This window comes from Taudactylus pleione, unplaced genomic scaffold (assembly GCF_031769625.1).
Source record: "Taudactylus pleione unplaced genomic scaffold, aTauple2 ptg000093l, whole genome shotgun sequence".
NCBI classification, from domain to species: domain Eukaryota; kingdom Metazoa; phylum Chordata; class Amphibia; order Anura; family Myobatrachidae; genus Taudactylus; species Taudactylus pleione.
In genome coordinates, this window is record NW_028284495.1 from 22446976 (window position 1) to 22519064 (window position 72089).

At 45.0% G+C, this 72089-nt stretch overlaps 1 protein-coding gene across 2 annotated transcripts; it reads right to left on the reverse strand.

Annotated features, from left to right (window-relative positions):
- Window positions 1–16268: 16268 nt before the first annotated feature.
- LOC148526876 (histamine H3 receptor-like) lies at window positions 16269–48458 on the reverse strand. 2 transcript variants are annotated; one of them, XM_088469785.1, is made up of 3 exons: window positions 48296–48458; window positions 32471–32544; window positions 16269–17155 (listed from the first exon to the last, which is right to left on the reverse strand). In XM_088469785.1, exons 1-3 carry the CDS (start codon window positions 48438–48440, stop codon window positions 16409–16411), a joined length of 966 nt encoding a protein of 321 aa, XP_088325911.1. In that variant the 5' UTR covers window positions 48441–48458; the 3' UTR covers window positions 16269–16408. The 2 variants fall into 2 exon arrangements, with proteins under 2 accessions (XP_088325911.1, XP_088325910.1); XM_088469784.1 differs by having other exon boundaries at window positions 32378–32544.
- Between the last annotated feature and the right edge of the window lie 23631 nt (window positions 48459–72089).

A 72089-nucleotide genomic window follows, 5' to 3' on the forward strand; every position in this document is an offset into this window, starting at 1 on the left:
GGCTTCCTGGCCTGTGTTCCACTGAAAATTTAAAAGTTTGTAACGCCAAGAACCATCTTGTAATTCTCGCATTACTGTCCTTATTTTCAGACATCCACTTCAGAGGGGCATGGTCAGTGATCAATTTGAACTTTCTTCCGACCAAGTAGTACCTGAGAGCCTCTAAACACCCACTTTATGGCCAACGCCTCCTTCTCCACTGTGGCATAGTTTCTCTCATGTACATTCAACTTTCTGCTAAGATAGAAAATAGGGTGTTCTTCACCCTCCTTGTTCTGGGACAGGACCGCTCCTATACCTACTTCTGATGCATCGGTTTGTACTATGAATTCCCTTTCAAAATTAGGAGTCATCAGGACTGGTTGGGAACACAACGCTACTTTCAACTCCTGAAAAGCTTTCTCTGCCTCAGGACTCCATTCTACCATGACTTTTTGTTTGCCTTTGGTCAGGTAAGTCAGTGGGACTGCCATGGTGGCAAAGTTGGGTATAAACCTCCTGTAGTACCCCGTAATTCCCAAGAAGGCTCTCACCTGCTTCTTATTCAGAGGCCGTGGCCAGTTTTGTATGGCATCAACTTTATTGAGCTGAGGCTTTATCAGGCCTCTGCCAATGGTGTATCCCAGATATTTTACTTCCTCCATGCCTAGACAACACTTTTTTGGGTTGGCTGTCAAACCTGCCTTATAGATGGAGTCCAACACTGCTTGCACCCTGGGTAAGTGAGACTGCCAATCAGGACTATGAACGACCACGTCATCCAGATAAGCAGCCGCATACCATCTATGGGGCCTTAGAACCCTGTCCATCATTCTTTGGAAGGTAGCAGGTGCCCCATGTAGCCCGAAGGGCAACATCTTGTACTGAAACAAGCCCTCTGGCGCTGAAAAAGCTGTCTTTTGTTTGGCGCTCTCGGTTAACGGTACTTGCCAATACCCTTTGGTTAGGTCAAGAGTGGTTAAATACCTGGCCGTCCCTAGTCTCTCAATCAGTTCATCCACTCTTGGCATCGGGTAGGTATCGAATTTTGAAACACTGTTCAACTTTCGGAGGTCATTGCAGAAACGCACACTCCCATCGGGCTTTGGAATCAACACAATGGGACTTGACCATTCACTATGTGATTCTTCAATAACCCCTAACTCTAGCATATTTTTAATTTCTTTCGACACCGATTCTCTTTGTGCTTCTGGTAACCTATAGGGCTTTAGATTAACTTTAACCCCTGGGTCAGTGATGATGTCATGTTTAATGACCGAGGTTTTCCCAGGTACGTCAGAAAACAGCACCCTATTTCTAATCAGAAACTCCTTGACCTCTTGTTGTTGAATTGCCGACAGGGTTTTTGCCACTGTCACTTCGGGAACTAAGGGCCCTGGACTTACTGGAGGGTCTCGGATGGCCGACAGTACCGTTCTATCTTTCCAGGGTTTTAACAGATTTATATGGTATATCTGTTCCGGCTTTCTTTTCCCCGGCTGGTAAACTTTGTAATTGACCTGCCCCACTCTTTCTAAGATTTCAAAGGGCCATTGCCATTTAGCCAAAAGTTTATTTTCCACAGTGGGAACCAATTCTAACACTCTGTCCCCAGGAGCAAAGCTGCGTAACCGAGCATTGCGGTTGTATACCCTCTGCTGTGCCTGTTGAGCCTGTTCCAGGTGCTCTCTCACTATCGGCACTACCGCAGCAATTCTCTCCTGCATTTGAGAAACAAACTCAATCACCGTTTTGTAAGGACTAGACTGCCCCTCCCATGTCTCTTTGGCAATGTCTAGTAACCCCCTTGGGTGTCTCCCATACAAGAAGTCGAAGGGTGAAAACCCGGTGGAGGACTGGGGAACTTCTCTTATGGCCAACAATAAATACGGCAATAAGTAGTCCCAATCCCTACCATCCTTGTCGACCACTTTCCTAAGCATGTGTTTTAACGTCTTGTTAAACCTCTCGACCAGCCCATCGGTTTGGGGGTGATAAACCGAAGTTCTTAACTGTTCGATTTTGAACAGGCGGCATAACTCTTTCATGACTTTGGACATAAACGGTGTACCCTGGTCAGTTAGTATCTCCTTAGGTATACCCAGCCTGCTAAAGACATGAACTAGCTCTCTGGCAATGGTCTTGGTTGACATATTGCGCAACGGGATCGCTTCCGGGTACCTGGTAGCGTAATCCATTATGACCAGAATATACTGGTGTCCCCTGGCAGACTTCATTAAGGGTCCAACCAAATCCATCGCTATTCTTTCAAACGGCACCTCTATGATAGGCAATGGAACTAGTGGACCCTTAAAATGTGGCCTGGGAGCATAATACTGACACTCAGGGCAGGATGCGCAAAAGTCAGATACCTCTTTATGAAGCCCGGGCCAGAAAAACCTCTGCATTATTCGCTCAGTGGTTTTCTCTACCCCTAGATGGCCTGCCATTATATGACCATGGGCCAGATCCAACACTGTTCTTCTGTAGGCTTTGGGAACTATTAGTTGTTCCACAACATCTTCCCCCTTCTTAGTCACCTGATATAACAAATCCTGACACATTGCCATGTGGGGATAGGACAAAGGACTATCAGGGTCTACGGGTTTACCATCAACTACTTTTACATTCTCCCTGGCTTTTACCAAAGTAGGGTCATTCAACTGCTCGACGGCAAAGACCTCTCTTCTGACCTCTAAATCAGGTAGACAATCACCTGGCCAAACAACACTTCCCACCTCAATGGGAGGCACATCAGTTGGCGGGCCACCGTCACGTTCCGCATTCTCTAGTTCGCCAACCATAGTAGAAAAAGGGAATAACTCTGACTCAGAAGAAACTCCCTCCTCCACTACATCGACAACCTTCTCAAATGGATCGGGGTTGTTCACCTCTGGAACAATACGGCTTTCCCACAACTTCCAGAAGTGAGCAAAGTCTCTCCCCAATATTGCATCGTACACCAGACCATGCACCAAACCCACAGAAACTATAGCAGAGCCACATGGTGTCTCGATGTTCACCTCGGCCGTAACATAATATCGAGTATCCCCATGTATGCAGGTCACACCAACAGTTTTCCCTGTATGCCTCAAGGGGTTCACCAGCTCAGCTTTTATAAGTGTCACCAAGCTACCAGAGTCTAACAGTGCCTCTACTCGGTTGCCATCTACAGTGAGTACACACATGTGCTTATCAGTCTCAGCCTGCCGGTCAGCCGTACAGGCTATCTGTGCAAAGAAAGACCCCCTGCGGTAGACATGAGCAGTATCACATTGCATAGGTTCAGTTGTAAGTGCACAATTAGCGGCAATATGGCCGAAGCCACCACATCGGAAACACTGAGTCATATTAATGTCTAGTCATTTACGGGGCAAGAACCTTCCCGGCCTGGCAGGCCTGTCTCCAGGTTCTACACCCTCAGTCTTAGGTACATTCCACCGCCCAGCACCCTTCTCCCCTGGAACAGTCTTACCAGTGTCTCTGGGAGTTCGCCGGTGCACCATCGGGGCTCGGTGGGGCATACTCATCAGCTCCTCAGCCTCCACGTACCTCTCCACCAGCTTGACCAACTGGTCCGAGGACTTAGGGTCTTCATGGCTCACCCACTTGCGCAGAGTCACAGGTAATGATCGCAGGGACCGGTCCATCATGACCCTTTCCATGATCTGTGGTCCCGTCAGCGTCTTGGGCTGTAGCCATTTTGAGGACAGATGGACGAGGTCATGCATCTGTGAACATGGAGGCTTGTCCTTATGGAACTCCCAGCGGTGGACCCGTTGGGCACGAACAAAGGTGGTGACTCCCAAGCGAGTTAGGATCTCCTGTTTTAGTTTTTTATAGTTCTTGGCATCAGCCAGGCATACGTCGAAATATGCTTTTTGTGGCTCCCCAGACAAAAAAGGTGCCACCAGACTTGCCCACTGCTCCTTGGACCTACTCTCCCTTTCGGCCGTTCTTTCAAATGCGGCGAGATAGGCCTCCGCATCATCGCCCGAAGTCATCTTTTGGAGGAAGTGACTGGCTCGTATGGAGTGAGTGGTGGTGGGAGGACCAGTATTAACATCTCTGGGCCGGGCGACCAGGTGCTGTACCACCTCTCTTATGGCCTGGCTGTTTTCCGCTAAGGCCTGGCGGGTTTCCTCAATGGCGACCTGTTGTTGCCTCTGGGCTGTCTCCAAGGCCAACAGTTGCACCCTGGTGGATTCCTGCTGAGCCCTGTTAGATTCCTGCTGAGCTGCTGTAGCTTCCTGCTGCAGTTTGTTTGTCTCCTGCTGAGCTGCTGTAGCTTGGAGCAAGGCTTTAATAATGTCCTCCATTTTATCCCGGGGTGTAGGTTGGAAGCTGAACCTTGCCTCTCTGAGCATTGGCTGACGCCTCCTCTATGGGACTCCAAGGACACAGTGTTATTTCCACACTCACAAATTGGGTGTCTGTCCCTTTAATTTTTAAATGGAAAGTTTTCCTCTTGCTGCAACTTCAGTGTGTGTGGGTGCCCGCATTCTCCACCATATTGTGACACAGTTAGGTTAGGGGGTCCCTCTCCTGGGTAGAGGACTCCTTCCTTACACACACACACAGCAGCAGGGAAGCAGCACACCAGTCTGGATGCAAGTACAAGCTGGTCGGCGCCAGTCTTTATTGTACAATGTCAGAAACATAAAGAAAACATAAATATAAATCCTAGCCCTGTCGGGGCACTAACTTCACAGGTAGTTCCCTCACTACCAGAACCTGGCAGGGCCTAATGCCCTCGCCAGCAACAAAAGCACAGCACAACACTCACGGTTAGGTTTCCAAGTGTCTCTGAGCAAACTCCCTGCCTGCTCTCCCAGGTGAGACAATCAGCCCTAAACACACTAGGCTTATATTGGCCACTCTCAGGTGGAAAACTAACAATCCTGTTACCAGGCTGCGAGAACCAAAACCTGGAGTGGCCGTGGGTGGAGCCCTCCCTTTCCTCTCACCCACAACCCCCAGGTCCCAAACCGGCTTTTCAAAAAGCCGAAACTCAAGCCTGCTACACTGCAGACTTTCTCCTGGGGGTTTAAAACACAAAAGACAGGAATCTGGGACAAATGTACCTGCCACAGACCACTTTACCAGTGATCCTATCACAATATATATATATACAGTCAGGTGCATAAATATTGGGACATTGACAGAGTTTTCATATTTTGGGCTCTCTTCACCACCACAATGGCTTTGAAATGAAACAAACAAGATGTGCTTTAACTGCAGACTTTCAGATTTAATTTGAGGGTAATTACATCCAAATCAGGTGAACGTTGTAGGAATTACAACGGTTTCTATATGTGCCTCCCACTTTTTAAGGGGCCATAAGTAATGGGACTATCCACTCAAAAGCTATTTCATGGACAGGTGTGGGCTATTCCCTCGTTATTTCATTATCAATTAAGCAGGTAAAAGGTCTGGAGTTGATTCTATGTGTGACATTTGCATTTGGAATCAGTTGCTGTCGACTCTCAATATGAGATCCAAAGAGCTGTCTCTATCAGTGAAGCAAGCCATCATTAAGCTGAAAATCAAAACAAACCCATCAGAGAGATAGCAAAAACATTAGGTGTGGCCAAATCAACTGTTTGAAACATTCTTAAAAAGAAAGAATGCACCGGAGAGCTCAGCAACACCAAAAGACCTGGAAGACCACGGAAAAGAACTGTGGTGGATGACAAAATAATTATTTCCCTGGTGAAGAAAAACCCCTTCACAACAGTTGGCCAAATCAAGAACACTCTCCAGGAGGTAGGTGTATATGTGTCACAGTCAACAATCAAGAGAAGACTTCACAAGAGTGAATATAGAGGGATCACCACAAGATGTAAACCATTGGTAAGCCACAGAAGCAGGAAGACCAGATTAGAGTTTGCCAAACAACATCTAAAAAAGCCATTACAGTTCTGGAACAACATCCTATGGACAGATGAGACAAAGATCAACTTGTACCAGAGTGATGGGAAGAGAGGAGTATGGAGAAGGAAAGGAACTGCTCATAATCCAAAACATACCACCTCATCAGTGAAGCATGGTGGTGGTAGTGTCATGGCGTGGGCATGTATGGCTGCCAATGGAACTGGTTCCCTTGTATTTATTGATGATGTGACTGCTGACAAAAGCAGCAGAATGAATTCTGAAGTGTTTCGGGCAATATTATATGCTCATATTCAGTCAAATGCTTCAGAACTCATTGGCGGCCCTTCACAGTGTAGATGAACAACGACCCGAAGCATACTGCAAAAGCAACCAAAGAGTTTTTTAAGGCTACAAAGTGGAATGTTATGCAATGGCCAAGTCAATCCCCTGACCTGAATCCGATTGAGCATGCATTTCACTTGATGAAGACAAAACTGAAGGGAAAATGCCCCAAGAACAAGCAGGACCTGAAGACATTTGCAGTAGAGGCCTGGCAGAGCATCGCCAGGGATGAAACTCAGCGTCTGGTGATGTCTATGTGTTCCAGACTTCAGACTATAATTGCCTGCAAAGGATTTGCAACAAAGTATTAAAAAGTGAAAGTTAGATTTAGGATTGTTTAGTTTGCCCCATTACTTTTGGCCCCTTAAAAAGAGGGAGGCACATATAGAAACCGTTGTAATTCCTACACCGTTCACCCGATTTTGATGTAATTACCCTCAAATTAAATCTGGAACTCTGCCGTTAAAGTACATCTTGTTTGTTTCATTTCAAAGCCATTGTGGTGGTGAATAGAGGCCAAAATATGAAAATTCTGTCAATGTCCCAATATTTATGCACCTGACTGTATATATATATATATATATATATATATACTGTATATATTGTGGCAGTATCACCAAAGATGGCACTGGTGAGCAGGTGATTCTGTGTGGGGCAGGACAGATCCGCCCACATAGAGTATAAAAGCATTGTGGGAAGATGCCTAATTGCTGCCTTGTGGAGAGAGCTCAGGTGTGGGCTGATGAGAAGGCAGAACAGTCAGGCTGCTGCTGGAAACAGTCTACGTGGGACTGTGGCAGCCAGAGAGCCCAGTGAAGCAAAGCGAGCCATTGGGGGCCAGGAGGCCTGTGCCTGGACCTTGCAGGAGGCAAGGGGGGACCATAAACCTCTCAGGCTATGTGACATTGAAGCAGCAGGGCTGCAGTGCTGAGGAAGCCAGGACCTACTGTATACCTGGAGGATACAGGGAAGGCACAGAGACTGTGAGAGACTTTATTGACAGATTAGCTGCACCCTTATTGAGAGGGTTCAAGAATTGAGTTAGATGCCCTAAATAGGGGCTAGGTTGTTTATTATTTTCTGTTTGTTTCCTGACTTTCCATGCTGGAAAGTAAAGCATAATTTATTTACTTAAAAGCTGTGTGTTGACCCTTATTAAGCACCTAAACACTGCACCAATCCACCCTCTGACAAGCTAATTACCCCCAAGATATCACATTATATACATCATATATACGAGGGTTGTCTAAAAAGTAATGCCTAAATGCTCATAACTCTGAAATAACATGCAATATTTATTTGAAACTGTCAGTTTGTAGTTTAATATGTCTGCTAGCTATATATGTACTTTTGTTTAGGTAGTCCAAGAAATACCATGGAATCCAAGATGAAACAAAGAGCCGTCATTGAATTTCTGGAAAAAGAAGGCTGCAGTGCTACAGAAATCCACAGAAGATTGAAAAAAGTGTATGGTGAGCATACAATTGACTAGCAATGTCAGAAGGTGGATGAAGCATTTTCAATCGGAAGAATCGTCCGTGTGCGACAAACCTCGTGGTGGCAGACCATCAACTGCAGTGACAGCAGAGAACCGACACAAAGTTGATGCCATGATTCAGAAAGACCATCGTGTGACCATCAGAGATGTCAGTGATGAACTTGAATGTAGCCATGGCATTGTAAAAACACTAATCAATGATTTGGGATATCGTAAAGTGTGTGCTAAATGGGTTCCAAAGCAATTAAGCAGGGATCATAAGGCCCAGAGGGTGGAAGTGTGCAATGACCTTTTGACCAACTTTGAAGCCAACCCTGAGACTTTTTGGAAAATGTCATTACAAGAGATGAGACCTGGGTATTCCTTTATGACCCAGAAACAAAGGCCCAATCAAACCAATGGAAACACCCAAGTTCACCTAGGTCAAAAAAGTTTAAATCACAGTGATCCGTAAACAAAGTCATGGCCACATTCTTCTGGGATTGCCAAGGTGTTATTCTCATCGATTACTTAGAACCAAACCAATCAATCAACAGTGATCGATACATTATTACACTTAAGAAGCTGAAAGAAGCCATCCGCAAAAAAAGGTCAACAATTCCACTGTCAAATGTCATCTTACACCACGACAATGCCAGACTTCACACTTCAATGGCAACATCTGCGGCCATTGCCAAAATGGGGTGGGCAATAATGCCACATCCACCATACAGTCCTGATTTGGCCCCTTCTGACTTTCATCTGTTTGGCCCTCTCAAATACTGTCTCCGGGGTCAACATTTTGAAGACATAGAGGTTGTTAAAAACGCCATACATTCCTGGGTAAAACACCAACCACTGGAATTTTTCCAAAGTGGATTCACAGCTTGGGTTCAGAGGTGGAGAAAATGTTTTAGGTCAGATGGTGAATTTTTTGAGTAGAGTCATTCTGTTACTAAGACTTCAAAGTATTTTACCGCAAAGTTTGAAATCTGTATCTGTAATAAAATTTGAGTTGTGAGCATTTAGGCATTACTTTTTGAACAACCCTTATACATATATATATATATATATATATATATATATATGTAGAGGGGCACTCTCAGGGCCTGATTCAGACCCGCTCGCAAGCTCTATGCACTCGCAAGCTGGTCGATGGCCGGGCAGTGCACGAGTCCCGGAGCGAGCGAGAAATCACTCACTCTGGTTCTCGCATCCAAAAGGGGTGGCTGTCGATGTTGATTCAGCTCACCCCATTTGGTAGGCGTGTCGGGGGGGTGGCTGGCCAAACGGAGGTGTTCCCGAAGGGAACGCCTGCCGTTTGAGGGTGGCCCCACTGACATCACGAGTGATGTCAGTGGTGAGCTTCCGGCTCTATTAGAGCCGGAAGCTCACTGGGGCTTGCAACAGATGAGACCCTACCACAAGGGTCTCATCGCAAGCCCGATGGTCACGATGGTCGCGACTATCGCGACCCTCATCTAGCTAGGTCACCCACAGCTTAGCGAGCGGACAGGAGGCCGAACAAAAAAAAACATGCGGCTGCCCTGATTCAGAGCAGAGCGCTCGCTTTTTGCAAGTGGCTCTGAATCAGGCCCTCAATTCTATGATCAAATTGCCAGGGTGCCTTCCTTACAATACAATAATCCACTATCCATATGAAACGGAACAGGCGACACTTCCTCGGTCTTCGTAAATAGATAAAAATCCTTTATTGACCAACGTTTCAAGGCCACATAAGCCTTGTCATCACCCTGAGGCTTATGTGGCCTTGAAACATTGGTCAATAAAGGATTTTTATCTATTTATGAAGACCGTGGGAGTGCCGCCTGTTCCGTTTTCATATGGACACTGGATTATTATATATATAGCTCCTGTAACCACCTAGTTTAACACATATATCTATATATCTATCTCTATATATTTCTGTATATCTATTTACATACATATATACAAACAAGACAAAATAAATACAGAGGGGCCAGACATTACACTGACCTGTGGAAAGTTTATCTGGACATGATTGGCTGCCTTCCCTCCTGAACTAGGTAACTGGTGGAGACAGCTTGTTTGGAGTAGAGTAGTACAGGGGGTAGAGCTTCAGTCACATGGAGATGGAGCTTCAGATGACTCAGCATGTCAGAGGTGGACAGGGCTTCGGCCGGGTGGCCGGCCTACTGATTATTCGAGGGGAGGGGGTGAGAATGGGATAAGCTTCAACAGACAGGAGGTGAGTGGGGCTGTTATTGGTGTGGGCCTATTTTCAATGAGAGGCCTGGAGCTGCAGTTCCACCTGCCCCATTGTTAATCCGGTCCTGGCTGCAGTACATGACACTTGTGTTTGCCAGCCTTCTCTGAAGTTAGCATCTTTCCAGAACTGCATGGGTGCTGCCACGTTGGTTACAGTATAATGATTAAGAATTCTCCAACCAGAGGCTGATTTTCCTCTAGCTCACTTGAGCAGCCAATACGGATACTAGGTGCCCTACTTAAACTCCTCTTGTGCAGCAGTACATTGCCAGAACAACTTCACTTGTAACCATACTTTATGACTTTTGTTTTTCCTCCCTGCAAAAAGCCCGAGGAGGAGAAGCAGGGGGGGGACGAGGCCTGGCAGTCCACATCATTTATCCCAACCCTCCTGGTAAATTGCCGTGATTTGTGCAAATTTAAATAGGGGCAGGGCCAAATGATGCTATTCTTGCAGAATCACATCATTAAGCCCCACCCCCTGCACAGGAATCCGCGATTGCCCTGGAATTCTACCCCATTCTGCCTACTTTACTTTGCTAGAAAGTGGGTAGGACTGTGAGAGAAATGCCTACTCTACCAGGGGTGCGGGGGGAGGTTCCCGGAAAATCAGGAGCATCCCGTGACTTCCGGGATAGTAGGCATGTATGCTTGTGACCAGTTACCTGGCACCAGTCTCAACAGCTGCTAAAGCTTCCTTTGCTCCCTGTATGGTTACAGTTCTATTGTGCAGCATTTTACGAGCCTCAGCATTCTACCTGCTGAGCACTCTCTTCAGAGAACACTTGTGCTCCTGTGCAGCAATCAGCAAGCACCAGCAATTCACCTATTGTGTGCCCTCTCCAAGAACACCAGTGCTTCTGTGCAGCATTCAGCAAGTGCCTGCATCTCACTTGCTGTGCGTCCTTTTCAGAGAACACCAGTACTTCTGTGCAGTATTCAGCACGCGCCAGCATCTCACCTGCTGTGCGCTCTCCTGTGAGAAAACCTGTGCGTCTGTGCAGCACTCAACAAGCGCCAGAATCTAACGTATTGTGAGCTCTCTCCAATAAACACCAGTGCTTTCATATAGCATCTAGCAAACACCTGCAATCCACCTGCTGTGTGCGCTTGTCAATGTCACCAACTCTACTGAGTGATTACCAGCTCTCCACCTGCTGTGCACACTCCTCAGCTGCTCCACCAGGCGTTATGCGGAGCAGAGCCATAACTAGACATTTTGGTGCCCTGTTCCAGAAAGAGCACTGGCGCCCCCCCCCCCCAATACTATGACGCTGCCTGTTATTTATGCACGCCTTAAAAACGGTGTTGAAACACCCAGGCACGCCTGTGTTCATGCCTCCACTTACCCGTTATTAGTGCCCTGCCCCTGTTACCACCCACAAATGGCCTCTCCTATCACTCATTTCACTGGGCTGTCTTTGCTGGGTGAGCGAGCGGGTTGCGATTTCACAGAGTAGTTCACGCAGGCGCAGAACGAAGCGTGCGCATTCGCAAACCATCAGGTTGCTTGCGAGCGGCTCTGAATGAGGTTCATAGTGTCAGGACTGCGACTATTTCAGTACATAAAGATAGATTACTTCTTAAAAAGTTCATTTGTGGTCGTTGGAGGAGCTATCCTGCTTGCTGGCGTTCTTCACATACAGGGAATAGAGAGTTAAAGTGATCATCTGTTTCCAAGGTGTTGTCAGGTTGTGGGATTCCTAGATTGCTCATTATTTCAAACTTCATTCCATGTGGGTCATATGTTCTGAACATGTTCTGGATCACAGACCTCTAGTATAAAGCCTGTTACTAACTGTGTCTCAGTGTCTGTGCAACATCAGGTCTTTCTTGGACTCCTGCCAGATTCCTGCAGTGCCTGTGGGTTGCTGTGGACTTTGCTATATCTCCGCTCATGTTCTAGCTTAACTTCTGATGCCAGTTACCAGCTGCACTACAGAGCTCAGCATAGCCATTGCCTAAGTATTGCTTTCTGCTCCACTGCTGTGGTTTCACCTTTTGTTGCACTATTTACTTTGCCTGTTGCCTCTCACTCCTGTGGACATCGAATCCATCTTCATTACAGTTGTCAACTGCACCGTTACAGTTATCATCACCGCATCGTTGGGCTCAACCCCGTTCCAGATTCTGGTCACACCGCAGGGCTCAACCCTGTTCCGGAACTACACCGCTTCACAGGGCTCAACCCTGCTTCAACCTTCATTGCATCACGGGGCTCAACCCTGCTCCGGATTCTAGTTACACTGCAGGGCTCAACCCTTTTCCGGAACCACACTGCTTCACAGGGCTCAACCCTGCTTCAACCTCATCGCACCACAGAACTCAACCCTGCTTCAACCTCACCGCATCACAGGGCTCAACCCTGCTCCGACCTCACTGCTTCACAGGGCTCAACTCTGCTCCAACCTCATCGCATCACAGGGCTCAACCATGCTCCGGCCTCATCACATCACATGGCTCAACCCTGCTCCGACCTCACCACATCACAGGGCTCAACCCTGCTTCAACCTCACAGTATCACAGGGCTCAACCCTGCTTCATCTTTCACCGTATCATAGGGCTCACTCTGCTCCGGATCACCATCACTACAGGGTTCCACCCAGGTGAAGCTCCTCTATACCATCCTGAGGTGTTAGCCTCATACTGGACTCGGGGTTCCCTACAATATTAACTTTTCTGTGTTAAATATATGGGGGGGTTTTCTCCTATACTCATTATTGCTTATGTGAGACATTGCTATTATATTTCTCCTGTGAATAAATTCTATTTACTTTTATTCCGTGCTATCGAGATTTTATGAAAAGTTCATTCCTAAAGCCACCCCAGTTTATTGTGCCTAGTAAGCCTGCCTCCCAGGAGTCTCAAGTGTCGGCAGCTGTGACACATAGTGTATAGAGCAGCCGCCAGGAAAATACAAACTACCAGCGTGCTGACGGCGATGTCCTGCTCTTCCTCCCCCTGCTAGCAGCAGTCCGACGGCTGCAGACAGGACAGAGCACCACCGGGCAAAGAGAAGGTAGCGCTGACGGCACTGTCCTGCTCTCTCCCCCCCACTAGCAGCAGCCCGGCGGCTGCAGACAGGACGGAGATGCCGCCGGGCAAATAGAAGGCAGCACTATTGGCACTGTCCTTCTCTCCCTCCCCCCAATAGCAGCAGCCCGGCTACATATATATATGTATATGTATATATATATATATATATTTATTTGTGTAGGGAATGAAGAGGCACACTGGTCACAGCGTGACACTCAAAAATATACAAATTAAATATAAATAAACTTATGTGACACACCTCAAAAAATCACTGAGTGGCTGCTCCAAAATAGTGATAAGGTATGGCACCCACAATGAATGATATAAAGTGAAAAAAGGAGCATCTACTAGTGTCTCAGGTAATTAAAACTTTTAGTTACCTGCTGTTCATTTCACCTTACCTGAATTCTCTTCTTGGCTCAGGTTGTTCAGAGTCTGCTACAGCTCCATGCTGCTTCATAGACCAATCTGCACCCTTGCAATCCATGCTTCTCCAAAACATCCTTTCAGACAAGTAGTGGATATACCACGGATTATTATTTCACTTTATTTCATTTTTTTGTGTGTTTATTTTATGAAGTAATCTTGACACTAGTAGGCTCTCCTCTTTTTCACTTTACATATATATATATATATATATATATATATATAAATATGTGTATGTGTGTATATATATATATATATATATATATATCTATATCCCAAATCCAGCACTCATGAGATCAGTATAGCAAGAACGCCGGGTGCCATCCACAGTCTGCATACACATACAAACCGACTATACACTCCATCAGGCGGCACTCTATAGTAAAGAAAAATCACATCAACCGTGCTTGTTCAGCAACGTTTCAGTGCTTTATTGCGCTTTTGTCAAGCTTCAGATACATACAAGTGAGACAACACTTACCCCCAAATATATAGCATATGGACACAGAGACTCCATGTGGGACGCCACCAACCTCCTCCCCGACTGTAAGTCACGGGAGCCGGAAGTAACGTCACACCCACCTGACAGTGGTAACCATAGTAACCGCAGTACACAATTGAAAACATACATCAATACAAAACATACAGATTCACATACAAGAATAATATAATACAAAAAACGTCCACACAAATGCTATGTGGTAATCAGCACCTAATTATAAACAGCGTATATCGTGGGCACAAAAATTTGTAAATATACATGTAACACAATATATGTCACAACGTATATACGCATGTCTGGTGAGAGTGAGAGGTTGTCCGGCATTGTCCGGAAGGGGTCCGGCTTGCATTGCAGAGGTTCAGCGATATCCATGGCAGGGTGCAGGGGTCGAGTGGCATCCGTGGCAGGGTGCAACGGGGTTTGGCAGGGGTGTGGGAGGGTCTTTTGGTGTCCGCAAGGGCCCCAACGCTAAGGAAGAGAGGTAGCTGGTGAGAGAATGACTGCAAAGCCACTCCCATGCCGGCAGTCATTGGACAGTGACACAGTGATGTCATGATACCAGGTCACGTCATGATGTCATGGCACATCCAAAATATTCTGGTGGTATTTATTTTTAACATTGATGTTATCGGTCATTTTATTTTTATTATGGCGCTCCCGTACGAGCAAGACTTGATATGGGGCGTCCGCTTAGTGATGGTATACTATACAGCAGGGATGGGTAACCTCAGGCCCAGGAGCCGTATAAGGCCCGCAGAGTCATTTAGTCTGGCCCTCTGAGCTTTTCTCTGCTAGCCTCATCTGACTAGCAGGGTGCCTAGAATGGCACCCTGCAGCCAGAATCTTCTGCAACAGTGCCGCCAGGAGCATCCTTAGGATGCTTCAGACAGTCCACCGCTGCTCTTACAGCTCCCCGGACCATCCTCAGGATGCCTTGGGCATTGCTGTAATCAACGGCGATTGTGGCCCTTCCCTTTGTGACGTCACACAGAGGGGGCGTGGCCTGCACCAAGCCCACGAATAATGTTATATATATCAAAATGGCCCTCTGCAGAATAAAGGTTTCCCACCCCTGCTATACAGTATACTAGGGTTGGCCACCCACCATTTATGGTTTGCAAACCGATGTTAATGAAACATCGGTGGCTGTGGTCTCAAACAATTTATGGTTTCTATTGATGGTTTAACCCATCGACCATCGATGGTACAGCTGTCAATGGCCATCATTACAGTATACCATAAGAATTGTTCTTTTTATGGTATATAATATTTAAAAAAATATTCTTTTTTATAAAATCGTGTTGGATAAGGTTTAAAAAGATGTTCTTGACCTAATTCAGTCATAAAAAAAGTGACAATTTCTGAGCGGTTTTTGGAAAAAAAACAATTGTCAGTTACGTGGTTAAGAGCTTACTGTACAAAAATTCAGTTATAGTTATATATGTTTGTTTCCATATCGGTGACAAGTAAATAATGACGGATCATGCAAATCTCTCTGATTCAGCAAGGATCGCAACTGCGAATGCAATAGCGAATACGAACGCAGTCTCATTGCGATAGTATGCTAATCCACTGCGATGGCTATGCCATCGCAGAACAACATAAGGATGCCCACCTTACCTTACACACATCCGTAATACTTAGCAAGACTGCGAAACCATCAGTAACCATCAAGTACCATCGTAGCCTCATGCACACTTGCACAAGCTCTGACCTTACTCAGGAATTGCTAACCTCATTGCACGTAGTGAGTACACAAGCTGTGTTCAATGGGTTATTAAATTGGTTTCAGAAACATAATTGAAAAATGTTATACTCCAAATGTATTCAATAATTAATGTTTTATGTATTTTTTATTAATTAATAATATTTTATCATTCTTAATTGTGACAGAAATTATTTCTTTATATTTTTACATTTCTTGTTAGGTTATTATAAACATTAGTTGCTGCTTTGACTATTAGTCTTTGCACCAAGTTGTTTTACAAGTACTAGAATTTATATACAACATTTGTAATATTACTATTGTGCATAATTCGTGGACAGTTAGACCATGACTCGTATTTTTTCCTTTGTTATCTGTGAGAGTATTTCCATTTATTTCTGTATATAACATACTTTGTCTCATAATCTTTCTTAATAAAGACATGGCAAAGTGCATTACATGTAGCTAATTATATGATTTTATGCTGATTATTTTTAATTTGTGTGCATGATGCATTACTTTTTTGCTTTTTTTTACTATAGTCAAGGTAAAAAATAAATGTATGCAGTTTGACAAATAAAATAACAGTATGATAAAAATAGAATGAAATAATAATTTTCGGGAATATTTGAATGCAGTTTTATTTCATTAGTTTACATGTGACTTCTTGCTAAATATGCACACTTTGTTTATCATTTTGTGGCAAAGAAGAATATCTAAAGAGGCCAAGTCAATGTGTAAAAATTACAACCAGACCTCGTAGTGTACAAACTTGTCATTTTTTTTGTTAATTGTAAATGAATAACACTGTAAACTCTTACACGTGTAAAATGATTGAGAAAGCTCTTCTAAAACTTCTATGACACAATGGATATAAAACAGGGTTGATAGTTGAATTTAAATATAACAACCAGATTGTAATATCATACCAATAGGAAGGAATACAATAACCCTGGCATGCAGTTCGGATACATATTAGGAAAGTATATGGAGCCCAGCAAATGGCAAAAGTACAAACGAGAATTGCAAGAGATTTAGCTACTTTCTTGTCCCTGGAAAGATTAATGACACTGACACTGTAAGCATTGTGTGTATTGTCCATTTGGGAAGAGAATGCCGCCATTTTACTTGAAAAACATAGTCTGAGACATTTTTTGACTCTTTTTCTTACATGTGCCATATCCTTTATCCCATCCAACTGTTCATAAGACAGAACTTGATTAGTTGCTATAATGAATGGTCTGACATGATTTCCTCCGTACAGGTTAGAGACAGAAGATTGTATTTTCTTTCTGCTACGTTTATTGATATTCAAGCAGATGCTCAGGTTAAAGAATGAAATACTTATCAATGGAATAAAACAATCAAAAAATGAGGTTCCCAAATGAAAATACCAAGAGTCAAAAAAGGCAGGAACACAAACACTCTCTGCCATGTTTTTATTGCCAAAAACACTTTCCCAAAAGAGGATTGCTGGGCTATACAGTAGGAAAGACAGTATCCAGATGGAAGCCATCTTGAGAAATGTCTGTCTGTGGTTTTTTTGTACAGAGCGATAGAGTACCTGCACCAAAAAAAGTAAAAGGCATTACTTTGAAGAAATGAATATATAAATATGTACAGTATATGAATGTATATACAGTATATATGAATGAAAGAGAGAAATATACAGTGTATTTTGTATAATATTTGTTTTTTCTTTTTGTTTAGCTAAATAGCCTTTGCCAGCACAATCACTTGTATAATAAACTTCATGGATATTGTAGCATAAGGTCAGATTTATTTTAATGCAGATCAATCAGAGCTTTGCTCAGAATTGCATGTTTTATGGAGAATCAGCTTGGTTATACCTCTCTCTAGATCAAAACCAGTACTCATGGAAACCTACATCAGCAATCGATTGTGGCAATTCTGCGTTTTGCAGATGATAGTCTAAACAAATCTGCAATTTATGGGGTTCACAGATCACAGATTTCAACTAAAAAGTGATTGGAATTGTTAAATCAGGTTGTCCAACATGTTGGATTTCACAGATGAATTGGGGCTGTAGATTGCTAGTGTATGGTAACAATCAGCCGATTTGCAGACCATTACTAGTAAAATGATGGGCCTTTTAAGATTGGCAGATCTGTATTTGCTGAAATCGATCTGCAAATCACTGAAAAAGATCTGTAATGTATGAGCGCAGATTGCTAGATTGGGAAATCCTAAAATCGAACAACAAATCTTCAAATTATTCAATTGTCGTTTTCTGATTGCTGATGTATGGGGGCCTTAACACAATCCATCTACAGCTGGTACTAATTACTCCGAAAGAAAAACTAACAATACGCAATGTAACCACTATATGTATACACAATGTATACACTAAGCTATATTAATGTGCGATTGCACGATTACGACATCGTAATCATGCAATCGCTCATTAATTGTGCACAAATCATGCACTATAATGTTGGAAATGACCAGCAATGCACACTCCCACTGGCTGTTTCTGACATCAATCATCGCCCGAACATGCCAATGAATCTGCCGATAACGACAGATTGACCATGTTCGGGAATGAGGGAGGGTGAATACACCGAATGATTAATCATTCAGTGTAGGCACTGCAGGGGATGAGTAACGACGGTACGATTACGATGTTGTAATCGTACTGTCTTTCCCTAGTCGCCTAGTGATGTGCGGCTTTAGGGTTCCATGAGGATCGAGTTTAAGAAACACTGCTCTGGATAAGTAATAGCTATTTTGTGTCATAAAATAAACTTTTCACAGACATTTGCAGAGTCATTTTTGTCTGGCTTTGTGTCAGGGTTTGTACAATGTGATGGCATGATGGCAGCACAGTGTGCCTAGCAAATAAGTTTTTTTGTATGTTTTGCTAACTTTACCCGATCAATGACTTTGTCTGAAATATAAAACAACTGTAAAAAAAATTCTTAACAAACAAATTATAAACCATATTTATTTTTGTGAATAAGTAGGAATCAATTTAGAATTGGGTGCACTCAATCCCTCAAACAAGGATAAAATAATCAAATGTTTATTAGGTATGCTTTCAAAGTTTTGGGCCTCATTAAATCACAATATACTGTAAGTGCTATGTATTGCTTTCTTCTAATCAATATTTGTATATCATTGTAATATGCCCTTACATAGGGTCATATAAAGCAAAATATTGACTGAATAGATGTTTATAAAAATATAGAGTGACAAAGAATGAAAAATTGTGAAAGAAAATAAGCTTTTAAAACAACGCCGTGTGTTGTCCTTATTTATAGATGTATATTATATTATTCTAAGTTGTGTGTGTTGTTCATGAGAATAAATAACAACTCTGAGTGGTAATACTGCATCCTCAGTTTTGTTTATTATGAAGATTCTTTGTATGTCTCTGCTACATATTCAGATACATAGTGTCCACTAAACCATCAGCTGTCACATACTGATACAATTGTTTCAAAATCCCACAGATGGAGTAATGATTCATATTTATTCCTCTGATGAATAATCCTACTACATTCCTGTAGTCTATTATATATATAAGATTGCATATGCAGTTAGGTAAATATGTGGACTTCACAGTAAACTTTTATTCAAATATATATTGCAATGTTTAATAGTATAATTGGTATCAATATAAATCCGGGTCTAACATAACCCGTATTAATAGCTGTTGTCCCATCCGTATTGCCAACCTTATGAATCCAGTAATACTATGAATATATAGGACTTTATTTCACATGTAGTGGAGTATAAGTTATTACATCATGATATAGGGTTCCCACATGTGTACATGACATGTTTTTGATATACTAATATGCATGTAACATATGCTGTATGTTGCCGGCACAGTGGCTGGTATTCCCTCTGTGCCACTTGTACTATTCAGCGAGACCAAATGCATCTGTTATAATCTTATTTGATAGTAATCATACAGCGCACTGCTGATGCCGGGACCGGTATTCTTGAAGTGTCGACTGTATCTTCTATCTAAATAACTGTGGTCTCCTTAACTCTGTATATAGTTTTTCCGTGTATAGATCATTTAGTAATAGCGGATGGTATTTCCGCACACCTCCATGACAACAACAAACACATATATTATTTTTTTAGATATATTTCTAAACCACAGACAGCATGCGGCAGACGCCGATGTGCTTTTCACTTGGTCGGCTTTCTCAAGGCTACTAGAGCCGACGCCCCCCAAGTTGGAGATTCAACTAGCACTGTTTAGCCTATCATGTGAGAAGACAGTTCCCTCCAATCAGCAAACGGATTACCTATATTTTTGTACAATGTATGATACCTATAGGTTAATATCATTTCAGGCAGAGGGAGATCAGAATAGCCGATTTCAATGTATAAGTATTAGGTAAATGCTAGTTGCATATGTATAAATATCAAATCATTAGTGGAAAAATCTAAAACAAAATAAATCCCCCTAATTGCTTACAACAGTAATAGATAAATATATAAAATACACATAGACAAAATAAATACTACATAACTATATAGAATTTTCTACACATTCCATTCTCATAAATACATTTATCCATATAAATGAATTCATAAATGACTTATAAAAATCATGATTATGTTATTCCTTAGAGGGAAAATAATAATATTATATTTATATCCATACATCTACATAAAAAACTTTAAAATTCAGACCCTAATTAGTATAAGACCTTCATCTATACTATAATTAACCAGTGTTAAATACCTATATGTAAACATATTAAATACGCATACAAGTATGTTTTAATATTCCAATGTGAAAAATTAACAATGTGTGTTCACAAGTGACAAATAATGTATGAAAATATTTTAAATATATATATATATATATATATATATATATATATATACAGTCAGGTCCATAAATATTGGGACATTGACAGAATTTTCATATTTTGTCCTCTATTCACCACCACAATGGCTTTGAGATGTGATTTAACTGCAGACTTTCACATTTAATTTGAGGGTAATTACATCCAAATCAGGTGAACAGTGTAGGAATTACAACGGTTTCTATATGTGCCTCCCTCTTTTTAAGGGGCCAAAAGTAATGGGACAAACGAAACAATCCTAAATCTAACTTTCACTTTTTAATACTTTGTTGCAAATCCTTTGCAGACAATTAAAGCCTGAAGTCTGGAATGCATAGACATCACTAGACACAGGGTTTCATCCCTGGTGATAATCTGCCAGGCCTTCAGTTCCTGCTTGTTCTTGGGGCATTTTCCCTTCAGTTTTGTCTTCATCAAGTGAAATGCATGCTCAATCGGATTCAGGTCAGGGGATTGACTTGGCCATTGCATAACATTCCACTTTTTAGCCTTACAAAACTCTTTGGTTGCTTATGCAGTATGCTTCGGGTCATTGTCCATCTGCACCGTGAAGCACTGTCCAATGAGTTCTGAAGCATTTGACTGAATATGAGCATATAATATTGCCTGAAACACTTCAGAATTAATTCTGCTGCTTTTGTCAGCAGTCACATCATCAATAAATACAAGGGAACCAGTTCCATTGGCAGCCATACATGCCCACGCCATGACACTACCACCACCATGCTTCACTGATGAGGTGGTATGTTTTGGATCATGAGCAGTTCCTTTCCTTCTCCATACTCTTCTCTTCCCATCACTCTGGTACAAGTTGATCTTTGTCTCATCTGTCAATAGGATGTTGTTCCAGAACTGTAATGGCTTTTTTAGATGTTGTTTGGCAAACTCTAATCTGGTCTTCCTGTTTTTGTGGCTCACCAATGGTTTGCATCTTGTGGTGAACCCTCTATATACACTCTTGTGAAGTCTTCTCTTGATTGTTGACTTTGACACATATAAATCTACCTCCTGGAGAGTGTTCTTGATTTGGCCAACTGTTGTGAAGGGGTTTTTCTTCACCAGGGAAATAATTATTTTGTCATCCACCACAGTTGTTTTCCGTGGTCTTCCGGGTCTTTTGGTGTTGCTGAGCTCTTCGGTGCGTTCTTTCTTTTTAAGAATGTTTGAAACAGTTGATTTGGCCACACCTAATGTTTTTGCTATCTCTCTGATGGGTTTGTTTTGATTTTTCAGCCTAATGATGGCTTGCTTCACTGATAGAGACAGCTCTTTGGATCTCATATTGAGAGTTGACAGCAACTGATTCCAAATGCAAATGTCACACCTAGAATCAACTCCAGACCTTTTACCTGCTTAATTGATAATGAAATAATGAGGGAATAGCCCACACCTGTTTATGAAATAGATTTTGAGTTGATAGTCCCATTACTTTTGGCCCCTTAAAAAGTGGGAGGCACATATTGAAACTGTTGTAATTCCTACACCGTTCACCCGATTTGGATGTAATTACCCTCAAATTAAATCTGAAAGTCTGCAGTTAAAGCACAGCTTGTTTGTTTCATTTCAAAACCATTGTGGTGGTGAATAGAGGCCAAAATCTGAAAAATTCTGTCAATGTCCCAATATTTATGGACCTGACTGTATATATATATATATATATATATATATGTGTGTGTGTGTGTGTGTGTGTGCTCATAAGTGATTATTGATATGGAAACAATACATAAAATAAGTGTGAAGCCTAAAATGATATAATTTAATTAACTTTCCTAATGCATATTTATATAATATTATCAATTATAAGTGACAAAGTGAAGGAATGTTTTTGTATTAATATAGTTGTGTAAAATCAATGTAAAAAAGTGAAATGATGTGATATATAAAAATAATAAATATATCTTATTGTGATAGTGTCAAATCAGCGAATTTGTGCACCCAATATACATGTATATTATGTATATAATTATTAATACAAATATTAACCCTATATCTATATATATGTGTATATAGTTGATCCCAGTGTTATTACTTATAATATTGATGTGCTCACCATGATATAATTATGATGTATTATCCATTAATTATTTCCTATTATTATAAATGATCTATGATTTGATAGTATTAATAATGCAATTCATTTCTAATATTTTCTAAATCCTACCTCCATCCACCTCCATTTAACCATGGTAATTTATATCCTATTTAGAATCTTATGTAATTGGAAATAAATAATTATGATGCTATATACAGTAATCACATCATCTCTGGGAATACAGTACTTCATAATAATTTCTTCATTTAATCTAGAGGATGTTATGTTATCAAAAGGGAAAAGGAGAAATGTGTCTTCATTCTTGTCCAAGACGTTCCTTATGTATATCCCTTCCTCTGACATTGGTATTATTTGTAATATAATTGATTGCTGATATTCACTGTATCCTACCTCCATCTCACCTTAGTAGTTCATATCTTATTTAAGATCTTATATATTTATAATAAGAGAATTATAATAGAAAGAGAGGATTAATAAATAAAGTGGAATTTAAATCCTAGAAGATTCAAACCTGAGAATACAATAAGCTATAGATCATCGGAGATAGACTCTTCAGAAGGAGAAGGACCAAACAACACATCAAAAAATAAATGGCAATGGGCACATTTTTTAGATCGCTGCCCTGGAGATCAAGGCCCTTCAGATCCAAGAAGATCAGATGTGGAGCACAGGAAAACACAAAAGAGACAAAAGGGAATGGGAAAAATATCCACAAAGGATAAGATGACCATACAAGAGGATATAGAAATAAATGATCTACAGATCATAAATTTAACTAAGCATACCCTCCATCCTACACATATTAAAATACTCTCAAAAAGCCTCAGCTATTCACCTAGTAAGAACATGGATAGATTTGAGATACAGAAAGATCCTACTGCCAAGTTTTAGAAACAGTATGAAAATCTTATTAAGGGCACTTATAAAGATGAAATCATAACAAAATTAGATGTGGAATACTTCTGAGTAACAAATCCCAAAATACCAACTTATTATATGCTGCCCAAAATTCATAATAATAAAGAAGATCCACCCAGCAGACTGATAATATCGGGTATTGGTTGTCTTACAGAGAGAGCAAGTATCTTCATTGATCAAAATCTGAGGAAATATGTACTTGAGTCGTACACAAGAGATTCCATGTATATCCTCAAAAAAATATGGAATTGCTCCCCAAAACTTGGCTATGCACATGCAATGTTGAATCACTGTACACAAGCATCAATCATGAAGTAAGAATTAAAGCTATATAATACTTCTTAAAAATGGGCAGACATCAAGCCTTCAATAATTTCATCATACAACTACCTAATTTCGTATTGACAACATTTTTTTTGTCTTTGACGACAAGTACTTCCTACAGATCAAAGGTACAGTGATGGGCAGTATGTGCGCCCCCACATATGCCAACCTGTACCTCGGATGGGGAAAAAGGGAACACATCTTCAGCAATATCAATGAAAACTTCACCAAACATATCATTGGGGTGCATAGATTTATAGATGACATTTTCATCTTGTGGGAAGGAGAATGAGGCAAGCTGGAAGATTTTATCATGATTCCAAATTGAAACAACCTGAATCTAAAACTGACTCATGATATAAGTCAAACTTCCGTAACTTTCCTAGACTTTAAGGTTACCATGAATGAAGATGGCAGATTAATAGTGGATATGTTTCATAAAACTATGGCAACTAATAGTATTCTCCACTATATTATTATTATTACGAGTTATTTATATAACGCAGACATATTCTGCAGTGCTTTACAGAGTTTATTTGGCCATTTACATCAGTCCCTGCCCCAGTGGAGCTTACATTCTATGTTCCCTACTACATGCGCACACACATACACACTAGTGTTAATGTGTGTTGGGAACCAATTAACCTACCAGTATATTTTTGGAGTGTGGGAGGAAACCGGAGTACCTAGAGGAAACCCACGCAAGCACAGGGAGAACATACAAACTCCACACAAGTAGGGCTGTGGTGGGAATCGAACACATGACCTCAGTGCTGTGAGGCAGTAATGCTAACCATTACACAGTCTATGCTGCAATATACAAGCTCTCATGTCCCATCCACCCTCAAGGGGATTCCAAAAGGAGAGTACATTAGAACTAAAAGGAACTGTTTGGAAGGAAGAATATTCAAAAAAAGAGCTGAAGAATTAAGAGGAAGATTATTAAAAATAGGATATAAAAAGAAGACATTAAATCAGGCTTACAATGCAGTGAAGGATATCTCAAGATCCTCTCTTCTGAGTCCTAAAGAACATGTAAAGGACAAACAAGGTAAAGTACGATTTATCAGTACTTTTTGTAATCAATGGAAAAGTATAAATCAAGCTCTACAGAAGCCTCTCCATATACTCACAACAGACAAAGATCTAAAGAAATATTTAAGTGGCAAAATATATATACTTTTGAATACAAAGAAAAGTATTCAAAAGTTTGCTTCAAGTGCAGGAAGTGCAAAGCATGCAGTTTCATACAACCCACCAAAAATTACATGAACAGATATGAAAAGGAAATGGAGATACATGACTTTATCAATTGTTCCACACAGGGAGTAATTTATTGTCTATTCTGCCCTTGCAGACTCAGATACGTTGGAATGACAAATAGATAATTCAAAAAACGTATTTTAGAACACGCTGGAACATTAAAAATGCTGTAAGAGATTCTGCAAATATGAAACAACTGACCAGTGTAGCAAGACCCTTCTTACGAAAACACGATGGAGATCAGAACAAAATGAAGATATATGGCATTGAAAAAGTGGAATTTAGGATTAGAGGAGGGGACATAAACAAAGAACTTCTCAAATGAAAATCAAAATTCATCTTCCTTTTAGATAGTCTAATACCATCTGGTTTAAATGAAGAAATCCATTATTCGGTGTCCCTGTAGATAATGTGATATCTGAATATAATATTATAATTTTCTCTTTCTATTATAATTCTCTTATTGTAAATATATAAGATCTTATAATCCATGAGTCTTGCACTCTCACCATTTTAATATGTCACCGGGGGGGGGACTTGGGGTGCCACTAAGATCTTTCAGATCAAAAACATAAGAATGTTGTCCCGTATCCTCGGACAAGGGCACTCTCCAAAGTCAGATTGAGAAAAAAATATTTTATTAGGGCTTCATGTAGCCACAATCACTTTCTATGCTCAATTCACAATGTGTCATTGATTTGTCAACGTTTCGGTCTTAAAAGGACCTTCCTCGGGACATTAATTAACAGCGGCAAGGTAAAAGTAGACTAGTGATAATACATGACATGATCATGTGATAAATATATAGCAATCCCACTTTACTGTATAATGATATAAGGAATAGATTTGAGCACTATTTCTGTGAATTATAACAAAAAGAAGTGATGTTTTCTCCATCTGTGGGATTTTGAAACAATTGTATCAGTATGTGATAGCTGATGGTTTAGTGGACACTATCAGAGGTATTCAATATGGGAGCGAAAAGTCCGTGCTGGATTTTTTGCTCCACATCGGAGATTTTCCTGGGATAAAGTATCGGGCGCGCGCCCGCTTTATCCCCATATTCAATTTAAAAGCTACGAAAACGGGACCCGGCGAAGTAGGATCGGCGAAGAAAAATTAAATTTACCTGGAATAAATTGTAGGACCCCCCTAAAGCTGTAAAAACATGGGGGATCACTATGGGTACCCCCGTTTTAGCCTGCAAATGAAAGTCAGGGTTTTAAATAGCCGCGGCAGGTGTTTTTTTCCCGACATTGAAGAAGTGTTGCAGAAGAGCACTTAGGTTTTTTATTTTTCATTTTTTAAGTGGTCCCATGAAATTTGGGGTACATGAAAATGGGTACTAGCATATTTTTAAGTCCCTAAAGTCTTTATTTAAAAATTCTGCAAATATGCACCTGCCGCTAATAACCTATTCTAGAAAACACCTGCCACATATTTGCAGAATAGCCCTGAACCTATATCCCTATTTTTAAACATTTTTTTCCCTTTTTTTTTTCACCCCAAATTTTAAATAATTTTTTGGGGGTATACCTATTTTTTTTTTTTACTTTTTGTGACACAGTTTATTTTAAAATGACATTCTCAGGGATGCAGGCTATTTTTTTTAAGCCTGCACCCCTAAACCCCAATTCTGCACTTTTTTTCGCCACCTATTTAGTGGCGAAAAGTTATCCCCGTTTTTTTCAAAGACTTTTCGAACTTGCAAAAAGTCTTTGAAATTGAATACGGTGTAAAAGTCAAACCGGCGAAAATGACGTCATCCGAGCGAAAACCTCGCAGAAATGGCGTTTTCGCTCCATATTGAATACCCCTATATGCAGCAGAGGCATCCAAAGGATCTCCATAATACATAAACTGAGGTATTATCACTCAGAATTGTTATTTATCCTCATGAACAATACACGCAACTTAGAATATAATATACATCTATAAATAAGGACAGCACACGGCGTTGTTTTTAAATCTTATTTTCTGTCACAATTTTTCATTCTTTATCACTCTATATTTTTTGAAACATCTATTCATTCTTTATTTTGCTTTATATGACCCTATGTAAGGGCATATTACCATGATATACAAGTATTGATTAGAAGAAGCAATACATAGCACTTTTAAAGTATACCTAATAAAGATTTGATTATTTTATCCTTGTCTGAGTGCACCCAATTCAAAACTGATTCCTTTTTCTTCACACAAATAAATATGTATCTTTGAATCAAGGGGTGGCACCGGCTTTGCAACTATAAAAATAGAAAATTGTGTTCTATAGGGAAAAGACTTAGAAATATATTCCTCATTTGTATATATAATTTACTATTAATAACTTGGTGCTGGAACTCCATTTTCTATTAAAATTATAAACCATACATTCATTGATTACATAGTTATTTACCACCTTTGTTTTAATGTTTGTTAGAAAGGCAGTCGACGTAGCTGTTAGGATTTCTGCCTCACAGCCCTGAGGTCACGAAGTCAATTTCTTACCAAGATACTATCTGTGTGGAGTTTGTATGTTATCCCTTTGCTTGCATGGTTTTCTTTGAGTGCTCCAGTTTCCTCCCACAATCCAAAAAAATACTGGTAGGTTAATTGACTTCTGTCCATGAGATAGGGAATATTGTAAGCTCCACTGTGGCAGGGACTAAGGACTGAATATTAATTGTAAAAGTGTTGTGTAATATGTATCTAGTGTGCTCTATATAAATAAGTGTTAATAAATAAAATGTTGCTAAATTTATATCTGCAAGTCTATATGGGTAATGGTGCGTACACACTGGGCGATTAAAGTGGACGACTGAACGATAACGATATCGTTATCGTTCAGTCGTCCACTTTATCGTCCATTTTTAACACAAAAAAGATGAACGATGACGACGACGCGCGTTCCCGCGGGTCGTTCGTCATCCTCGTTCATCGGGCTGACATGCAGGCCAACCTGACGACCTCGTCAGGTTGCTGCATGTCAGGGAATGGGTGAGAGAGCCCGGCGCTGAACGATATCGCTAATGATATCGTTCAGCGGCTGTGCTCAATGTCATGAACGACATTGAGCACAGCCTGCCGGGGACACACTAGACGATATCGCTCAGGGAGCATATCGTCTAGTGTGTATGCACCTTAAGTCTCTACCAGCTTTGCTAAGCCAGCATTACAGTTTTTGTTCATTCTTCTTTGCAATATTACTCTGGTTCCATCGGGTTGGATGGTGACCTTTGGTAAACAGCAATTTTAAACATATACCAAAGTTTATTGAATAGATGAATGTTTGGGCTTTGTATGTATCTGCATAAGAAATGCTACGTTACAGTGTCAGTGGATGTTTTCCAGACCACGTTCCATAGTGATGATTTTATAGACTCACGGAACATATAATTTTAATCAGCAAAGTTTGCTTCTGCATCTTATTCACATCACATTTCGAATGAGATGCATTAGCAGCAAAAAAGATGCCTGGCCCTGGCTGAGTTTTGCGTGAGATGGCGGTTTTCATGCGCCCTGTGTAAAACAACTCATAACGCATGGAGAATGAATGAGGAAGGATATATCTGGAAGGACAGGTATGCGGCACAATCCGGGTCATCGTCAGTGGCGGGCTTGGCCGGGGGGCAGGGTGCCATCTGCCCCCCGGGCCGGTATAATTTCAGTGTTATGGGGCCGCCAGTTGCCTTATGTTCCATGCACGTCTGGCACCCAGGAGACATGCAGAGGATGCTCCCCGGCCACTCAGTTTGTGTAACAAGGATAATCAGTGCGCCCGTCCTTGAATCCCTTTTAACAAACTAAGCAGCCTGGGAGCGTCCTCTGCATGTCTCCCGGCCAGGAGCAGATTGCCTGTAGACCTCAGCAGGAGTTTGGGGCCGTTGTTTTATTTTATTCTTCTTAAACGTGCCCTCTCTGCCCTGGCCAGCGCTGATCGGGAGCTGGCCCTCAGTGATGACATCTAGAGGGAGAGAGCTGGATGGAGGCCCCACCTCCAGCCCTCACTCTCCAGTCTCCTCAGCTCTGCCTCTGAAGGTTGGTGGCTAGCTGCACGCCTGGGCTCTGGCTGGGCACAACTGAGCCTCTAGTCCTCTCTTCCAACTAAGCCAGCCTGACACACACCCCCCGCGCCCCCCCACGCCCCACGCCTCCCTGACCCCCCCGCGGACGCGACCCCCCCCTCCCCCGCTCCTACAGAAAAGTGTGGCAGCGCTACCACTTCCAGCAGCCGCAGCAGGGAGATGGAGACTAAGCAGGGGCTGCTCAGGATGCAGCTGTCAGCGTGTGAAGTGTGCAGCGTGTGCAGGACCAGGCATGTCGTCTACAGAAACAGCAGCAATCCCAGGTCAGAGCTCCCATTCCCCCAGCCCAGTGCCCACCCAGTGTCTTCCCCTTGTCCAGCCCAGTGTCCTTTATCATCTATAACTGATCCCCCAAATGCCAGTGTATCCCACCTAACCAGCCCAGTGTCTCCCCCCTTCCCAACAAGTCCACATCTCACCTAGGACCCCCAGCCATAGTGTCCACCTTTCTTCAGCCTTATGTTCCCCCCCATCGCACTGTCCCACACAGGGGCATTTCTAGAGAGGAGGGGGCCCGTGTGCAGTCTCCACAGGCCCTCTCCTCTCTGCCTGGCAGCCGGCAGCGTACTGAGCTGTGCGCGGCCAGCGCCGGAGTTATAGACTCTGGGCACTAGAGTGCACCCAGAGTCTATAGAGTATGCGCAGGTCACCGGGAAAATTACTGTGGCGGCCATTTTCCCTGTACTGCGCATGAGCAAACGATGGAAAAATGGCCGTGATGGCCATTTTCCAGTCGTTTTTACAGCGCCGGACACCCGCACCGACGTGGGACTCCGTAGAGGTAAGTCAAACTATGGGTGCAGGGTGAGCGGTGTGGGGCCCCCCTGGACCCATTATAGATACGCCCCTGGTCCCACATCCAGCCCAGTGTCACCCTCATATCGCTTCATTTCAATCTCCTTTATTGGAAAGTTTCCTCAAGGACTCTAAATAATTAATAAATAAGGGAGATTCAAACTTTGGCATTAAGACGACCTATCGTTTGCTGATATTGCACGATGAGAGTACATCACTGGTTGATTTTTTTTTTTTTTTGGAGAAAGCCGGGGCCACTTGTTTGTGTTGCCCCCCAGGCTGAAAGATGCCAGCCAGCCCCTGGTCATCGTGACCCGGATCGCGCCATTTACACTGCAGGGTTTCACGGGTCATTCCTGTGTTAAACCCTGCAAGTTACCTCAGTTGGATTGCTGGCTCACTCGACCCAGAAATCCAACCTTGTCCCCTTTTACAACCAAGAAGCTACCTGGGTTAACCCTGCAATAACCCGGGTTTTAGCTCTGGTGTAAAAGGGGCTTTACAGAGAATATAAATCGAGCGTTATTATATATGTTGCTCAGTTTAATAAGACCCAGGTCCAACATATCCACAAGTGCACCAAATAAATATTGCCCAAGATTTCATAAGACTATAGTTGATTTAATTCAGTTTAAAGTATGAGTTAAACAATATTTATTTGAGTGTGAGTGTAAGTAAGGTTTGGTGATTAAGGTTTAAAACTTTGTTCGGGGATTAAGAAAAGGGAAGAGTGTATTTGGGCCATTTTGATTGGTTGACATTTTACATGGACGTAATTACTAATGAAGAGGTATTAGGGTGTTGCAATACATTTAGTATTGCAACACCCTAATACCTCTTCATTAGTAATTACGTCCATGTAAAATGTAAAATTTTTATTTTGCGTGCAATACAAACCTCTTGCTATACCCAAATTACAATAAATTACAAGCATACATTTGGATGATTAATTTCTATTTTGTTTATCTGTTTGTTGATTTATTGGGATGGGAGAGGAGGGAATAACATCCACCACACCAAGAAAGGTTCGGACGGAGGCAAGAAAAGACATACCCAGATAAACTAGTAGTTTTAGTATTGTGTGATCGTGTTACCTACTCCCATTACAGGCAGGGTTGCCGACAGCTCTGCCAGGTCCCGGTACTGGGAGGGGGCATGGTCAACTCGGCTAGGCCCCCTTCCTTATGAAAAATACTAAAATATAACATAGGGGGCGCTGGTGTCCAGTGCGACGAGCGCTGTTGTCTGGGGGGGGCGGTCGAATGTGACCGCTCCTCCTAGCAAATCACACAGGGAAAGGACTGACTGACTGCTGCAGCTAGCTACACACTGTCAGATTTTTTTGATCGGGACGAGGAACGGTACGATTTTTCAGAAAATTGAAAGCCCCAATATCTGTGCTACACATTATGCAATTTTTCCATAGAAGCTACTGATTTTTCACCACACTGATTTTGCATATGTCCACCCACACGGATGATGACATAGTGACAGGAGACCATAGGAAACATGGACATATTACTGAGAATGCACACACTGCTCCATATCGGGAATTTCAGGCCGAGATTTTCAGTCTTGACCGACAGATAATTGAAGGAATGCATTTGTGGATGTTTTTTAACAGATTTATCGGTGAAACGGTGAAACGATCATTCATACACACTATACAATAAATCAGGCCAATCACCCGATTATTCGCAAATCGGCCCAATAATTGTATAGTGGATAGGTAGCTTAACTGTCGTTTTATAGACTGTGCTAGATAAATGAGCCATGAAATAACATAAGATGTTACTGCCCATAGCAGCGCTGCCTCCTATTAAGCATACCTAGACGGCCATCTCTAGTTTAATGTCTCTGTGGATCTACAATGTCACAGCCCAGTTCCAAACTCCCAGTTAACCAGCCTCAGAGGGTGTGAGGGCCCTAATTCTCTCACAATTGTTAAAATAAGATGTTGCCAAGGGTGGTGTGCCAGGGGCGAGCTGGGCCAGGGGGAAACATGCCCACCAGGTCGGTCCAGGATTCAGTGGTTTCGGTCGGCAGGTACCCACTGTGGTTACGCTCCAGTCTGACTGGGAATGACACACACACATGGGTGGACTGGCCATTTAGTTTCCCCAGTGGTGTATGCCATGGCTGAGGGAAGACATTGGCTAAGGGGTGCATGCCATGGTTCAAGAAATGTGTTTGATGAGAGATAAGGAATGCATGCCACAGTTCAGGATATATGTGATAGTGTGTGTGTGTGTGTGTGTGTGTGTCTGTGTGTGTGTGTGTGTGTGTGTGTGTGTTATAAATGCAGATTACTGATCACTATAGCTGAAGATGTGGGGTAAATTTATGATAGGGCAAGTGCTTTGTGCTTGCCCCTCATGCTAAATATTGCCAGCCAGCCCAAGGTTTGAGCCTATGTCATCCAAGGAATTTCTGATGACCATCCCCTGGCGCCATGATTATTTGTGTTAAAATTTAAGTCAAATGTAAAATGGCATATATCATGAATTACTTACAGCTTTCGTTACAGAAAGAAATCTGTCATAGCTAATCAGGACAATATTGAATGCTGAAGCTGTAGACATCATATAATCAGCAATTAACCACACCTTGCATACCCGTCTGCCAAGAATCCACTTTCCCATCAGTGAATACAGAACATACATGGGACTGGTAAATGCACCTGGCAAAACAAAAAGAAGTATACAGTTTATTTATCAATCATAGGTTTTTCCATGGGATTTAATGCAGTAATATTTTTAAAAGCAATCCATGGCACGTAACAATAGGTGGAAGGCCCAGTTCGGCGATGGCAGGCAAAGAAGGGACATCACATGAATGGATCCAGTGGCCTTGGAAGAGACCAGAAGACGCTGGTCTCAAGAGAGAAGAGCTCCGGCAGCAGTGCCGCTGGCCAGGACGGGCCAGCAGTAGAAAAATGCAGCTGAGGACTGGAGAGTGCTGCAGTGGTGGGAAAGTAAGAGATAATGAAGCTCCCCAGGTAGGCATTCTACGAGACCTTCCCATCATTAACCTCTCCCTAGACCACCAGGTTGTCAGGCACTAGGCCCAAGTGGGTAATTGGGCGTTAGACTTGTGCACTGATAGGCGGGCATTAGGCTCGTTCTCCTGTAAGTGACCCTGGGCAATAGGCCCAGGTCTCATAAATTGGGTGGGGGTGCCATTTTTCAGTTTGCCCTTTGTTATGCCCCTGCCTGCAAATATCTAAAAGGGATCTCACCTGTTCAAAGGCGTCTCACTGCGTGCTAGCCACTGCGTCCTGGAAGCATGTTTTGATTAGGTGCCAGCCTTTTTATTTAAACAGCATGCTGTATTAGTTGTACTGTGCTCATGATGAAGGTGGAGGTCCATCAAAACGGCTGTTGGGCATATGGATTATTTATGCATATGGTCACCAGGCATCTGATAAGTATCTTATTTGCCTATGCAATGCATATGTGACATACACCGTGATGTGAATTTCTAAGTATGGCTGTATTTTAATATCCCTTTTGGCATTAAAAAGGTGGTGTGCTGGTCTCCTTTTTGGCCTCATTGTAGGTTGAAGTTATTTATATATATATATATATATATATATATATATATATAGATATATATATATATATATATAGATATATATATATATATATATATATAGGGAGAGAGAAAGAAAGTGGTTTGTGTCACTCAGTGCATCTTTTCATTCTGACAACTGTGTACTCAACTGTGTTCTCCTATGTGTGCTCATGCTCACAGAAGGGGGCGTGGCCTCATGCCTGCGAAGCTATGCCCCCAGTTGTATGATATTTTGGGGGCATGACCCACAGTCTCACCCACACTCACGCCCACAGTCTCATCAAACGACCTTAGGGGTCTATTTACTAAGCAGTGTTAGTAGAAATGAAAAGTGAAGAGTGAAAAGTGAAAAGGTGCCAGCCAATCAGCTCCGAACTGTCATTTTTCAAGCACAGTTGTGGGATGGCAGTTAGGAGCTGATTGGCTGGCACCTTATCACTTCACTCTTCACTTTTCACTTCTCCTAACACTGCTTAGTAAATAGACCCCTTATAGCCTCTAAGGGGGCAATGTGGTGTCACCGCTAATTGTATCACCTCTAATTGTATCACCTGGTGCAGCTCACATCCCCCTAGTTATGCCACTGTATGTATATATATATATATATATATGTAACACCCTCTAGGGGGTGGTATTTGTAAATACACCCCTCTCAGTGTTAAAGCTTGCTTCCTGTAGTAGATATGTTGTGGATCAGTTTTCAGGTAAAGGAGGGGCTGGAAAGATAGACACGCGGGGGTGGAAGGACTGGGTGTATAACATGCAGATAAGAGAAAGGAAGGGGAAGGAAGAACAAAAGGATTGAGAAGAGGAAGTTGGGAGAGGGCAGACATCTTTGGGGAGATTCAGAGCTGGAAGCAGAAATGTAGCACTCGTGCTCCCCTGGCAGGGGGAGATTGGCGGGGCAGTGGTGGCTGCCACGATGCCCATCTAACACCAAAGGAGAGAGGTCTGGAGTGAGACCACAGAGATAAAGGCTGTGAGAGACCACAGAGAAAGAGCTGGAATGTTACAGTGTGAGCAGCCCAGTGAAGTGTTTAGCACCCATGAGAGGTGTAAGAGATGTCAGTATATGTGTTGGAGAGATGGGGAAGAGGAATTTCCCGGGAGCTTTATTGTTAAGGGACAAGAGGAGTCCCTTATGCATAAAAGCCCCCCAGCAGCCATTAAAGGGGGGGTCACTCTGGTAGCAGTGTGGCTATAGGAGCCATTCCTGTAGGATAGGGATGGGCTGCAGCTGAGAGTGATAGCTGCAATAGAAAAGTCTGTATATTGCTGTCCTATGTGAAAGAGAAGGGGAGCAGAGAGAGGCAGACTTGGAATGAGACACTCTGTATATTGTCTTAGAAGAGACAAAGAAGAGACAGAGTGCAAAAGAAGTTATGTGAGATGTGTGTGAAGCTGTGGGACTGCAGGCACCAGCCAGCAGAGGGCTAGGTGGACCTGCACGTATGAAGTGGAGAACTACAGGCACCAGTCAGCATAGGGCCTGGAGGACCTGCATGTATGAAGTGGAGAACTACAGGCACCAGCCAGCGAAAGGCTAGGTGGACCTGCATCTATGAAGTGGAGAACTACACGTAGCAGCCAGCGAAGGGCCAGGTGGACCTGCATGTATGAAGTGGAGAACTACAGGCACCAGCCAGCAAAGGGCCAGGTGGACCTGTCTGTGCAAAATGCAAAGCATTCATTGTGACTTTGCTTAAAGACTGTGCTGGTGAAGAAGAGTGTGGTGTAATGTAACCATATCCATAAGATTGTCATACACCAGCTGACATGCCAAGTATATGAGTTGGAGGGAGAGGAGAAGCTGCTGTAACCATATTCTTGTCTTTTAAAGTCATGTGCAGGAGGAGAGAAATAAAGTGGTATATTTTTATAAGAGAAGGTCTGGCGCCCAATTTATTCAAAAGTACTGTTGCTGCATGTGTCTATCTATACCTGTATCTATCTATATTTGTGACTGTTATAAAGCCTGCATGGACAGGGACCCCCCTTCTCAGGTATTGCCCACACCCTGGAGAGCTAGCCTGAGGCAATAGGAGGTGTATCACTCCAAATGCACCTATGTACCAGACCGCACACTGAAGGGGGGTTACATATATATATATATATATATATATATATATAAAAATACAAACGCTGTGGCTTAATACATAAAGACCAAGGTTTTTAATCCAAAGTATACAATACACACAGGGTTAACACATATAGGGCTCTATTTACTACAATCCGCATATTGAATGCGGATTGTAGTGTGATATTACCGAGTGAATTCGCATTGCGAATTCAGGCAATATCACAGGGATTTACTATAAATCCCTTGCAGGGACAGAGCTTGTGATAAAGCTCTGTTCCTGCAGATCCCATCCGCACTCTAGTCGCGGTATTTTCGGAAAAAATACCGCAACTAAGAGCCCGCGCATGCGCCGACCAACCACCGCTACTACCCCCCCACCGACGCTAAGCCCCGCCCCCTGGTGCTAAGCCCCGCCCCCCGCAACCCCCCCTCCCTTCATTACACTTACCTGCATCCTCCTGGCCTCCGGTGATCTTCTCCTGGCTTCCCGATCAGGTGATCTCCCATACTGCACTGGGACCCGATCACCTGATGACCGGGCCCCAGTGTACTATGGGAGACCAGCTGACCGGAGAGGAGCCATCACCGGAGGCCCGATCACCGGTCCCTGGATTCAGGTAAGTAAAAAAAAATGTTTAATTTTTTTTTTCTTTTTTTTACAGTAAGCAGCTTGCGGTCTGCTTAGACCACATAGCTGATTACTGGTACCGGCTCCCGCCTCTGCTCTCCCCGTTAGAGCAGATTGGGAGCCCGGTAACCGGGGAAGACCCTGGATAACGCCACCTCCAGGTTATTATCACAGGGCTTCCCCCGGTATTTTTTTACAATTTATTTTTAGTAACTCTGGTCGGATCACATTTCCCATTACAATTATGGGAAATGCGATCTGCTTTACTAAAAATAAGTGATACTAGGGGTTGGAGTAGAATTTTACTAATTCTACTCCAATTGCCCTGTAATAACTACAGGTGAAACTAAAATAATGTGAAAAGGGTGTGAAAACACCCTTTTTCACTTTATTTTAATAAAAATAATGTTAATAAATAGAGCCCATAGAAATATATATAAAAAGGCTTATCTAGGTATATTCTGGATAGTCCATATCTACTGTAGAAGAGTCCATTTTAAGAGAAACCAGGAGCAGGGTACGAATGCGTTTCGTTGATTAAAGACTACTTCAGGCGACTGACAAAGTGAGTTGGGACCCTGCTACTAGTTTCTCTTTAACAGCACATTAATTAGTTTTAAACACATACAAAGTTGCAGATGACCAGCTTAGCATGAAAAAAGCAATGGTCACTGCTTCATATACAAATAAAAACTCACTGGCACACAGATGTACAAATGCTGCACATCAATTTGATCAGTGCAATCTAGGAAATTCGTTTTATTGCTTCTAGTTGTTTTATTTGTGTGAAAAAAGCTCAGAGTGGTCGAGTTGCCCAGGACATGGCACGCAGAGAGGGGTTGTTTGGCCAGTTTGAAGCCATAGTGTATGAGGACACATAATGGCAAAAAGGTTTGTACATGTCCAGGCATAAGGAAATGCCCTTTCTGCATGTTATCCTATGACTGGCATGTATTCTGATGATTGTTAATCTTTCCATGCACATACTGTACATAGCTCCTAATTAAAAATACATTTGTTCCCTCCTTTAAGCCAGATCTGTAAAGGTGGGTAAAAGTGATCTGCAGATACACTGAACGACCATCATCTTCCAGGCAGCTGCCGTGCATGTGTGCGGACGATCGGCTGATCGCCCGTACACAACGCATGATGGACAGATATATCTGCAGATATATCTGTCCATCAGCTGTGCAGCACAGCGATGCGATATATATCTGTCAGTGTGTACCCAGCTGAACTAGCCATTTTGGTAGCCCTAGGCCAAAAAGCGCGTCAGTGTTCCCTAGAAGAGCCTCCCCCCCTTCCCGTACAGTCAGTGTATGCTGGGACTTCGAGTCAACGACCCCCCCCCCCCCCCTGCATTTGGAGGACAGTTTGAGATCTGATGGACATCCAGAACATGAAACAACTAACAATACATCCCTCGTAATAGCATGCAGAGGCAGAGCACAGTCAGTGCACCTGACTGACTCTCACAACATTCACAAATCTGTGCGCTCAGACACTGTGTAAATATGAATCCTCCCTGCTTTGCCTACTGCCAGAGCCGGATTAAGACCACATGGGGCCCTAGGCAAGATTCTGGTTTGGGACCCCCTCCCTCAAGTTTTGTTGGTAATAAATCTTTTCGTCCTTTGCTAAATCATCCTTTAGTATAAGCCTCTTCATTAGGAAATGTCTGACTGCCAGTGTCTAAGAAATTAAAGATAGTGAGAGCAGTGGCGTAACTATGAAAGGGCGTGCGGGGTGTGTGCCCTGGGCACCGTTGGACCGGCGGCGCGGGGGGGCGCCGCCGGCCACGGTACTGGCCCATCCGCCCTAGTTAGCCAGTGTAGCGCCGACCGCAATGAGTGCGGTCAGCGCTACACATTTACACAGGACCGGTGCTAGGCTTCCAGCGCCGGTCCTGTACTGCACGCCTGAGCCCGTTCCCTCACCCTGAGCGCTTGCCCAATAGCGCCAGGAGGCGGGCTCAGCGCTGGCGGTGATGCGTGTGTTAAACAACAGCCAATGAGAGTCAGATAGACTCTCATTGACTGCTGCAGCACCCACTGCAAGAGCCGGACTTCCGTCCGGCTCCTGCAGTGGGTAATGGGACTGATGTCATGACGTCATGACGTCTGTCCCATAATGCTGAGCGCACCAGCCCGGGCGGGAGCGGCGTCGCGACCAGGAGCAGAAATTCAGGTAAGTATATTTTTATATATATATATATATATATTTTTTTTAAACCTATCTGCACAACGGGGGAGGGGGGTGGCTACTACTGGGGGGACCTCTACTGGGGGGACCTCTACTGGAGGAGGGGTGGCTACTACTGGGGGGACCTCTACTGGGGGAGGGGTGGCTACTACTGGGGGGACCTCTACTGGGGGAGGGGTGGCTACTACTGGGGGCGCCATTGGGAGGACCTACTCTACTGGGGACTACTACTTGGGGGGGAACTACCACTGGGGGCATTATAAAAGGGGCCTACTACAAGAGGCACTGCACTCGGGGGACCACTACTGGGGGCAATAATAGGAAGGGCCACTACAGGGGGCACTGGATAGGGGGGATCACTACAGGGTGCCTGCATAAGGGGACCACTACTGGGAAAACTGCATGGGGGAGACTACTGCTGGGGGCACTATATAAAGGGCACTGCATAGGGGGGGGACTACTACTGGGGGCACCATATAAAGGGCACTGCATAAGGGGATACCGCTACTGGGCGCACTGCATTGTGGGGACTGCTACTGGGGGCACTGCATAAGAGGGAACACTACGTGGGGCACTGCATTTGGGGGGGCCACTACTGGGGGTACTGAGTAAGGGGAACTAATTGGGGGCTGTGTAAGGGGGACCACTACTGGGGATACTGTATAAGGGGCACTACTATGGGCCTGCATAAGAGGGACCACAACTGCATACTGGGGGTACTGTATAAGGGGTACTACTGGGGTTAAGGTGCATATGGATAGGAATGTTCAGCGTGAAAATAAAGGGGTGTGTCATGTTGACACGTCCCATTTTTAAGTGACCACGCCCATTTTTTTCCGCACGCGCCTTCGCCGCGTGCACAGCTCGGGGTGTTGGGGTGGGGGGGGGCTCCCTTTTCAAATTTGCCCTGGGCTCCAAATACCCTAGTTACGCCACTGAGTGAGAGAGGCTGAGACATGTACAGTAGGAGCTGTGTGGAATGGAATGAGCCAGGCAGGATAGTGAGAGGAGGCAGAGACAAGTACAGTACAGTAGGAGCTGTGTGGAATGGAATGAGACAGGTAGGATAGTGAGAGGGGGTAGAGACAGGTACAGTACAGTAGGAGCTGTGTGGAATGGAATGAGACAGGTAGGATAGTGAGAGGAGGCAGAGACAGGTACAGTACAGTAGGAGCTGTGTGGAATGGAATAAGACAGGTAGGATAGTGAGAGGAGGCAGAGACAGGTACAGTACAGTAGGAGCTGTGTGGAATGGAATAAGACAGGTAGCATAGTGAGACGAGGCAGAGACAGGTACAGTAGGAACTGTGTGGAATGGAATGAGACAGGCAGGATAGTGAGAGGAGGCAGAGACAGGTACAGTAGGAGCTGGGTGGAGTGGAATAAGACAGGTAGGATAGTGAGACGAGGCAGAGACAGGTACAGTAGGAACTGTGTGGAATGGAATGAGACAGGCAGGATAGTGAGAGGGGGCAGAGACAGGTACTGTAGGAGCTGTGTGGAGTGGAATGAGACAGGCAGGATAGTGAGAGGAAGCAGAGACAGGTAGAGTAGGAGCCAGTGCTCGAAGTGGGATTTAGAGGTAAGGGTATGGAAATTTTAATCAAAATTCATTCTCTGTTTTCCCCACTTTTCTTTTCTATTTTTCACTTTTCTCTCTTCCAAAATATTTTTTTGTTAAACCCCACCCACACACACACACACTGTGGTTAACCCCCCAGTTCCCCCACCTCATGCTTCAATTATATTTTAATTAATTAATTTACATTTTATTTGTACCCACTGTACTTCCCTATGCCCTGTCCAAAGCATTCAGCTCCTTCTCCCCGCCGACTGGCTGAAGCTGTCTACTCACTGGTGTCGACGTCAGCATATGCCCACTTTCACTTGAGCAGCTGACCCTGGTTGTTTCTCAATTCCCAGACTACAGGCAACAGCATCTGCTCCATGGCGTTCAATGCGGCTTGCATGTTCCCACAATCTACAAGATAGCCTGACAGGCCGGGGAACACAGAGTTAGTTGAAGCGGATGCTGGGGCCTGGGTGTCTGGGCATCCCTGGCAGCATCTGTCTCAATATAACCATTGTTACAGGGTTCTTAGTGCGGGACCGGCCACGTGCGATTGAGAAGATGCCACTTGGTAGCTTCTCATTGGCTGGCGGTTCCCTATATCAGCTTAAAAAAGCCACCCCTTGTTTTGATTGACAGCCGATCTTCTCGTCTGGATTGGCTGGCGGCCAGTGCTAACTTTTAATTGAAGTGCAGCTGGTAAACGATTCTCCCAGCTCCATCCCAGCGCTGCCTGCTGCCAATCGACATGTGGCCCCAGCGGGACACATCTCCACTCAGTGCCGCTGCTGTTCCAGTACTGGGATCCCATTCTCGATCCCAGCGCTGGTACATTCTCTACTGCGGCAAAAATTAAGTGGTGGCGGAAAGTGGCGGTATGTCATACCACCGTACACCACCCCACTTCGAGCACTTGTAGGAGCTGTGTGGAGTGGAATGAGACAGGCACGATAGAGAGATGCAGAGACAGGTAGAGTAGGAGCTGTGTGGAATGGAATTAGACAGGCAGAATAGTGAGAGGAGGCAGAGACAGGTAGAGTAGGAGCTGTGTGGAATGGAATTAGACAAGCAGGATAGTGAGAGGAGGCAGAGACAGGTAGAGTAGGAGCTGTGTGGAGTGGAATGAGACAGGTAGGATATAGTGACAGAGGCAGAGGCAGGTAGAGCAGGAGCTGTGTGGAATGGAATGAGATAGGCAGGATAGTAAGAGGGGGCAGAGACAGGTAGGAGCTGTGTGGAATGGAATAAGACAGGCAGGATATAGGGAGAGGGAGCAGAGACAGGTAGGAGCTGTGTGGAATGGAATAAGACAGGCAGGATATAGGGAGAGGGAGCAGAGACAGGTAGGAGCTGTGAAGAGAGGGGTGAGAGAGACAATAGTAAAGTGCTGAGGATGGATCTGTGCTGGTAGGTGACAGGCAGGATACTTACAGAGGAGTCAGGCACTGCGGGCAGAGAGAATTAGTTGTCCCCTCGTGGGCTCGCTTCGCTCGCCACACTACCAGCTTGGTGGCTCGCCAAAAGATTATATACCTCCTATATGCCCACGTGGATGGTAGAAAATGACGTTGGACAGTAACTGATGATGTCAAAGTACATCTACAGAAGGGGATCTAGCTGTAACCCAGAGGGAATGGCAGTGTCTAGATTCCCTTCGTGGAGAGGACTCTGACGTCATCAGCTACTGTCTAACATCATTCCCTACCATCCACTTGGACATAGAGGGGGAATATAATCTTGTAGCGAGCGTAGCAAGCGAAGTGAGCCACAAGGGGACAAGTTTCTTCTCTAGGTGGACTTTATGGGCATGTAACCACAATACCGCCCTCACTGCACGTCACTTCCAGGTCCCTAGTGTGAAAGGGGAAATAAGCTCAACCCAGTGGGAATGGATGGATTCCATCTGCACTGTTCCAGGGGTCAGAGGAGCATGAGCTGACTTAGTTCCTCCAATTAGGGGGATTTTCCTCCAATCATGTAGTGAACTCCTCCAATCATGGCTGAGCACACGCTTGCTGACCTCTGCTGTCACTAAAGAGAAGACAGTAAGTGCAGCAGGAAGAAATGCCCTGCTGCTGCACTGTGAGGGGGGCTGCTGTCGGACTGGCACTGTCATTAACCCTAGATGAGCCGGTAAATGCAACTCCTCCCCCCCCTTAGAATTCGGGCCCCAATTCAAGACAGATTTATAGTTGGAGAAAAAAATTAAATGGCCAGAGGCGACATGTGGGTCCCCTGGGACACAATGGGCCGTAGGTGCCTGCCTTGGTTGCCTTGTTGGTAATCTGGCTCTGCCTGCTGCCCAACTGCTCCTCGCTTGGCCCTGTTGGAGAGACATCATCATTATGTCTCTATCTATACACAGTGTGGGAGCTGGGAGGTGGAGCTCTGGAGTGAGCTTCATAATACAGAGAAAGAGCTGGGCACACCGCCTGTAACAATATCGTATCCTGCTGAGCTTGGTGAAAAGAGATTGTGGTGGCGGATGGTTTCCGCCCCCAGCATATCCTGCACATTATTATGCATTGGCACTGGGCGCACCGCCCTAGCTGTGACACTAACTGGCCGCACCGCCCTAGCTGTGACACTGACTGGCCGCACCGCCCTAGCTGTGGCCCCAGAGGAAGCACATATATTATTCCAAAATTGCTTTTTGGGAAAACAGTACACTCTGGAGCACCCCTAACCTATTATGATCTGGCAGGAAAAACAATGAGAGCGACATACTGTAAGACAAAAGCCGCCCTGCATCTAACAGTAGAGGTAGAGGGGGTGGCAAACATTAACCAAGGAAGGGGGGGGGCATGAGGCAAAGGTGGAGATGAATCAAGTAGTCAGCTGGCAAACATGGCATGGCACAGATAGTGATGGGCAGACATAAGGCAGATGGTCACATAGCAGATGTGGAGAAAGACAGTGGGGAACAGAATTGATGTCAGGGCTGACACAAGTGGGACAGACATAAGGCATTGTGGAAAATAATTATACATACAAAAGTGCTACAAATTTCTATACTTACAATATAATTATTACTTACCTGCATGTGTGCTATATACAGTCCCATGACCACCATATGCAGCCACATAGTCGCCTCAAACTCTCACATTCAGTGCTTTCCCACATTCCGGAGCTTGGTAAATTCGGCAAGAAAGCAGCCCCCATAGGCTTCTGTGGGGTCTGCTTTTGTGAACCAAACTGTGGGATACTTATTAATTTCGGTATCCCCCTGAAAACGGGTGTTTTGAGAGATATCCCACAAATAATAATTAATATATAGGTCCCTTGGTGAGAAACTTGTTACCTTTTAGGTGATAAATTGAATTATTAATTTTGGAATTTTTATGTCCAAAGACATAACAGTACTGGTACAATTATTTCATTAACCCCATAATAACAATAAAGAGTCCCCATGCATCTGTATATAGGACACCTCTAAAAAGAAAAAAAAAACAGCTTTGAACACTTTTCAGACTCACTCTTCTCCTTCCTCTCTGAGAAAAAGTAAATAAGAACAAAAATCGCCTTCAACATCCACGTGCTAACTTATTATAACTTACCCAATTGATGCCCTAATCTTCACTTGTGATCACAAGTGACCGAAGAGTGAGGACAAGGCCATCACAGCATGGGAAAGCACATATAGTTTTTGGTTGGTTAACAGTTTTATCAATCTATTTTTAGAAAAGGAATATGAGTATATCTGGTTTTTATTAATTAGAGTCTGTGGGCCTGATTCAGAGCCGCTCGTAAGCGGCTGCTCGTTCGCTCCGAGCGATGTTCGCACATCTGCGCATGTGTATGGGTCATAATGCGCATGCGCCAACCAGTCATTGCGGTCGGAAATCGAGCGCTCGCAAAATAGCGAGTGCCTGCTAATTTGAGTGACAGGATGAGGCGTTTGTGGGTGGTAACAGGGGAAGGTGCTTGAAAACGGGGAGTGGTGATCCGAACGCAGGCGTGCCAAACGGTCAAAACGGGCGTTTTAAGGGTATGCATAATTAACAAAGCAGCGTCATCGACCACGTCACTTGGTTGTTTCTTAGCCTGAACTGTTCGCATGATTGTGGTAGGAAAATCCTACCACAAGCACTGCGAGCAGTTCAGATGCCTTTCGATGTACTCGATTAATCTAATAAATAGCGGAGATGACGTAGGATGCGAGCGGCCAGGGGGCATCTTTACAAAATAGCGAGCGCATATTTCGTTCGCTCGCTCAGATATAGAGGTGTCAACAGACCGCAAAGAGCGAGCGCTCAATTTAAATAGGCGGCCCCTTTTTCTGAACAAGCGAGCGCAAATAGCGTCCGGCTCTGAATCAGGCCCTGTGTTTTTTGTATTTTTCCCTGTTGTATGGATGACGTCTCCAGAGGTGGCAGAGTTGCTGGCTGGCACTGGGTCTGGGTTTACAATTCACAGGTTTCTTTTATATTATTTATTTTTCAATGCTGGTCCTGGTTTGACTGTGGTATAAGGAGGGTTACTTTAACTTTTAATGGTTGTATTAAGTATTTACTCTGCTGTAAAGCATCAGCATCTGGACAGAATATTCTGCAGTTTAGTAAGAGGGCTATCGCTGGATTTCTAATGGGGATACCAAACGTGTATATTATTCTGGGATGTCATGTCTCTGTTGCTCGGTGCAGGCCCGTCAAGAGGCTCTGGTAAAAAAGGGGTGTGGCCTAATAGCGGGAGGCATGGCCAGGCCCCCTTAGGTTATAAAAAAGTTTTGCAGAGTTGCGCGGTAAGCCCCCTCAGCAGGCGCATAACCAGTGGGGGGGGGCGCGATAAGCTTGATCGCTCCCCCCACAGGCATAGGAAACTGCTGTGGCTGCTTCTTAGCAGCCTGAGCTGGGCTGCTGTGTGATGTAAGAGAGGGGGGGACCGTGCCAGACCTGGCTCCCACCGGGCTCCTCCAGCAAGCCCGGGCCTGTGTAATTTGTTAACACCCCCTCCACTCTCAGCGCCCCTGGCTGGGTGTGCTGTGCATTGGTTATCATTTCACAAGGGGAGCTATTATGAACCATGTGGATAGCAATCAATTGTTTGCCTAAGCTGTGATTACGTATGAGCCGATAGGTTTCTCTAGTCACATCTTAGGACCTGATTCAGCAGCGATCGCAAATGCAACTACGTATGCAGATTGAGCGATTGTTAGCCCTTGCGCATGCGTATAAGCCGCACTGCACATGCGCTGTGATTGCACTGCAATAATAGGAAACCATAGCAGAGTGAGTGACAGGCTGTGAGCGTTTGGGGGTGGTGACAGGGGAGTGATTGGAGAAACGCAGGCGTGCCTGTCTGTTTGAACACCATTGCATAGGCGTGGATAAATTAGCCACTGCAATTGCATATGCAGCTTGAGTACTCACGCATGCGACGAGACTTGCAGTTCCTGCGGCTGGTCAGGCCTGCTGTAAATGTGCGTGTCGGGCCGATGTATGTCGATGGTACCGATGTTTACGCAGGAGTGCGAGGTTGGACGGATGTGAGAAAGCAGCAGTGGGCATCTTTATGCTGGGTGAGCTGTGGCAAGCATTAGCATATTTTCGCAGCTGTGATCGCAATTGTGATCCGTACTGAATCAGGCCCTTAGAACTTTAAGGGTGTGGGAAGAATGTCACATAAGATTTATGCAAATGACAAGCTAATTTTCATACAGAAGCTGATCCCATGTTAATGACACTGAAACGACTACACAAACCAAAACAGTGTGGATACTTTTTGCTGATGACAGCCCCTAGCTTTAACCTTCTCTGCAAACCATAACTAGTGTTTCATTTTAGGCTTAGGAGCATATTGGCCCTGATTCAGAGCCGGACGCTCTGACCAGAGCGCTCGCTCTGAATCAGGGCCCACCTCCATAAATATGGAGCGTCCTCCTGGACGCTCGTATAGCTGTGGGTCACCACCCACAGCATATACGAGCGTGCAGGATGATGGTCGCGATGGTCTTGACCATCGCGACCATCGCCACTGCGAGCAGTGGCGATGCAAGGCCAGGAGTGATTTTGGCTCTGTCAGAGCCAAAATCACTCCCACTGACATCACTAGTGATGTCAGTGGGGCCGGCTTCTGACGGTAGGCGTTCCCTTGGGAACGCCTCTGTCTGGCAGGCACGCCCGCGGCACGCCCACCAAAGCGGGTGTGCTGTCAATCAACATCGACAGCACGCCCCCCTTGATCAGACACTACGAGCGAAGGAAAGTCCTTCGCTCGTCGCGTCTCGCGCATGCGCACGACGGAGCTCCCTCCGTCGTGCGCATGCGCAGTGCAGACCATCGACCCACTTGTGAGTGGACAGCCGCTCGCGAGTGGGTCTGAATCAAGTCCATTGTTCATTAACTGGATTTGTGTTTTCATTTGCTGGATTTGTGAATTCAGGCCCTGATTCAGAGCCGGACGCTCTGACAGAGCGCTCGCTCTGAATCAGGGCCGGCCCTCCTCCTTTTTGGAGCGGCCTCCTGGTCGCTTGCATAGCTGTGGGTGACCACCCACAGCTATAGCGAGCGGCCAAAATTATGGTCGCAATGGTCAAGACCATCACGACCATCGAGCTTGCGACGAGACCCTTGCGGTAGAGTCTCGCTGCCGCAAGCCCTGGAGTGCTTTTTGCTCTATCAGAGCCAAAAGCACTCCCATTGATATCACTAGTGATGTCAGTGGGGCCGGCCCCAGACGGTAGGCATTCCCATGGGAACGCCTCAGTCTGGCAAGCCACGCCCCCGACACGCCCACCAAAGGGGGCGTGCTATCAATCACCATCGACAGCACGCCCCCTTAGGTGCGAGACCCATAACGACGGCTTGGCCGTCGTTATTCGGGTCTCGCGCATGCACACAACGGAGCTGCCTCCGTCGTGCGCATGCGCACTTGGGCAACATCGCAAGCGGGTCTGAATCAGGCCCTCAGTCCAATCACTGGTAATTTATGCACTTCTCCTATTTTTGGATGACAAATTCTAACTATTACTTCAATCTTTAGACCAAAAATTTTTAAAAATAGGCATAGTAACGGTACATGTCTCAAGTCCTTTGTTGTATCTTCAACATACACCATTCTCTTAAACAAGAGAGGGGGCAGCCAGGTCAGCACATCAGGGGACGTGCTGGTGGGCGGTACGGGGGTGTGGTGGCGCAATTGCATCAACGCGGCTTTGTTCCCCGCTATACAATGCAGAGATTATCGGCATTGTAAAGCAATGGACGGGGCGACGATTGCGCCTGGGCCGCGCACTTTTGCTCAGTAAGTGGGCGGCTGCGTGGAGGAGGCAGGCTGATGGTGGCCGGTCCGGGAGAGTTGTCCTCTCTTGCAGGCAGCCAGATCACCACCTAATTTTCGGGAGCCTCCCGGCCGTTCCGGGGCAGTTGGCAAGTATGGCACACACATATGCAAGTTCATACTAATGAGGCCCATACATCAGCAATCAATTGGGACAATTTACAATTTTGCAGATGATTGTATAGCAATGTATAGGGTTCACCAATTGCTGATTCTGACTAAAAAAGTAATCGGAATCAGTAAATTAGGTTGTCCAACATGTTGGATTTTACCGAACATTTGGGGCTGTAGATTGCTAGTGTATGATAATGATCAGCCGGTTTGCCGACTGTTACTAGTAAAATGAAGAGCCTTTCACAAATGGCAAATTTGTTATTTGCTGAAAATGATCTGCAAAGCACTGACAACTATCAGTAATGTGTGGGTGCAGACTGGAGAATCGTGAAATCAGTGGATAAAAGCCCAGAATCATTTTTTGCCAGTTGCTGATGTATGGGCCCCTGTAGCTCTGCCGATAAGTTTCCATATGACTCGTCACTCAACCCTTGATTAAAGTAACTATTCTAGTAGTACTGTTTGTTTTAGAGTGACAGGGTATTGTGATTAACTACTCAATTTTGATCTTATTCATCTGGTATCATATTTTAATCACATTGTTTTACATTGCACACAACAGAAAAAAACTCTAAAATTGTCTATGGCTTGCCACCAACAAGCTTACACTCCGTGCAAGCAAGTCTGAAAACACAACCTGTTTGTCCTCCTTCCTCTCACAAATTAGGGCCATACTTCCATTTTTGTTTAGTTAACTTCTCTTTAAATGAAATAAGAGGCTTTCAAAGCAACTTTCCTGTTTCTGCGTACATGTACTAGCCATGCATACTGACCAGACCGGTCTGCTCATTTTCACTACAAAACTATGCCCAATACACAAAGGTAGCATTCTAATGTGGATGCTGTAATTCAGGAGAAACAAACAGATGCAATGAGCTCACAATAATATATTGCCAGCTGCTGCACACTCTGCATTACCTGGCTTCTATAAATGTCTCTAAGTACAGCATGTGAGATGTTTTACAGATATGAAGGGAAAGACTTACCTATAAAAAAATCACAGATAGACAAATTGAGCAGAAAGAAGTTGCTTTGAGTTCTAAGACTCTTATCCACTATGAAAGCCATCATAACCAGAAGGTTACCGAGAACTGTGGCAACAAAAAGTAAGGATGTAAGTAGTATTATCATGATTTCTACAGCTGCTGAAAACTGATTATCCAAGTCGGCAGTCTCATTAAAGGTTAACATACTGGTCTCATTATATGGTTTTTGATTTGTCATTGTAAGTAGTGAGCACAATCTCTACATACTCATTCATATACTATAATAAGAGCCATGTATAGAAGAACAGAACTTGGCTGGCCAGTGATATGAATCAGTTCAGCATTTCAGTGATCTTACTGGAATTCATCAAGATCTCTGCTTTCCAGTACTTCTGTCTTATGCAGTAATCACAGTAATAGTGCCGATTGCCTATAGATGCTTTTTATACCGGCTTCAGGTGAGCAGCTCTAATCATATTTTGTTCTAAATACCAAGGGAAATCACAAGACCACACCAACAGTCTAATCATACCTCATTTAATTTAATTTGGGGAAAACTGTGGTATATTACAGGTGTTTACACTGTGGAATGTTTATTTTTATCAAAGCAATAATGTGCACATTTTATATTATAATGTAAGAAATATTAAACTAGAATTCCTCTTGCAAGAGATCAACTTGATTTTTGCTTTCTTAAACTTTTATTATGTTTTAAACTTTTACAACAAAAGTAATTATTTAAAAAAAAATCATTTAATAAAACACTAACATTGTGTGAGCTCCATCTGGTAGTCAACCTCATCATCTCACATATTGCTATGCTCTGCGGTGTCCATTCTTTACTTTAAAGGAAGGCAATTTTTACACTGTAATTTGTGATGCTTCTATGTTCTAAATACTGACCCACTCATCTATTTTTTCCAGTTTTATAACCGATGTAGACATCGACACCCAGTCTATTATATTGAAATAAATGCGTGTCAAACTACACAGTACACACAGGACACAGGTGTTATTACTAACACAATACACTAGTGTTGTGAATAACACAATGAGGGCGATTCAATTCAATGCGAAGTTTGGTCGAGCTAAAAGATTTCTCCTGGGATGCGAGGAGAAATCCGACAAAAGTGCCGGCCGCACAGCTTTTTACCGGCTTAGCATTGCGCTAACAGACGTGTGGCCGACACTTTCATCAGAGAATGCCGGTTCTCGCAACTTAAACACACAGGTTAAGTTGCGAGAACTGGCTCTGAACAGCACGCTGAATTGAATAGCTCCGGGAGCTCCCTCCCGGGCCTATTCAACATCGCATTGAATCACGGGCAGTGTAGTCATGATAAATCTTTGGAACCAGAACCCAGATCCTCACTTATAACAGTTTTCCTTTTAAGCTATTCCTGCATACTGATACTTGTATGCTGCCAGCACTTGGGTATAATTAGAGATGAGCTGTTCGGTTTTGGTTCAGATCTTCACAACAAGTTTAGATCTAAGAAAGAGGCAAAACATCATCTTTCACAAATATCTCCACATAGATGTCTGTGAAAGATGGTGTTTTGCCTTGTTTTAAGATCCGAGCCAAAACTGAACCACTCATTTCTAGTAAACAGGACATTAACAGGTCTATAATAATAAACTAAAAATACAAGGCAATATTACCAAATATATGTACAATGTGATATTACAGTCTTAGATAACCTGCAAAATGTTTCTCCAGTACTGCAAACATATTATAGTAATCACAGTCTATTAACTGTTTAAAACAGAAACAGGTGCATATTAATGACCGAGGGCAGCCATGTACCGCGGATCTCCTCCTATAAGCAGAGCGGAGGAGGAGGGACCTGCTTGCCAGCACAAGGTAAGTATACTATGGGTGTTGGATGTGCGGCGCGGGGACCCCCTGAAGTCAGAGGACTGTGTGCCCTGCACTCATTATAAATACACCTATGAGGTGCAGGGGTGCATGATCCTCTGGGGCTAATATTCGGCAGCCTGCAAGGACTTGATACGGGCCACCTATGTATGATATGTGTGGCCACGTCAGAAAGGAAACATTTTCTTTCAGTAGACTCCTGTACCACAGGACCACCCCATTGATTCCGTTGGGCTATGTAGAATGCTCGCCAGAGAAGAACGCATGTTGCAATGTAATGTTAAATAAGTTAAATTCCGGCACTGGGAGAGGTCCTGTGACACTGGTCACTGTGTGTGTAAAAGGACAGTGGCCTGGTAGGAGGATAAGGGCAGGCAGGGTGTCTCCAGATCCTTTCCCTCCTCGCATCTCAGGGAGTCACTACATTCTCTGGAACATTGCCTGACCACATTAGAACTTGGTTCTAATGTGGTCAGGCTGCCCAGTGCCATCTCGTTGCAACACCACACAGACAAGCAGAAATACCTCCAGACCTACTGTATGAAAATGGGCACTCAGGCTAGTGGCTCGTGGGGAGGGGTGATGGGTACTCAATTAAAATTGCAGCAGGCAGGCAGCCAGCAAGTGTCAGTTATTGCCAGGAGTGCCAAGAGAGGGGGTGGATACTGATTACTCGGTCTTGGAGGGGGGGCCTGGGTCGTCTGCTGAGGGGGAAATTGTCCACCTTTGAAGAGCTGCTGAGGGAGATGAATGTCCCCCTTTGCAGTGCGGGCACATTTTATTGTTTACATTCAATTTGGAGAGGGGGCGTGCCTACACCTTCCAGATATGGCCATGTCCCCAGTATTAGGCCCCATGTCAGCATACTGTTTTGATAACTTTAGGGTGAAACCCCATCTTCAAATTGAAAGTCCAGAAGATGTCCTATTGAAACGTATCATCTAAAGATAGTCTAACTTGAAGATTTGTATATCGTTGATGTATAGTAGTGGTAATTGATCTTCCAGGTGTAAAGTAAGACTGGTCACCCCCTATAATTGAAACACCAGCAAATCAGGTACCACAATTCCAAATTTGTAGTATAACTAACTGCAGCTCATAAAACAAAGGAACAATAGTAAAAACTATAATAGAGTGCTCAGGGGTGGGCTGGCAGGGCTATCACATGGGGCGTTGTGGTCTGGGGGTGCAGATGCAGTGACTCCTCCAGTGCTGTCTAGTCTGGCAGCCAGGTGCATAGTCAGGGGTTAATGTGGGCCTAAATGGGGCGGAACTAGTTCCACCTTCACAACGGCCCCACACAGTGAATGCCTGAGCTAGACAAGGGGCTCCTTCTTGGAGGGTACCACAGAGAGCCAGCCACATCTCCTACATCAATAGATGACGTGGGTGTCACTAGTGTCTGTTGGGCTGCCTCTCCCTTATCAGGTCGGCGGCTCCTTGGAATTGTTTTTTGCGGCTTTGTGAACATGATGTCATAACGCCACTGTTTTGAACAGAAGTAGGGGCCACCTGACCAGTTACTCTGCCAGCCCGAAGACAAGAAGGTAAGAGGGGTAAGAGACACTGGTGGTGGCACTGGACAGAAGCAGTGAGGGTAAACAAGAGTGACACAGAGTGTAGAGCTGGAGAGATGCAGAGGTGTGAGCTGGAGAGACAGAAGGGGAACTGGAGACACATGGGGTGAGGTGGAAAAATGTAGGAGGCTGAGCTAGAGACACACAGGCAGCTGACTGGAGAGATGCAGGAGGATGGTCCAGGAGAGACACAGGAGGATGGTCTTGGATAGAAGCATCGGATGATAGCTCTGGAGGGGCAGAGAGGGTAACATCAGGCTGAGCTGATGAGATACAGAGGGTGAGCTGTAGAGATGCAGCGGGTGAGCTGGAGCAATGCAGGGGGCTGAACTGGTGAGACACAGGTAGCTGAGCTAGAGATAGCAAGGAATTTATCTGCAGAAATGCAGGAGGATGTTCCTGGAGAGGCACAGAAGGATGGCCCTGGATAGAAGCATGGGGATGGCTCTGAAAAGATTCAGGGAGCAAACCTGGAGAAATGCAGGGGGCATGAGCTGGAGAGATGCAGGGGGGTAAACAAGAGTGACGAAGGGGGTTGAGCTGGAGAGATGCAGGAGGATAGTTCTGGAGAGATGTAGAAGATTGGTGCTGGGGAGATACAGGAGGAAGGTGCTGAAGACATGCAGGGGGATGGTACTGAAGACATGCAAAGGGGATGGCATTGTAGATGGTGCTGGAGAGATGTAGGAGGATGGAGTCTCTCCAGGATGTTTGATCAGGGAAGTAAATGTTTTGCCTTGCCTCATAAACTTCTATTACTATGTATTATCTAGTTGAATTCCTGTTGTATGAAGATTACATATTATTCTGACACAAACAGGTGGTACACATGATCTCCTATATGCACACTAAATACTGGCTGAAGAGACTGACTGTTCAGGGAGGCTCATTTTTTTCAGAAGTTTCCCATTGCAGAGAAACCCCCTTAGAAGTAAAAAAAAAACCTCTCATGCACAGGGTATACGTAGGGATTGCAAAATATAGAAAACATGGGGCCCCTAAGTTTCAAAAACGTTTTTTAGGGGACCCATAAAAAACCTGAAAGGGATGTCAGGAAAATAACTAAGAGTGACACTGAAGGCTATCCCTTTAATTTTTTATTTTTACTAATCTTCTCCTAGAACACTGCTTGTTGGAGTGTCTTAATTATGAGGTATATTGTTACTTGCATACATAGATATGCACTTTCCCATTTAAGGAGTGCCATTTTAGTGGAAGAGGCTTACTGTACCATTAAAAGTACTGTCCTGAGATGTTCTATTTTTTAGAGGGGGCGCCAAACAAAATTTTAACTCTGGACTCTACATGGTCTAGAACTGGCACTGGGAGTGCTGTCATTACACTAAAAATAGTTGACTGACAGCAAGTAAATAATCAATAAAAAGAGAATGTGTTTATATAAAATATATAGTATATATCCACTCTACAATATTAGACACAAAATATGTGCTTACAAAACAGTAGTACATCCATTCAATATAACTAGCAAGTTAATTTACATTAGGGGTTATTGGTCTTCCGATGTTAGAGTGTGATTCACGGGCAGAATTTGGGCATAGTCAAGCAGGGGCAGTAGCGCACGCAGTGGGGGGGGGGTTTCTGAGTACCCAGAAACTCCACCTGACAGAACAATTTTTATTTTCAGAGATGGAGGCTGACTATTAGTTGGCAATATCACGTATATATTTCCCATTAACAAAATCAAGTCTTGACAGAAATCACAACAGGGACAGTGTTGCAACAGTAAAAATGGATGACAATAAAACATAAACAAGACATCCATTGCTCCACAGCAGCAATTAAAGAATACTATAGGACTCTGTGGGGAAGTAACGTAAAAAAAAAAAAAAGAGAGGAAAAGGGATTTTAAAACTGGGAGCCTTTTGTAAGTAACTCCATATTATACCATGATGTCATCTGGAAACATTTCCTAAGAGATGCCTCGGTAGAGAGGGTATGAAGAATATAAAGCTAAATGGTAAAATATCTCTTTGTTTATTGGATGTTTCTGTCCAGTCCATTGCAAATAAAAAGGAGATCATTATTATTATTATAATTTATTTATATGGCGCCACAAGTATTCCGCAGCACCTTACAAAGTACATAAACAAATAAGTAACCAGTGATTTACAATACAATACAAAGCAGGACATGGACATGGATAATAAACATTGCTATATTAGCGACCTTTACGCCCACATAAGCAGCCGAGTGTTAGTTGCCCTAGTGGGGAGTAAGATAAATTATATTACAGTAGAGAGAAGCACAAGAGGGTAGAGGGCCCTGCTCGAAAGAGCTTACATTCTTTAAGGGAAGGGCAGACAAGCAGGAGTGACACAGATGGGGTAGGGGGGGAGGAAGGAAGGTGTAGCAGCAAGTTAGGATGAGAGTTGGAAGGCTTTAATGAAATAGTGGGTCTTAAGAGCTTGTTTGAAAGATTGTAGAGAGGTGCAGAGTCTGATGGGGAGAGGGAGGGAGTTCTAAAGGTGGGGAGCAGCACGGGCAAAATCTTTGAGGCGGGAGTCGGAGAAAGTAATCAATAGGCATTAAAGTCGGTGTGTATTAAGTGAACAAAGAGGGCAGACAGAAGAGTGAAGGGAGATGAGATCAGAGATGTAAATGGGAGAGGAATGGATGAGGGCTTTATAAGTGAGTATGAGAACCTTGAATTGGGTTCTGAAAGGAAAGGGGAGCCAATGGAGGACTTGAAAGAGAGGGGAGGCAGATGTAGAGCGTTTGGAGAGGAAGATGAGCCGAGCAGCAGCACTGAACACAGACTGGAGAGGAGAGAGATGGGTTTTGGGGAGGCCAGATAGGAGGAGGTTACAGTAGTCCAATCTGGAGATGACCAGTGAATGTATGAGGGAATTGGTGGCATCCTGGGTGAGAAAAGGTCTGAGCTTAGAAATATTCTTGAGAACGACAGGACTGTGAGAGGTTCTGAATATGTGGTTTGAAGGAGATGAAAGAGTTCAGGATGACTCCAAGACAACGCACTTTGGGATTAGATGAGATAGTTATGCCATCCATTGATAAAGAAATAGTGGGACATGATGTTGTGTGGGAGGGTGGGCAGATGATCAGCTCAGTCTTAGACATATTAAGTTTGAGAAATCGCTGGCACATCCAGGAAGAGATAGCAGAGAGACAGTTAGAGATACGAGTCAGTAGAGAGGGGGAAAGATCAGGTGAAGAAAGGTAGATCTGAGTATCATCAGCATAGAGATGATAATGGAGGTCAAAAGAGCGGATGAGTTTACCTAGACGGGACATATACAGAGAGAATAGGAGAGGTCCAAGAACAGAACCTTGGGGAACACCTACTGTAAGAGGCAGTGGTGGGGAGGAGTCATCGTGAGAGGAAACAGAGAAGGAATGGTCAGAGAGGTAGGAGGACAGCCAGGAGAGAGCAGTGTCATGTAGACCAAGGGAGTGAAGGATATGCAGCAGTAGAGGGTGGTCCACAGTGTCAAAAGCAGCAGAGAGGTCAAGGAGAATGAGCAGGGAGTAGTGGCTCTTGAATTTGGCAGCAAGGAGGTTGTTGCTGACTTTCATGAGGGCAGTTTCAGTGGAGTGGAGAGAACGGAAGCCAGACTGAAAAACTGAAAAGGGTCAAGGAGGGAGTGGGAGGAAAGAAATGTGTTGAGGCAGTTGTAAACAATATGCTCAAGGAGTTTGGAGGCAAAAGGGAGAAGTGAGATTGGTCAGTAGTTCAAGAGAATAGGATCAAAGTTAGGTTTTTTAAGATTGGGGGAGACAAGGGCATGCTTGAATGCAGAAGGAACAGTGCCAGAAGAGAGGGAGAGATTAAGGAGGTGGGCAAGATGGGAGCAGGCAGAAGAAGAGAGGTAACGGAGGAGGCGGGATGGGATAGGGTCAAGGGGAGAGGTGGAAGTGGGGGAGGACTGGATAAGGGCCTTAACTTCCTCTCCAGTCGCAGGGGAGAAGGATGTCAGAGTCAGTAAAATGGATGGGGAGGGGTGATCCAGGAAAGGAGGAGGTGGAGAGCTGGGGGACTGGTTGGATATGATGTCCTGACGTATGGAATCAATTTTAGATGTAAAAGAGGTAGCACCTCCACTTCTATAAACCTGTACTTTAGCAAATATACCCCTAGGGCTTTCAGTGGCAATCCATTGGGAGATAATAGTTTTCATACTGCTACCGCTACCTTGGACAATAAAATCTTTGTGTTCAGAAAATGTCTTTGCCTTCTGTCGTCTGAGTAATACTCCACAAAGCACACTCATATGTATTCATAAAAGAGATCTTGAGGGCATGTGTGATATATTTTGAACTTGACAAGCTGACAAGTTTGGGGCTAGTTGCCATTATGGCGGGGGGTTATGGTGCTGGTTATGGGAAAATGGGGTGAACATTATGCTTTTCCTTCTTATTTTCCAATACCAGGCCAGACTGAGAGGTTTGGGGCTTGTTTTGGGATTGGGAGGGGGGATCCTGTGCAATATATTTTTTAAAATCTAACCATTTAATCACATACACATAATGAAGACTGCACAGATCATACTGATCTGTGCAGAGCATCGGCCATACATCCCTGCCACAGACAGGTCTATTGTTTTTAATATTCTGCTGCGATGTTACTGCAGGTTTTATCAGTTTAACAAATCTGAAGGTTAATACATTTGGGGTTTCTATTGTTGTCTATGTTAAATAATGTTTTGGCCAATGGCCTATTGCAGTCTAAACTGTAGTCAGGGATTCTCCGGATTGCAAATTTGATGGAAAATTACAAACAAAACCCCACAAACTAAAATCGATACTTAGTAAATTTACTCCTTGTGTGAAACATTAAGTTCTCTGGTACATATGACTGGTGGATTAGATGGACTAGTGTCATCTGTTTCCACAACTTAACTATTGGGCCTTGGACTAAATACAAGTCCTTGGACTAATTTATCAAGTCCCACCGGATGCGCACAGATTGGTCATGGTTTGGTCAGACAGTGTGTTGATCTGTCATAGCTCATCTTGTGTTGTTGCCTGGAATTAGTTAGAGCACCATGAACATTATTTGGTTGTAACTTTCTCTGGGCCATCTGTATCCCACTACACTTGCACCTGGATAATAGATGCTGTGCAGAAGAAGGAAGTCCATCCCTAGAGGTGTTCCCTAAGAATGTGCTATGAATAGGTCTAACCCATCTCTTGAACATTTTTCAAGTACATGCTTGGTTGGGCAAAACTGTCCATCTCCATTTCTATCACTTCCAGATCATGCTCATCATCCAATGCACAGGGATCACAAATTAAAGCATGAGAGAGATCATCAGCAACATGAAGGTCAGAACTTCATCTGTACACCATATCCAGGTGGTAGCACTGAAGTTTCAGCATGAAGCACTGCATTCTGACCCACTTAAGAAACCTTAGTGGCCCAGAAATGCCACGGGTTTCGCCCCCTTTCTCGTCTGACAGGAGCTATTCAATTGAAGCTCCTGTCGGGCGTGATCAGCTGCCTGCACAACATGAAATGGGCGATAAAGTGACCTGTTTGGGTGCCCAAACAGCACTTTTCACGATCGCGCCCAGCACTTTGGTCGGAAGTAGCAATTTTACGCAGCTAAACCCGACCACTACGGGCGCGATCACCGCAAAAATGGGCATCAATTGAATAGCGCCCTGCGATCTCCTGTCACTTTAAATGGGAGATCCGGACCACGAAAACAATTGCATACCGCCCCACATATCAGGATTGAGTTTCATGTTGAGTGACTTTTTCTTCTTCCTCCATAGGGGACACAGGCTTTACACTGTGTATAGGCAGGTAACTAGGAGTCTGGGCACCAAATGGTTAAGTTTTCTTTCCTAGCAGCCCAGTCACTTCTGCCAACCACTGTCTATGCAAATATTGTGACAACCTATGCATGTTATAATTATTGACGATTAAAAAGAGACGATCATAAAAGGACAAATTCAGACCTGCACGTAATACGTATGTAATGCCGATGTTCATGTGTAGTTGAGTGATTATTTGCTAAATTTCCGAGAAACCATTAAATCGTATGAGTTACACAGAGTGTATGTGCAAAGCTGCTGTTGCGATCGATTCAGACGGTATCTGAAAGGAGGCAATTAAGAGCTGGATTGCCATCATTTATGGAGTTTTGTCATAAAGTAAAGATTTAATTATATCCTGGACTCTCAGATCTGTCACTGGGATTGTCAGAGCATTTTTCTCTTTGACTCCGAATGTTTATGCAAGGCAGATTCTCTCAAGCCAGTTGTCAGGTCATCCTCTGGTGCCTCATGATTAGGGATGTGCAGGCTCGGATAGGTTCGAGTTTGCACGTTGAGTTCGGATTTTTCCCTCCAAAAAAACGGAACTCAGAAAGAGGCTAAACGTCATCTTACATGGACGAACATCATCATTCCTGGACTTTTGTCCAGGAATGATGATGTTCGTCCATGTAAGATGGACGAACATCATCATTCCTGGACTTTTGTCCAGGAATGATGATGTTCGTCCATGTAAGATGACGTTTAGCCTCTTTCTGAGTTCCGTTTTTTTGGAGGGAAAAATCCTAACTCAACGTGCAAACTCGAACCTATCCGAGCCTGCACATCCCTACTCATGATATTTAAGAAATGCTTCCATTATTTGTGGGGGGTGGAGAAGAAGAGTGATGGAGAGGATTTTATGACTGTAACCTGTTTAGGGGCTGATCGAGACAGAATGATATTAGCAAGAAGCTCCCCAGATGTATTGCACCATTAGAAATACACATTTCTCTGATAATCAAGGTTCATTTGGGCAGGTTCCTTGCATAATGTATCATATAGAGGTTTTATGTCTTTACACTCCTATTGGTTAGAGTCAGTGCCATGTAGTAACGTCTCACAATAAGTCACTGCTACTGTAATTCCACACTTTTTTTATTACCTTTATTTACTTTTTGGGGGAATTAACAATACTCTTTGCAGTTGAAGACTGCTTATATATTGAACACAGCTCTTCCTACTCCAATAGGGTTTCCATTCCATTTAAAACTAAACAAATCTCTGATGCTATCATGTCAGCAATTCTAAGGAATGTTTGTAGCGCCTTGTAGAATTCATGCCACAAATAGTTCCGTTTTTTCGACCTACAAAGGAATCTATAGAATCCATTAGGTATCTTTTGTTCTGGAATCCTGTTGTAGTAACATCAGAAATAATTGTTTTGTTGCCAACTAGTAACAGGGTGACAGCTAGTATTAGAGGCATGTAGTTTAAACCCTGGATGACAGGATGCCGTCGCCCAGAATGCCGGCGCCGGATTCCCGACACCATTCGTAATCTTGGCGCCAGCATCTCGTCCAACGGTAAGTAGTGGGGTTAGGGGGAGGGTTAGGGGTTATGGTTAGGCACTAGGGTTAGGCACTAGGGGGGAGGTTAGGTATAGGCTGGGAGGAGGAAGGGTTAGGTTTAGGGGTAGGATTAGGATACTTACCTACAGGTATCAGTATCCTAACCCTGGTGGGATGTTGGTGTCGGGATTCTGACCCCCGGCATCCTGTACCCAATCTTAGTATTACACGTTAGGCTGATATAATGTATGTAATGTATGAATTGAGCAGTCCAGAAAGTAAATGGCTCACCACATGTGCATGGCATTACTAAACTTTATATTTCTTTTTGTACAAACTGGTTCTTAATTAGCAGCAGTCTTATTTTAGGTGCATACAGTTAGTGCATAAGTGTATTGAGTTTATCCAGGTCTGTCACGGGGTGTGTGATATCAGGGGTGGTATGGAATGATGTTGTCAGTCCTAATGTCAATATTCATAATATAGCAGTGGCGTAACTAGGGCAGGGCGAGCGGGGTGCGTGTTCTGGGCGCCGTTGGACCGGCGGCGTGGGGGGACGCCGCTGGCCATGGTACCGGCCCTCCCGCCCTAGTTAGCCAGTGTAGCGCCGACCGCAATGAGTGCGGTCAGCGCTACACATTTACACAGGACCGGCGCTAGGCTTCCAGCGCCGGTCCTGTGCTTCACACCTGAGCCCGTTCCCTCCCCCTGAGCGCTTGCCCAATAGCGCTAGGAGGCGGGCTCAGGCTGTGCATAACACAGGGGGTGGCTACTACTGGGGGGACCTCTACTGGAGGAGGGGGCTACTACTGGGGGCGCCATTATTGGGAGGACCTCTACTGGGGGGGCTACTACTGGGGCACTTAATCGGGAGGGGGAACCTCTACTGGGGACTACTACTTGGGGGGGAACTACCACTGGGGGTATTATAAAAGAGGGCCTACTACTAGAGGCACTGCACTCGGGGGACCACTACTGGGGGCAATAATAGGAAGGGCCACTACAGGGGGCACTGGATAGGGGGGATCACTACAGGGTGCCTGCATAAGGGGACCACTACTGGGAAAACTGCATGGGGGGACTACTACTGGGGGCACCATATAAAGGGCACTGCATAAGGGGATACCGCTACTGGGCGCACTGCATTGCGGGGACTGCTACTGGGGGCACTGCATAAGGGGGAACACTACATGGGGCACTGCATTTGGGGGGGCCACTACTGGGGGTACTGAGTAAGGGGAACTAATTGGGGGCTGTATAAGGGGGACCACTACTGGGGATACTGTATAAGGGGCACTACTATGGGCCTGCATAAGAGGGACAACAACTGCATACTGGGGGTACTGTATAAGGGGTACTACTGGGGTTAAGGTGCATATGGATAGGAATGTTCAGTTTGAAAATAAAGGTATGTGTCATGTTGACACGCCCCATTTTTAAGTGACCACGCCCATTTTTTGCCGCACATCGGGGGGGGGCTCCCTTTTCAAACTTGCCTTGGGCTCCAAATACCCTAGTTACCCCACTGTAATATAGACTTAAGAATGTCGAAATGGTCATTATGTTGACATTGACTGTATTGAAATTTATCATATAGACACTGATGAAATGTCATCCCTGGTATCCCAGCTGTCACTTACTTATTACTGAAGGCCTCAACGGCTCCACATGGCTTCAGTAGTCATGTGACATTGGTTCCAGTGCAGACAGAGTTCCAGTACATATTCCTCCCCTAACCCTCCTGCTAGTGCCTAACCCTAACATACCCCCCCTGCAGCCTAAACCTAACCTCCCTCTAGTGCCTAATCCCAACATGCCCCCCCTGCAGTTTACCCCTAACCTCCCTCTAGTGCTTAACCCTAACATGCCCCCCCTGCAGCCTAACCCTAACCTCCCTCTAGTGCCTAATCCTAACATGCCCCCCCCTGCAACTTACCCTTAACCTCCCTCTAGTGCTTGACCCTAACATGCCCCCCCTGCAGCCTAACCCTAACCTCCCTCTAGTGCCTAACCCTAACATGCCAGTCCTGCAGCCTAACCTCCCTCTAGTGCCTAACCCTAACATGCCCCCACTGCAGCCTAATCCTAACTTCCCTCTAGTGCCTATCCCTAACATGCCTCCCCTGCAGCCTAACTCTAACCTCCCTCTAGTGCCTAGCCCTAACATGCCAACCCTGCAGCCTAACCTCCCCCAAGTGCCTAACCCTAAAATGCCCCCTGCAGCATAACCCTAACCTCCCTCTAGTGCTTAACTCTAACATGCCCCCCTGCAGCTTACCCCTAACCTCCCTCTAGTGCTTAACCCTAACATGCCCCCCTGCAGCCTAACCCTAACCACCCTCTAGTGCTTAACCATGCATGCGCAGTATTCGCACAGACTGTGAACTAGGAAGCAGAGTGATAGTGTAAGTTACTGTATCGCTCTGCTTCCAGCTCTATGCCAGTATGGGCTCTTATCGGAGCCCGTCTCCCTGCAAGAAGATATTGCTAAATTTGAGTGAAAATTTACATTTTCACTTTGTGAATTTAGGCATTTAAATGTAAAAAAAAATGTGGATTGTGATAATGATGCCCCTAAATTAGGTCCTCAAACATATATATAATATGAGATATGGTAAGAACTTACCCTTGTTATCTCTATTTCTACGAAGTCCATAGGGTTCCACAGGATACCTTGGGGTATAGGTGTGACGTCAGTCGCAGGGCACCAAAGAGTTAAGCTTTCAGCCTCCCAGGATGCACTAGGTCCCCCTCCTATACCCCGCCCCCGGGCCAAGGCACCTCAGTTAGTTACCAAGCCATAGGCCGGAGGAGGAGAAGGAAGAGAGAGAACAAAGATCTGGACACATACAAGAATCACATTCTCACCAGAGGGAGACGGAAAACCCGTGACCAGAGCAAAGCCCATCTGCAGCACAGGTGCGACAGGGCGGGAGTCCTGTGGAACCCTATGGACTTCGTAGAAATAGAGATAACAAGGGTAAGTTCTTACCGTATCTCATATTTTCTACTTCAGGGTCCATAGGGTATCCACAGGATACCTTGGGGATGTCCCAAAGCAGTATCCTTTAAGGGTGGGGACGCTCCTGTGCAGAAAGGAGAATCCGCCGCCCGAAGGAAGCATCCTGAGAGGCGAAGGTGTCAAACCTGTAATACCTCACGAAGGTATGGACAGAAGACCACGTAGCAGCCTTGCAGATCTGAACTGCCGAGGCACCACGTCGAGCTGCCCACGAAGGACCCACAGACCTAGTGGAATGAGCCTTCAGAGAAGGAGGGACCGGTAGGCCTTCATGAAGATAAGCTTCAGAAATAGCCATACGGATCCAGGCTGCCAAAGTTTGCTTTGAAGCAGGCCAACCCTTTTTACAGAAGCCATAGAGGACAACAAAGCGTCCGACTTCCTAAACGAAGAAGTGCGGTCAACATAAGTCCTTAAGGCCCGCACAACATCCAAAGAGGCCTCACCCACGGAAAGACCCGGTGAGTTAAAGGCCGGAACAACTATTTCCTCGTTAACATGAAACTGGGAAACAACTTTGGGAAGAAACTCGGGCCGAGTGCGGAGCACTGCCCTGTTCCCATGAAAAACCAAGAAAGGGGGTCTACAAGAAAGAGCCCCTAACTCAGAAACACGTCTGGCCGAAGCAACGGCCAGAAGGAAAACAGTCTTAGCTGTTAGCCATTTAATATCCACTGAGCCCAGTGTTTCAAACGGCGGTCCTTGGAGAGCCCTCAGGACCACAGCCAAATCCCAAGGCGCCACAGGTGGAACAAAGGGCGACTGAATACGGAGAACACCTTGCATAAAGGTGCGCACATCCGGGATTGTAGCAATCCTATGGTGAAACCAGACAGATAGGGCCGAAACCTGTACCTTCAAAGAAGCAAGGCGAAGCCCATAATCTAGTCCCGCTTGCAGGAAGGCGAGAATCCGAGACAGACGAAACTCCCGCGGTGCATAACCTCTCGGTCGACACCACTGGAAGAACGTATGCCACACGCGATGGTATATCCTCGCGGAAGACGGTTTCTGAGCTCGTACCATGGTACGCACCACAGAGCTGGAAAACCCCCGGGACCTCAGCATGGCCGTCTCAACAGCCACGCCGCCAAAGACAGCCGAGTCAGGTCCGGGTGAAGACAAGGACCCTGAGACAGAAGGTCCGGTCGTAGCGGCAACCGCAGAGGACTGTCCACGGACAGACCCTGAAGGTCTGAGAACCAGTGCCGTCTGGGCCACGCGGGAGCTATCAACAGGAGCGTCCCTCCTTCCTGTTTGAATTTCCGGATTACCCGTGGAAGAAGGGAGACCGGAGGGAACAGGTATGCGAACCTGAACGTCCACCGGACGGACAGAGCATCCACCAGAGACGCCCCTTCGTCTCTTGTGCGAGACCCGTACACCGGCAACTTGTTGTTGTGCCGGGACGCCATGAGGTCGATTTCTGGAAGACCCCACCTGTCCACCAGTAGTTGAAAAACGTCCGGGTGCAGGGACCATTCCCCTGGATGAACGTCCTGGTGACTTAGAAAGTCCGCCTCCCAATTTAGCACTCCCGGGGGATGAAGACCGCTGATATGGCCGGAAGATTGCGCTCCGCCCAAACCAGGATCCGAGAGACCTCTACGAGAGCCGCCCGACTGAGAGTTCCTCCTTGCCTGTTTATGTAGGCCACGGTGGTAGCATTGTCTGACTGGACCTGCACCGGGTGACCCTGGAGAAACCGCTGTGCCTGCAGGAGAGCATTGAAGACCGCACGGAGTTCCAAGATATTTATTGGAAGCTCCGCTTCTGTCGGCGTCCACCTGCCCTGGAACAAGTGTGGACCCGAAACTGCTCCCCAGCCCCGAAGACTGGCGTCCATTGTCAACAGGACCCAATTTGGAACCCAGAACGGACGTCCCTTGTTGAGGTGGGTCGTCTTTAACCACCACGCAAGGGACAGGTGAACCTCCGGGGTGAGCACAATCGTCTGGAACTTCAGAGACTGAGGCAGCCCGTTCCACTTGGACAGGATCAGGTGCTGCAGAGGTCTGGAGTGAAACAGGGCGTATTCCACCATGTCGAACACCGACACCATGGAGCCCAGTAACCTCATCGCCGAGTGTAAGGACACCCGGCGGCTGTGCAGACAACTGCGCACCCTTGACTGTAAAGCAGAGATCTTGTCCTCCGTCACGAAGATCCTTTGCTGTCCCGAGTCCAATAAGGCTCCAAGATGCAGAATCCTCCGAGACGGGATTAGAGTGGACTTCTGCCAGTTGATTAGCCAGCCGTGCCGTTGCAGCAGTGCAATGGTCAGGTCCAAGTGGTGTAACAGGAGCTCTGGAGATCCTGCCACCAATAACAGGTCGTCCAAGTACGGCAACATGCGGACTCCTTGCAGTCGCAGAGAAGCCGCCATGACCGCCATCACCTTGGTGAAAACACGTGGTGCTGTCGCCAGGCAAAAAGGTAACGCCCGAAACTGGAAGTGGTCGCTGCGGATTGCAAACCGAAGGAACTCTTGATGGCGCAAAAGAATAGGGACATGCAGGTAAGCGTCCTGTATGTCCAATGACACCATGTAGTCCCCAGGTTCCAGCGCCAGAATGATGGACCGTAGGGTCTCCATCCGAAACTTCGGGACCCGCAAAGACTTGTTGAGTGCTTTGAGGTTGAGAATCGGACGATATGACCCATTGGGTTTCTGTACCAAAAATAGATTTGAATAGAAACCCTGGCCCCTCTGGGAGAATGGAACAGGCACTACAACTCCAGCCTGGAGCATAGTGTGCAATACCTTCCGAAGCTCCGTAGCCTTGTTCCGGTCTGATGGTAGACCCGTGGTGAAGAAGAGAGCCGGGGGTCTGTGCCGGAAGGAGAGGGCATACCCGTGGGAGACCACCTCCAGAACCCAAGTGTCTGTCGTAGTGAACGACCAACACCGGGAGAACTGCAGCAGGCGGCCTCCCACCCTGGGATCCCCCAAGGGGAGACCCGGACCGTCAGGCCGCAGGCTTGTCATCTGGCTTGGGGGCCGGACGTCTGGTACTCCATGCCTGTTTCCGGGGCTTGACCGATTTCTTAGGGCCAGCCTGTCGAGGAAACGACTGTGGTTTGGGCCTGCCCTGGGCCCTAGATGACCGAAAGGACGATGGTCCAGAACCAGAAGGAGCAGCGGCCGACGGGAGACAAGCAGATTTGGCTGCCGCCAGCGTGGCCACAATCTTATCCAGATCCGGACCGAAGAGAACTTCTCCGGTAAACGGCAACGCTTCCAGACCTTTCTTGGAATCTGCGTCCGCCTTCCAGGATCGCAGCCACAAGGTGCGACGAGCAGATACCGCTGCTGAAGAAATTCTAGACACCAGAGTACTAATGTCTAGAGCCGCCTCGTTGATGTAGGTGGCCGAATCACGGAGATTGCCAATCAACTCCGCCTGTTCGGCCGGACAGTCGGATTCAAAAGAAGCCTCTAATGAATCTGCCCAGCGCTCCATCGCTCTGGCAACCCAGTAAATGGCCATAGCCGGCCGTGCTGCCCCCCCTGCAAGGGAATAAGCGGACTTCAGGCAGATTTCTACCTTGCGGTCCGTAGCATCCTTAAGGGAGGACATGGATGGCATCGGCAATGTGGCACTACGGACAAGACGGGTCACGTGAGAATCCACCTGTGGAGGGGATTCCCACTTAGCAAAATAATTATCCACGAACGGATAAGCCACCACCAGGCGTCTCTGCGGCTGGTATCTTTTGCCAGGTTGTTTCCACGCCTCCTCTAAATGGTCCACCAACTGACCCGAAAGAGGAAAGACTGTGGCATCGCCCTTCACATCTTTGAAAAAGGCATACTTAGATTTAGCCGCTGGGGGAACTTCGTCCTCAATCACCAAGGCTGTGCGGACCGCCCGAATAAGTCCAGGAATATATACTTTGGACTTAGCATCAGCGTCCTTAGTATGGAGAGGTTCCTGATCGTAAGGATCCAGAATCTCCCCATCATCAGACGTCCCTTCGTCATCCTCATAAGGAGCGGACAGAGACGCCACCGGCCTTTTATGAGGCCGCATCACAGACTCCCCTTGCAACACATCCGACAAGTGCTGTACAGAACTCGTCAGGGAGTTAACCCACGCTGGCTCCTGAGAACCCGGGAGTGGGGAAATAGGGAGACTGTGGGGTACCACCAATTGTCGTGGGAACCCCTGCATGGGTGACGACACCACAGACTGCTGGGACAAACCCATCGGAGTAAACGCGGGCTGCGGAGCTAACTGGCCCACTAAAGCTGTTAACGCCTGAGCGAAACAAGCCCAGGGCGGCTCCTGTACCGGTGCTGTAACCGTAATAGGCCGCGCCATGGACAAACACTGCCGGCAAAGGCCCTCCGCGCTACCCTCCCCCTCCGCTAACGGTACTTTGCTCGTGGTACACTGTAGACGGAGGGGAAAATCACTTTCAGACATGATGGCACCACGTATGTGACCTCTCTCACCAATTAAGTATTAAATAGGCGAGAGACCACCCTGCAGCACCGCACCGCAAGAGCTTTAGCAGAAAGAACAGGGACAGTAATAAAGCTGACAGTTTAGAGAAGAAAAGTTACAGGCAGCGCTAGCACAGTCACATACAATGCAGAGAAATAACAATTCCTGCACTAACAGCGCTGATCACTCAACTACACAGACACAGGGCCTGGTAGGACACAGCGCTGCATACACAGACCTGAGCCACAGCGGAGGAGAGGTATGCGGGGGGACCCAGACCACGATGCTTCCTTCCAGACTTCCAGCAGCGTTCACCATGCGTTGCAGAGAAGATGGCCGCCGAGGAGCAGAGAGAAGCTGGCCTGGGGGAGGAGCGCTGACACAGGACCAGTGAGCACAGTGCAGAGAGGGCTGTGTGCAGCGGGGGAGGCGCCGGCTGTGAGACAGGGAAGGCGCGCTCCCCTGGCATGCATTTAACCCCTGGGACGCCGCAGCGCTACCGCTCTGCTGAGGTCCGCTGTCCCAGGGGGTAGTGGAAGCGCAGGTTGGTCGCCTGGCTCCACGCTGCAGCCAGTCCCCAGGGAGCCCCCTGCCTGGGGACTTAGGACCATGTGATCAGCGGGGACCCACCGCGGGACCCCGCTGCTTACCTCTGTCCCCCTTGAATCCGGCCATGGTCCGGAGCATCTGGGGTCACCGCTAGCTGTGACCCCAGACGCCCACCAGCATCCCCGGATCAGTACCGGCGTTCTGGTACCGGCGGGGTGTAGGGAAGACAGCATGGACGTCAGGACTGACTGTCCATGCTGTTCATCCAGATGTGCAGCCACAGCTGCATGAAGAAAAAGCTTCAGGGGCTCTTCTAGCCCCCACTCCAACAGGTGCACCCGACTCCGGCCGGGCACCAAACTAAACTGAGGTGCCTTGGCCCGGGGGCGGGGTATAGGAGGGGGACCTAGTGCATCCTGGGAGGCTGAAAGCTTAACTCTTTGGTGCCCTGCGACTGACGTCACACCTATACCCCAAGGTATCCTGTGGATACCCTATGGACCCTGAAGTAGAAAAGATTTTTTAGTATATGTATTGTGTTCATTATTGAATTAATAAACTAATATTTCGCTAATCAATTTTAAGGAGTTAATAAAGGTTAAATTTTAGATTAATCAGTGCTATTGACTGTTGTTAGTGGAGATATAAGAGTTATGAGATCCAATACAACACTAATTTGTTCTGTGAGTGCCCCAATATAGGAATACTTTTTTCTTTTTTTTGTTTCTGAACATTCCCAGAATATATGTCTAACATACTAAAGTTATTATAATTCTGCTGCTATACATTTGTCTTTCACTTCCTGATAGTAGATTATGATTCCCTGGCAGGCACACTCTGTTAGTCAGTTCTCTTTCCTTGTATGAGTTAATCTAGCAGTGTGTGCAGGAGTTAGAGTACTAATAAAGATGTTCTCCTGGTCTATTCATTATGGGAAAAATATTCCTTGTGATACTTAAGGATTGAATTCACTGCGAATTCATCCCTTGAATAGGAGGCATTCATCATGCCTCCTATGCTTAATTATCACTTCCAAAAAGCTCCTCCTTTAGCGGAGACAGCTTTTCGGAAAAAGGGTACATTTCTCTTGCTTCACTGATTCTTCGAAGCCTGTCTTGAAGCTGCACATGCACAGCTTGAAGACAGGCTGCAGAGAGACAGTGAAGCAGCAGGAGGAGTCCAGACCCCCTCCCCCCCTGTGCGCTTACCTGCTCCTCAGATCGCTTCCGACGAAGAGTTGCAGCCACCAAACAGTGCAGCCTCGCAGCTTCAGTCCCCCTCCATCACTGATGTGTGCCCTTGCACCCGGCTCACTGGAGGAGAGCCCGGGGAGCCAGGAGGCAGCTGCTTGAAGGTAAGAGGATACAGCAGGAAGGGATATTTTCAGACCCCTCTGCTATATTGGATGCTGTACGCCATCTCAGGGTAGCGTACAGTATCACTGTCAAGTTCCGAAAAAATGCTTTTTCAGAACTTGATGAATTTCATAATTTCTACATCCCCATGGGTGGATTGGCCCTTACCTTTTGCGGGGAAAATCCCGATTGGCCGATTAGTCTGTGGGACCGCTTTTCAACTGTGGTCCCACCCCTAGAATCGCATCACCCAACTCTCTTTTTTTCCCCAGCATGACAGGCAGCCCAGCTGTCAGCTCCCAGCACACCCCCCACAACTTACCTGAACCCCCGCTACTGCTGCGACCACGCTGTCTGCTCCTCCCGGTCCGCTCTGCACTATGGGAGAGACGTCATGACATGAGGAAAACTGACATATATATGCAGATACGGACAGCCCTCCCGGACAGACAATGTAGTTGAAAAACAGAAGACAAAGCCGGTGTAAATAGCCAACATTTCATCACCAATGCACTTTTATTAAGACATACATTAAGTAACAAAAGTCACAGTATAAATACCTGTAAAAATCACCTCATGGGTCACACCTTCCAGCTCGCAGACACCGCAGCTCACTCCGATGACGCCATCACATGGATGCACCGGCAAGTCGGACAGCTTGAGAGGGAGTGGTCAAGATCACCATGGTGCCATCACCATGACAACAAACAAATACAATGATTACAAACAAATCAATTGGAGATCATAAACATAAGTATACACGTGTGTAATAAACACACATCAATAGGGTATCTGACCAGTATATATCATAACCAAATAAGTAGCAATTCATTACAAGAAATTGTAATCGCAGAGGACACTAATGTAGCAAAATCTATGCCTAATCCGTATAAAATTAAACCACAGCCTACATAGAAAAACAATGCATACAAATCTAGAATACCATTAGAATATACAGTCTCAGGGGCAGCCCGGGATGCTCACTTGGCTGATACAATACAGAAAAAATCTACATAATATAAAAAGCACATAAATAACAAATTTTCATTTAAGCCCAAAGGATGGACAGTTTGTAAAGTGTAAATCCATTTAGCTTCTTTTTGCAATAGGATGCGGTCTCTATTGCCACCTCTTGTATTTGGGGGGACCCAATCAATGATTTTATATCTAATCATCAATAAGTTATGGTGGCAGTCTCGAAAAATGGCGTGCCACTGGTTGGTCATAGTTTTTGCCCTCCAGGGGTGCCCTTATACTCGATCGGTGCATTGCCATTCGTTCTTTCATCTGGCGAGTTGTTTTACCAATATACAGTAAACTACAAGGGCACCTGATGTAGTAAACTATATATCAGCTAGAACACGTTAAGAGATATTTAATCTGAAAAAATCTACCTGATCTGGGATGAGTAAAGGTGTTACCTACCTCTAGAAGCTACACATGGTGCAACCCACACACCTGTAGTTGGAAGGTTTATGCGTCAAAAATGTGTGGGTTTGATCAATTGTCGACTAATATCATTATGCACTATTATATCTATAATATTTCTCCCTCTCTTGTACGATGGTAATATAGAAGACCCAAGTAAGGCTGGTAGTTGTTTATCAGACCAAACAATTGGCCATGCTGTCTTAGCCGTTTTCATCAGATCATCATGGTTTTGTAGTATATTGCTGCGTCCATACCAATTTGTTGCCAACCTGTTTTTGGGAAGTTGATTTCAGGGAATCTTGTCAAGAAATAGCTAAAGCTCGATCTCTTTCTTTAATAAGCATTTTATAGTGATATCCACGTTTTAGAAATTTCAACATCATATTTTGGATTTGTACTTTAGCACCGGCAGGATCACGACAGATGCATACCACCCGCAAAAATTGAGAAAACGGGAGACTTAATTTCAATGTGGGGGGGTGGTGGCTATCAGCCAATAAGAGTGTGTTACAGTCAGTTTTTTGTAATACATTGTTGTTTGTATATGACCATCCTCAAGGGTTTTTACTGAGACATCTAGATAATGTACACTCTCGTAACAACAATCATACAGTAAGTGACCTTGATTGGAGAATATTGTTGGTTAATATCCATCATCAACCCTATGAAATCTTCTTGTGATCCAATCCAAAATAGAAAGATATCATCTATAAACTGGGAGTATCCCACAATCAGCCATTTCATGATCAGAAAAAAAAGTATTTTTCAACTGCAAACATTTATATGTTTGCAAAACTGGGTGCAACGCAAGACCCCATTGCGCATCCAGAGTGTTGGATATAGATTTTATTATCAAACAGAAAATAATTCCTGGTTAAAGTGAGGCGCAACAAATCAATAAAGAATTCTTGATCTGGTGATTCATAATGAGGGTTATTGGTAAAGTAACGGCGAATAGCATCAATCCCTCGAGCATGTGGAATTCTTGTGTACAAGTTGGTTACATCAATAGTACACATGAAGGTTTTCTCAGGTATTGTTGTTAACTGTTGTAACTTCAGGATAAAGGAAGTAGTATCCTTAAGAAACGTGTCTTCCCTTTGAATCAATGGTTGCAGATAGAAATCCAGATATGTTGGTACACCGTAATACAATGAATCTCTAGCGGTAATGATTGGTCTACCTGGTGAGACCGTATCTTTGTGTAGTTTGGGGATTGTATATAGTACCGAAATCTTAGGCCATTCCTGCATCAATGCTTCTTTATTTTTTTCAATAATAATGCCACGTTCATAGGCTGTACAAAGAATCTCATCTAACTCCTTTTTAAACATAGATGTAGGATCCGTAGCTAACAATTCATAGACAGTGCTATCACTGTCCCTGACGAAGCCCGACCGGGAGAAACGTGTTGGACACGCTCACTACACACCCACAGCCAAGCGGCAGCAAGATTTTGCAAGGCGCAGTACGCACGGCTCCAGGGGCACGAGCTCTGCCGGACGAAGCTGTCCTGACCGCCGACACTGCCCATGCTTTCAGCACGCAGCCCTGCTAAAAATCTCAGAGACCGCGCATGGAGGACGCAGCGCTGCTGTAACCCCGCCAGAGGTTCGAGTCTGAAAGCTACCACTACACAGCTCCTGGGATTGGGGAGACCCCACGGAGGATACAGTACTAACCTTACCTCATCAGGAGAGGGGCCACTTATGTGTAAGACCCCACAAGTCCAGGACAAGTCTAAAGGCACCCTTAGAACATACAAAGGTAGGAGGTGCGCGCACCTAAACTAATGTGGCCACAATTTTCAAACGCGAATTGTCACTGCAGCAATTCCGTTTATACGGAGTCTCCTTAAAATTTTTGAACTGAGCTACATTGTGCTTACTCCTGAAAGAGCAATCAGCTGATTTATAATCATAAACTCTACGTATAGACTGTTTCAAGATACTATATGCATATTTATTTGTGTTTTATTTTCATATACTTGATTGTATTTTAAATCTAATTTTTATATATCTGCATATCTCTTATTTCTTTACATTTTTCTTTGCATAATTATTAATACTCGCCAACTTATGTATTATTAAACTCATACAATTTAACCATTTATTTTCATAAACTCCATTTCTATTTATAGAATATACTAGATGTGCGCCTGTTAAAACCCAAAACCCATAACCCACAGTGCTATCTGCCAGCTGTCTGTAGACTTCTGTT

Excerpts from the sequence above, each read along its gene's own strand:
- LOC148526876 (XM_088469784.1), bottom strand. The coding sequence starts at position 48,440 with ATGATAATACTACTTACATCCTTACTTTTTGTTGCCACAGTTCTCGGT. Across the intron at positions 32,545-48,295 it reads TATCTGTGATTTTTTTATAG|GTGCATTTACCAGTCCCATG; the intron begins GTAAGTCTTTCC and ends TTGTTTTGCCAG. Across the intron at positions 17,156-32,377 it reads TTCTTTCTGTAACGAAAGCT|GTACTCTATCGCTCTGTACA; the intron begins GTAAGTAATTCA and ends TTTTTGGTGCAG.